We start from the raw sequence: 72,089 nt of genomic DNA, 5'->3' as shown, positions 1-72,089 counted from the left end.
TAATTTCTTGAGGATTTCATTGAAATCAAGTTTGAATTTCACCTTCTGTTTTAAAGTTCAAACTCCAAGAATTCATTGCCCTCTTTATTCCAATTGATCACTGCAAGCAAGAGGAGGAAGAATCAAGATCAAGTTGAGTTGAAGCTACTCGAAGGTGGAATTTCAGAAACTTCATCTCTTCAATTCCCTTTCTACTCTTCGCTATTCTTTGTGATTTTTGGTTGGCTGAAGTCCTATAAATGTAGGCAACAAGATTGAGTTGCTTTGAGGTCAAATCGAAGCAACTCAGTTCATGATCCTCAAAATTTAAATCTCTGTATCTTTTTATATACTTGGAATTGGAGAAAAATGAGGTCAGATACGAGTTCCTGAGCATTTTCTCTTTGAAATTGCCTCCTTGTTTTCATTTTTCATAAAGTTGAGGTTGGACCAGTCCAGTGGTGATCATCGGAGAAGATGACCGAAGCTAGGGCTCCGGTGGTGGGTTGGCAAGTCCCAAGCCATATGATTTGGTCCAAACGTTTTAATCTTGACCCTTGGTTATGATTACCACGTGTGTGGCGCTTTGACTCGGGTCTTTGGGTGATAGCGCACACGTGGCCATTAGATCTGCCACCTCAATTAATGAGGGAGATTTGATGGCCCTTGTTTTTTTTGTATTTTCTAATTTTTCATTTAATTTCTTAATTTTGTTTAATTCATAATAATTTCATTTTTAATCCAAAAAATATGGGAGTTTCACCAAAAATATTTAAATATTTTTCTCTTTCATTTTCTGAATTAAAATTATTTTTGGATTAATATTGATATTTTCATGAATTAAATGTTTGTGTGCATATTTTTAATTGTTTAAAAATACTTATGACTTTTCAAAAATCATGAATTTTTTTGTCAAAGGTCCTTTGATCTTGTTTGACCTAGGATAAATATCTTGACCATTTATTTGGTGTTTTGAAGAGTTTTTAGGTTTTGACCAAATTAAATTGAATTTTAATGTATTTTTTAAATTAATTTTTAATTGATTAATTGTGTAAAAATTATGTTGAGCCATTTTTATGGTCTTGTGATGTTTGACTATTTGTTTTGGCCTTGGTCAAGGTTGATTTGACTTTCATTGGATTAAAATCATTGGATTTAGGGGATTCATGAAATGTACATTTCATCTCACAAAATGAATGAATGATTTTAATTTGATAAAATTCCTCCCATGACCAATTTGTGTTTCTCTACCTCCCATCCCTCTTTATCTTCATCCCTATTATTGCCCATTCCTTTTATTGACCAATGAAATCTCAAATATCCTAAGGCTAATTGGTTCATCAATGACCTTGTGTCAGACGAACCAATATAATTATGGATGAGATAGGTCCATCCCTTTTGATCTTTTCTTTTTGTGTGTGGTATGTCTTAGGAGTTTGGTTTATCATACCAAATCTCTAACATGCATTAACACCTAAATCTTTATTGCCCGACCTCAGATAGTTTTGACTTCTACATAAGTCCAATTATGATTGCTTAACATAGAGCTAAATTTGACCCTAAAGGTATAGCATTCTAGTAAGTGAGATTGCATGTCTCCCATTTTCATGGTATTGTGTGGAAACTTGGCCTTTTTTCCATCCTATGGAAGATGTCTTGGTTCAAGGGTTCATGCTTATGAATAGATGGTTGAGTATTCTCCAAAGAATGACTTAATCAATTAAAAAGCGGAAACATCACTAACATTCCATTAACCTTGACTAACGTTTGACTAACTCTTATTAATATTGCTTTACTTTCAAGTCATTTACTTTATGTAATTTAATTTTTAGTCATTATTCATTCATTGCCACTTACATTTCATTAAACTTGTTTATGTTTATGCCATTTTCACTTTGCTCATTTGAGCCATATCTTGTGATTGTATATATTTGTTTGTGTATTTTGATTTTGCTTATGGTATTAGGACCTTAAAACACCTAATAAACAACAAAAACCCTAAAAATGTTTGGTGGACTGTTGAGCTTGATCTGAACTTTTGGACTTAGAACTAGGCAACATTCCTTGTGCAAAAAGGACTTGGCTGATGCCAACATTCTGAGATCAAGTTATTGTGAACTGAGCCTTCATATGATGCAAGTCTTGGGATTAATTTTAACTCATCTCCCACATTGTTTTAATGGAAAATTGTTGTTCTGATCTGGTGTCTAATTGCTTTATTCTGAGTTGATCAAAGAGCATTTCACCTGATATATGAGAAAACAAGGAAGACTGTTAGCTATAGAGTTGGATGCTTGGATATGGCTATCTTTATCTGATGCCTTGATTTTCTTGATGTCTGATATTGCTAATTGCTTGTTGATTATTGCTTGATTCAAAATCCAAAGGGAAAGTGGATTTTTTAAATGACATACTTGTCTGTTGGATTGCATCCCATTGATCAGATCTTTTCAACTCTTAACTTTTAATTTTATGCTTAGGATTAGTCTCTTCATCTTCTCCTACCTCTTAAATTTCAAATCTCTCCCCATTTTCAAAAACTTTCTTTGCTAGTAATTCCAGACTTCGACCTTATTGCAAAAGTAGAAACTTTGGCCTTATGCTAATGATTTTTTTAACTCCTTTTTCTTAAATCAAACTTGTTAATAAATCTAATCATATTGACTAAATTTTCAAAAATTCAAAAAGAACTAATAACCTCATCCAAACTTTTGGGCCTTTTGTGACTTTCTCATTAACCATTTGTTAAAAGCCACCCACACACTTTGAAATTGTTACCACGAACTATGAGGTTTTGATCCCTCATTTTTAAGTTGGTACGTAGGCACAAGTCTGAAAGTCTTATCAAACACAAAAATATAATCAATGAATTCTTTTCTCATCCCCCACACTCTATTTTTCTCAAACATCTTTTATACCAAATACATATGCACACATAAAAAAGGGCTCCCTAGGAGTCCCTAGGACACTTTGGGTGCTAACACCTTCCCTCCGTGTAACCAACCCCCTTACGTGTAATCTCTGCCATTTTATTAGTTTTAATTTGAAAGCTTCTTATCTTTGGGTTTTGTTCGTACTTTTCCCTTTTCCTATGGAAACAATAAAAGCGCGGTGGCGACTCTGGTTTTATTAACGTTAAGCTTATCCATAGCTTGATGGTCATGAATTTACCGCTACAACATGCTAGAGATGTGATATGCAAATCACTCTCCTAAAACCATGCCACACAAAAAGAAAAGAGGATGCATCAAGCATAAAGGATATAAGGATGGTTCATTACTTCAATCCATACTTCATAGTACTTAGGACAAACTTATGATCAATCCCAAGTACCTTCAATAATCCATGATCAATTTGGAGGTATATTTGAAATGATGAAAGTTCATCAAGTACCAATCCATGCATCATGAACAAGATGGACACAAACCATCCAATTGATAAAGAGGAAAAGAAAGAGATGAAAAAGAAGAGGACAAGAGACATCACACCCCAAATTGGATCAAAGTTCTGATCATCATCATCAAAATCAATCATCCATTTTTGTGGATTAGGGTTTTCACCCCATCAACACCCAAGATCCATTGAGCTTGATGAGACCTATGATCAAAACAACCATGATCCAAGGCCAATAAAAGTCAACAAAGGTCAAACAAATATAAAATGCAATAAAATGAAATAAAATGCAACAAAAATAATTTTAAAATGAATTTTGAAATAAAAATAAAGTGGAAAATTTATAAAGTCCTTCAAAACACCAAATAAATGGCCAAGAAAATTATGGAAGGTTGGAACTAAAATAAGAAGCAAATAATAAATTTTTCATAATTTAAAAATGCAAAAAAATATTTTTAAACCAATTAAAACAAAGGAGAAACAAGATATTCCATGAAAAATAGAAAATCAATAAAATAAAATGTATAAAAATAAAAATCAATTGAAGAAAAAAAAGAGAATTTTAGAAATTATTTTTGGATTTTTTGGATGTAAAATGAATTTTTTTATGAATTTAAAAAGAAAATGAAATTAAAAATAAAAATAGAAAAAGAAATAAAATCAGAAAAAACACAGAGTGTTGGATCTGGCCTCATTAATTTGCATGGTAGATCCAACAATCCTCAAGTTGGGGCACACAATGGAATTTAACAAAAATAAAACACGGGATCTAATTCAAATTGGACCAATCAAAATATTTCATTTGTCCAACGTGTTTGGCCAAACTCAGACGACCTGAAACATTCTAATCATCTTCCCCAATGATCCCTCACCAGAGCTTTATCATTTGGTAAATTCAGAACAAGATACCACCACCAATGTAATTGCCTCATCATCACGAGTTCAACCTCATGCTGCAAATTCAGTTATCTAAATTGAGCATGGGGAATTTCAGAGAAGTTTCAGAAGCAAGCAAGCCACGAAAAATAAAATTAAATGATGAACATGATCAATCACCGCCGAATAAGTTAGGAGAAAGCATCAGAGAGTGAAGGACTACATTGTGGTAACTTGTTTGAGTATAAATGATGCTCAGAACTACCTTGTCCAAATGGTGATCAAAAGTTGATAAAGCTCGATCTGGTCTGGTAACTTCAAAAGGTCTCAGAGCTTGGTAATTGTTACGAAAGCTTTAGGGGAGGCCTAAGATGCTAATGGAATCAAGAAATTGGATTGAAATGAGCTGGAATTTAAAACACGGTAGTTGATTTTTTTTGGAAAATTTCATATTGAAGTAGAGAGTTCTTAGCTCTTAAAAGCTTGGAAATGAATTCAATAGCTTCCTTTATTTATTGGGAATGTGTTTGGATCCAAATACGTGTGGAATCAAGCTTAATTCGTCCCAAACGAATTTGATCATGAAGTGAGAAAAGTGTAACTTGCAATCCATCAAAACTCATCCAAATGATGCGTTTCAGGGGTTAATTAACTTCTGGAGACTGGGTTAAACATGTTTAGGTCCAAAATACATGCTAATTTGGCTTGTAATTGAGAATTAGTGATGTTCAAATTCAAACCATGGTGATTTCTTCAGTTCCAAGTCACCATGTTCAACCCAATTGGGCATCCTACTCAGGAGGCTTTTTGATCCCATTATTTTTGCAATGTGTTGACATAAAAACAAAGATTACAATGTGCCAAGAAAGGTTGAATTTGGATTCTTGAGCACAAAGTCATGTCATGTTGAAGTTGGCACGAAAAATTGGTCATGTAACTTAGAAAATTCTAAGTCCCAAATGCCTGAAAATGACTTGTAATGTATCAATGGATTCCATGCCTTCCAAGCACAATTTGAGTTTGGTCCTTGAAGAAAACATGTAAAGGGAATCACAAATTATATTTTGCAGAAAGAATAATCCTTAAATATTGAAAATTGAAGAAGTTGTGAACCTTGAAAGTTGAGGAAAAGTCACTTGAAAATAGGTCACATTTCACTAAGTCCACAAATGACCTATAATGTCTTCAAACTTTTGAGGATCCTCCAAGAATAATTGGCTTTTGTCATGTAAGGCGATTTTGTAGACAATATTGAGAAGAGTCATATGCAAAAAGAACATTCAAAAATGTTGAGAATTGAAGAAGTTGTGATCCTTTGAACTTTGACTTCAAATGTCGACTTTTTAGTCAAACCACTTGGAACAAGCTTGTGCACTTGGACTTTTCTTGCATTTTAAGGTACACGGATGATCATATGAACTCAAACTAAGGTGTCTTTGAATGTCCCTTGATTAGATTGCTCAAAGCTTAAGGTAACTTGTTGAAGAAGGCATGGAAATAAACACATGAACCTTTGACTTTTCTTGAGAAATAAGCCACAAGACTTTGATATACTCTTGATCAAAATGAGATTGAAAGATTCTTGAAAACCTTAGAGATCATGCATTGAGAGATAGTCCCTTAAGAATCAATGGTTCAGCACACTTTGCAGGAGTAAAAACAAACCCTAGTTGAGGAAACATGCTTGATGTTCTTGATGGGAAACCTTACCTTGCACAATAAACTTAAGAGAAACAAACATACTTTTGCTATTTTTATTAGTGGTTATATAAGTAATGAACATGTAAACATAAGAGGTAAAACACCAACAATGAGGTGCTTGATGATCCCTACAAAAGATAAACCTAAAGATGAAAGGGAGAGGGACCAAGAGGTGATCTTGTTTGTAGGCAAGGATGCAAATGGTATGTGGGATCTTAGGGTTAAAAATTAGGGTATGATAGATGTCCCTATTTAAGATTCTTTAATTCAGAGATATTAAGATTGAGATCTTCGTCTCGATGAGATTGGGGAGACTTAAATACAGAAAACCCAATTTTTGTCCCTAAGATACTGTAAAAATTCTTATGATATGATATGAATTGAGACAAGGATCTCTGTGGGGGAATAACGCCACGAGAGACAAAGAACTGCTGGAGAAAAGAAGAGACTGACACTCCACATGAGAATAACAAATTCCAAAGGGGGATCTAGCTGGGGACAAACAAAATTCCACAGGGGAAACGACTCAATTCAGGAATAAATATTGTATTGGAAAGGAGCCAATCCATAGTTAGAAAAAAAATCAACCAAAGGCCCAACGGGGGTAGACTTATAAAGGCAAGACTCTGCCAGGGAAAAGATCAATCAAAGGGGATGCCCAACTCCAATAGGGGGAGAAATTACCTGGCTATCAGTCAGGCCATGGCTTAATAAGGGTAATAGGCCCGATAGGAAAAATTACCAACTACCAGCCAAGTGGTATCTTAACAAAGGTAACCAAATTGAGGGTAAGAGAAGATATTACATACTATCATCCAAGTGATAGCTTAACAAAGGTAATAAGCTCAAAAGGTAAGGGGAATATTATTTATTATCAACCGAGTGATAACTTAACTAGAGGTAATAAATCAAAGGAAAGATTACCAACTACCAGCCAAGTAAGAGGAATATTACCTACTATCAGCCGAGTGATAGCTTAACAAAGATAATAAACCAAAGGAAAGATTACCAACTACCAACCGAGTGCTAGCTTAACAAAGGTAACCAACCAAAGGTAAGAGGAAATATTACCTACTATCAGCCAAGTGATAGCTTAACAAAGGTAATAAGCTCAAGGGGAAAGATTACCAACTACCAGCCAAGTGATAGCTTAACAAAGGTAATCAGCCAAAGGTATGAGAAATATTTTCTACTACCATCTGAGTGATAGATAATAAAAGTAATAAAGCAAAGAAACCAAAGTTCAGCCAGGGAATAAATTGGAGAGAGACAGTCAAAGAAGACTCAATCCAATGAGGAAATGAACTCAATTAGGAATTAAATTCATCCAGATAATGAACTGGAAAGGAAAACTGAAACAAAATCTTCCAAGAGAAATAAACTCTATGGGGGATAGAAAGGATAAATGTTTTCTGTTTAAGGTCAACACTCTATTGAAGAGAGGACATACACACTCTGGGGGGAGAAAAACACCAGAAAGCAGGGAAGCACCTAAGAAATGCAAGATGCAAAAATAAACATCATGATGTTATGCACATGCGTATGAGCATGTGTATGAATATGCTGACAAAACAGGCACAAAGGGTTAGATCGATAACACAGTACAATCGGATACTCAACTAATCTCAACAAGATGAAGATGCTACTAGAGATATTGTTAGGGATTCAACTGAAGAAAACCCTGCAAGGAATGATCATAAGCCATCAAAGGAGCTAAATCCTGACACATGGCTTAAATCCTTCTAGAGAGAGGAAAAGATACTTCTTGGAGACCCAAAGTTAATCTTATAAAAGAATGAACACCATTTTGAGGGAGGGAAAGGTTTGTCGGGAATAAGAAACATCTGAACAAACTTCCAAGACTTCTTGGCGACCTCATTGGGGATTTTACCATTCCTGCAATCTTATTTTGGGGAAATTGATGATCTTGTATACGTTTATAAGGAAAATCCCATATCAGGAGAATATTAAGTTCCTCTCTTAAAGATCTTACCATCCTTGAGATCACGGTTGACATCCCTCTTTTATATTCACAAGTCGAAGAATTTTTTTTTTCTAAATTTCAAAACATCATTGTTTATATATCTTTTGTTTCAAAAATTATTATAAAAAATAAATGATTTTTTTTAGTCTAGAACAAGATAAGAACAACAAATAAATGGGCAAAAGACTCAAATTTTATTGATAAAATGGTAGTTCGTAAATGGTGTGACCCTACCATACCCTCATATTCACCTTATCCCATATCACCTTCTTAAACACTAATCCATGAGCATACATACCACACATGTCATCTCATATGCATCTATACTTAACAATCCATAATAATCCACAAGTTCAAGGCATGGGATTCATCTATGAAACGTCAAGATCCTATGCCCATGTTGAGGTGTTCCAAGCCACCTTAACCCTAATCTCATCCTCAATCATCCAACAAATCTTGGAGGATCACTCAAGTTATCTTAATCATTCTCAAAACCCAATTTGGATGGTGATCCCCCTTTGAAGATTCCTAAAGATTCATCTGGTTACCCATGGACCTTAACCCTAGCTCTTGACCATCCTTGGCTTGCACAAGTCATAATTCACCATGAATCTTGATCATGACATTGAGGACCCCTTAAATCCAAAGTCTTTTCATTCCATATACCTCTTAAACATCTCAATATGACCATTGCATCTCAAACCCTAATCCATTTGGCTTTGGTTCTTGACAAAACTAGTGGCTCAAGAAACCCTAATTTGGGGATCCTTCCACCACTGACCTTGCTTCCTTTTTACCATACAATCACCCTAACATTATTCCCACATCATTTTATGTCTATTACAATCAAAAACCATCATTTAAACATCCATTCAATCCATGTTACAAGTAGTTGGTTTGTTCATGATTTTTCAACTTTCGATGCTTTAATCCACCCATCAAATTAACCTAAAATCATCCCACAAAGGTCCAAATCTTATTTCCCATCATGGTATGATCATATAAACTCAAAACGTCCACCATTGTGCCTTTGAAATCAAGAAATCACAAAATCCCATTTTTAGGTCATTTTGGTTGGTCACATTTTGGCAAGAATGGCCTATGGAAAGTTCCAAAGACCTTAAATTTTTTATTTCACAAGCTTTTTAGATTACACTCTGATCCAAATGTTCTAAATAAGTTCCTCTCCGACTTTGTTTCAAGGTCCAAGCCCTAATTCATTGAGGAAGGGCTTCAATTTTGCTATTGCCCAAGGTTGTCCAACATGCCCACTATAAGACCACAATTTTTTCCCTAAGATCCCTCATGGCATCATAACATTGCATTTGCATTGCCTCAAGGATCATAAGCATCTTGGTTCCCTTTACCTTTGGGTGGGACTCCTTGTGAGTGGTTTGAGATCACCAAACATGCTTGAATTGTATCTCATTGCTTTTCTCATTTTTTGTTTACTAACCAAAAGCAGAAAAATATGTCACTAGCATCTTTTATTTGTAGCTTGAGCAATCACAAAGTCCAAAGCTTCTAGGAGATCATTGGTACAAAGACATGGTCAATAAGAGATGATAGCCAGCATGGTAATGGTCCCCAAAGCTCTCATCCATCAAATATGCCTCCCTAGCATCTCAATTCATCATTTTGATCAAATCAAGTCAAATGGTTTGAGGTCTTGTTCTTCAAGGAAACCCTAATCCATCTGTGCACCACAATGCCTTGCTCATGAAGCAACCTCAGTCCATGGTCAAATACAATCAAGGGAAGTTCTTTAACTCTTCATTTCATGCATATTTGAACTTATTTAAGTGTCCTCAATCATCAATTCATCAAGGTATGAGTCATGGATTTGAGAAGTTGATCAGCCAGTTCATCTAACTATTTTGAAATACACTGAGACCTAATGTTTTATGTGTTGGTCAAATGGAGATGGTTCCAAAATAAACAATGTTCTTAAGGACAATATGAACAACTTTCATGTTCATCAAAAGTTTATTTGAAGCTTGGAAAACCATCTTCCATTCCAATACATTATAGGTCATTTTGACTAAAACCCTAATTTTAGGTCAACTTCCCAAGGACATAACTCATTCCTTTTTTATGATTTTGAGGTGGGATCAAATGAATTGGAAAGCTTAAGATGTCTACTTCAAATGTTATGTTGAACAAAATTTCAAAATATCAAAGGAAATACATTTTATAATGCAAGACATTATAGGTCATTTTCTGTCAAAGGCATTAAAAGTCAAAAAAGTCCAACTTCAAGTGCCCATAACTCTTTCATAAAAAATCAAAATTATGCAATATTTAAGTCCATTTTGGGTTTCCTGAAAAGATCTACAACTTTGATGTTGGAGGGTTTTCCATTTAAAGCTTTCATCATTAAAACATAAGGGCTTGAAAGTTGGCCAATTTTAGAAACCTTGCCTTGACATGTTTTGCACATCACACTTTAAACTCAAATTTCATAAATTTCCACATTCCAAATGGAGTTTTGACCAACATAACATTTGTTCCTTATACAAAGACCTTTCCAACCATTACTCATATGCCTATGCTTGGATTTTCTAAATGGTATTTTCGAAGAGGTGAAGGATTAGGTTCAATTGTGGAATTCATGTTGAAATCTTGTTGCACAAGCCAATTCAGAGCAAATTACACGTCCAAACCCTTGGCATTTGAACTCAGCTTGAATTTGGCATTGCTTTTGGGCCTTGTGCATGATCATGCAAGCCCATGCAAGTGGTATCCAAATTCATGCACACGGATCCTCTCACACTTTCCTTGCCAATTCCTCTATAAATAGAGACTTCATTCCTTCCATTTTGGACACCCAATTCAACCTGAAATGCTGCAGAATTCATTCCCCAACCATCACTAAAGAAGCAATTGCATTTTTCTCAAAAAACTTCAGATATCGACTTCAACTTCATTTGGTTGTATTCATAGATCTAATGCTTCTAGACCTTCATTATACACTTCATTAAACTTCTGTTTTGATAAAGCAAGCAAGGTTTCAAGCTCAAATCACCAGAACTCAAACTTGAACTCCAACTGGTATTTTCTTTGATTCTCCTAATCCTTAGACCTATTGGCTATGATTTTGTGTTGGCTGAAGTCCTCTCAATGGAGGCATCATGTTTGTGCTTTTAATTTTTTAAATTCATTGAGTTCATGATGAACACCAGATTTTTCAACTTCTGATTTCTCAAATCATAGAGATCTAGAAGGAAAATGGATGGTATAGAGATGATGTACATCATCTTAGCTTTCTATTGATGTATAGATCGCACGTTTTGGTTGCCTTTTGAATTTCTGCATTTTGGCCGGAATCTGGAAGCTCACCGGAGAAGACGGTGGCTCCGGTGGCTTCATCATGTCCAGTTTAAATCTGGACCGTTTGATCTTGTTTCCAGATTGAATCGTGTCCTTTGGATCTTATGACTTTCAATAATACTGGATGCTTCGCTGTTGACTCATGCCTTTCATGCGCGCGCATCTCACATCCGTCTGATCAGCCACGTCAATTAATGAGGCTTGATCAGACGCTTGTGGTTTTTTCCATTTTCTGAATTTCTGTTTTTATTTTCTTAAATTCCTTTTATTTCAAAAAATCATATCTTCTTCATTTTTAATCCAAAAAATATGGGACCAATTGCATTATTTCCCAAATAAATTCTAGTTTCTATTTCTGATTTTTAATATTTTTTGTGAATTTTCTCTTTTCTGGTTATTTTTAATTCATTTTAAATAGTTTTTGATATTCAAAAAATACAAAAATATTTTCCTAACCTATTTGAATGATGATGGATCTACGAAAAATATTCTCATCAATTTTTGAATTGATTTGAGATTTATTTGAGATTTTAGTTCAATTAGGTTATTTTTATTCATTTTTAATTGATTAAAAATAATTTCTGACTTTTAAAAATGCTGAAATTTTTTGTCAAACCTTGTTTGACCTTGTTGAACTTAGGATAAATCACTTGGACCTTTCAAGGTTGATTTGACGTGATTTTGAAGTTTAACGTTTCCATTTATTTTAATTCAAGTTTATTTTTAATATTAAAAAATGCCAAAATAGTTTATTCATTTCTTGACTTCCAATCTTCATCTCACTTCTGTTTTTTGATTGTTTGACCTTGACTTTCAATGTCATTGGTCAACATATGAGGATTGGTACATGAGGTTTCATTTAATGCACTTTAATTTTGCCATTTCCTTTTCTCTTATCCTTCTCCTTCTTCTTCTTCTTCTTCTTTTTCTTTTTGATCAATGAGTTGAAGGTTGATAAATTAGCATTGATTAGAGGGATTTAATCTTCCTCGATTCAAATCTAATTGATCTTGATCAATTGATCAAGTGAATGGCTTTGCATTAAGGATAGGTTGTCTTTTAAATCATGCAAAAGGCTTAAACCAATACAAGATCAATTCTCTTCTCCTTTTTGGCATGGCAAGTTGTTGGGACTTGGTTCACTAATCAAGACTCCTAACTTGTGTTTGTTGCCCACATTATTATTGACCGGCCTCAGATAGTTGTGACTTCTACATAAGTCCAATTACGATTGCTTAACATAGCGCTAAATTTGCCTTATGGCACACTAACTACTAACACTAACTATTGACAATTAACATTTACTTCATGCAATTTACTTCATGCAATTTACTTTAATGCAATTTACTATTCTTGCACATATTATTCATTTGTTTTTCATTTTGCTCACTTGAGCACATGTTTATGTTAATGCCATTTGCCTTTTGCTCACTTGAGCACATAATTGTGTATATATATTATTGTGCTTGTGTTTTTGTTTTGATTGTTGTGGACCAAATGCAAAGAAATGGACTTAGTTTCTAGGACCTTCCCAATGCAAAAAATGGAGAATTGGACTTAATTTCTAGGACTTTCCTTATGCAAAATTGGAGTAAGAGGATCTTAATGGTGAAGATGGATTAGAAGAACCAAATCTCTAAACTCACTCTTGTCCATTCTTGTTTTACTTTATGGAACTTTTGATGTGTGTGCTTTTGTGCTAGGAGTTCCCATTTGAGCTTAATTGGAGGACCATTGCCATGTTCATCTAAGTGGAAGATACAAGATACATTGAGGATCTCTTGTGAGACTTGATTGGTTGCTTATACTTAGTGGTTGCTTATTCCAAAGGATGGGAGCTACTTGGATCATCAATATGATCTCAAGAGAGGAACTCCTTGTGTGGTTCATTTCTTTTCCTTTACCCTCTTGTTTTGCTTAGGACTTTAGCCCTTCTTCTTCTTCTCTCCACTCTAACCCAAGCCAAAACTTTTTGTTCAAACATTTAACTATTTCCAACATTAGAAGCCTAAGCCTTATGCTTTTGATTTTCAAACTTTCTTTTCATAATACTTATTTTGAATTGAACTTTTAAGTCAACTTTGACCATTTTTGTATATACTTCTAATTGGTAAATATAACCCATTCAAATGTCTTTTGTGGTTCCAATGTCCACTTTCTTAATCAAAATCTTTCAAAACCTTTAGCTATTAGGTTTGAGTTATCCTTATGGTAGATGTAATACTCACCTATATCCTTAGTGATGGACAATGAGTCTTCCATGCTTATTATAGGGTTAACCCCTCACTAGGATGTTGAAGTTATCCTCACATGGTGGATTTGTGGTTTGGTTGAGTTTTCTCCCTTTGATAACAAAAGACCTTAAGGCTTTTGGACCAATCAATTCACCAACTCATTTTTGAAATTTTTACCCCGAACTACGAGGTTTTGATCCTAATCTTTTTATAAGATGGTACGTAGGCAATGGGTTTATCCATCCAAACACAAAATGTAAATAAATTGTACATTCTCTTCTCATCTCTTCAATCATGTTTGCACAAATAAATTTTCACAAAACAACAACCTTTACAACAAGTATGAAAAGGGCTCCCTAGGAGTACCTAGGAAGTTTTGGGTGCCTAACACCTTCCCATTGAATAACCAACCCCCTTACCCAGATCTCTGTTTCTTTTACTAGTTTTTGTTGAAACTATTAGGTTTTTGTTCGCTTTCTAACCATTCCTTTGGATAAATAGAAGTGCGGTGGTGACTCGACTTGTATGATTTACCTTGGATTTAGTCAATATCTCTAATGATAATGAATACCCCGCTACACCCACCATGCCCTAAAACCATGTCATGACCACTACTTTAGCACATTTCCATTTCCAAACCACAAATCCTTTTGAACTAGTTCTTTTTTCATTCATTGAAGGACATGGCAAGGAACAAATGACACAAATTTGAGGGAAAATGCATGAGCCAATTTCATTTGGCCTTGGTTCAACGATGGTGATCATCCTGATGCACAAGCCAAACATGTCCTACTAAGAATTTGCAAATCCATTCTCCAAGGTTCCAAATCATCCCAATCTGATCCCTTTTGACTTATAACATGTTATGAAACATACGAAGGCCCAAATGGAAGTCAACTTTGGTGTGGAGAGGTCACAAATCATGAACCCCGATGCCATGTGATTTTTGAAAAATTTCCCAAAATGGCCAAAGTACAAATGCATAGCAGGCCATTACATTGCCTTTGTTTTTTCCTAATTGATTCTAAGAACCAAAACCAAGTGGTTGGTGAAGGAAACTAGCACAGAATGTACCATTCCATGTCTCCTCAAAGTTGGTTTCGAGCATGCTTCAAGTCACATGTGCTTTATGATCAAACCACCTATTTTATCCCTCCAAACCACTCCATCACCTTTCCTATAAATAGGGGAAGGTGTTCCACTTTAGAACCAAGCATTCCAAGCCAAAGAAACTCTGCTGCATACCCGAGCCAAAGCAACCAAAAAAGAGTTTGCATTTTCAAATTTCAAAGTGTTTTAACCCCAAACAACCATCCAAAAACCTTCACCAACATCCATTCAAACTTTACAAAGCCCTAACTAATCTTCCTCAGGCCTCATTTGAGTTAAGTTATGTCACCGGGGCACCATCCTGGGATCGATTCCGATCAGGTAGTTCCACTCACCCCCATCACTCAAATGAGTTACCATTCAACTCGAAATTCCTCTCCGATCATTAACCCCATACTTTGAGCTTTGATTAACCCTTATCCTTCATTTAATTTTTAAATTAGATTAACTTGTTCATCTGATATTTTTGAAAATACTCCACACTCAGAGCCAATCAATGGCTCCTGAGTGTGGAGGTTGGTTCGAATATGTGTTTGCAAGTTATTTCCCTAATTAAATCCAATGAAAAACTTGTATTTGGAGGTTTTTATTTTGAGTTGATTCAAGGAAGAAGATGAAGTTGTGCCTGCGTTTTGAATTTGAATTTTAGTGTTGTCATGTTCTGATTGGTTCATTAGCGCGTATTTTCAGTTTTAATTATTGTTTTATTATTTATTCGTTTGAGCGTGTTTGGTTAATACCACTGAGCGCTTGGCTTAGTGGGAGAGGGAGTTTATCCCCCATGACCCCAAGGTCAGGGGTTCAACCCCCAGCGTGTGCATCCCATTTGTTTATTTTTTACTTCTTTTGCTTTTAGTTATTTATTTATCTTTTTATTTCCATTTCTGTTTATTTTTTATACCACTTATTTTATTTATTCTGAAAAAATGTCCAACATAAACCCCCATTATTTTTGTCTCTAGAATTTATTGGTGCCTTGTGTTAAGTCATTTAAATATTTTTTGAGGGACTTGTGGATTCTTGAATTAGGGCTAATTAAATCTACCTATTGTCATGATATTGGTTGGTTTAGGGTTGATTAAACCTTCCATACTTCAAACCTACTAATGTATGATCAAGTGTTCATCCATGGTACTTTGAAGCATGGATAGATTCCCCCTATTTCAACTAACTTGGGTCATTTTACTTGTACATGAGGCCTACTTGTACATATGCTAGCTTGTGATTTCATCTGATACATTGTTATTTCTCTTGATTTATACTAACCCACTAACATCTTATACTTACTTGTTTATATCATATACTAACTCTTATTACCTTGTTAATTATTATATTTTTATCTTATAACTTGCTAACTTAGCAACCTAATCAATCATTAAGCTTTCGACCTTGAGTTTTGTATAGTCTTTCTTTTGTCAATCTATTGATAGATGGACATGGAGTTTAATAACTTTCATTGTTACGAATCTATGGTAAGTTGATTGATTGATCATCTCCCATACTTTGCATCAGTGATAACTTATCCATTGACGTGTCATATTTTGAATCTATTGACCTAAGGAAAGATAATCCCCAAGTGTTGGTCCAGTGTTCATAATCCTAACTTAACTAAACTTTATTGCCACTTTATCAATAAGTAATCATTATTATTATCATTGTATAAACTCATCATGCATACTTTATCATTTGTCTTTACTTTATTGTCATTATTACATTTAAAAACAACAAAAATATAATAAAATTATAAGATAAAAAACAATCCATGTCACTTAATCCACTTAGATTTAGAGGATCTCATGCTAGGACCTTTTCTTGGAGGCCTTTTCCATTACCTTTGTGAATTTTGGGTTTCATCTATACTTACATTCCGGTTGTAAGAATGACATCATGGCACCACCCTAGGGGTACATGTTTGTAAGACCATTACCCTTTATTTAGCTTAGGCCACTTTTTGCACACACAAGGCTTTCTCTTGGGCTACCATACAATGAGACCCTTTATTTTCTTGTCGATTACTTTGCATTATTATTGCATTTTCTTAATTCAAACCCTTGATTCAATATCAAGTGGCATTTTCTTAATCAAATCTAAAACACTTAATAACTACGATTAGTATTGTGCGTCGCGAGCCTTAATTGGTGGAGAGTGAGAATGGAGCATTCCTACCCTCACCCTGATTATTCTGGATGCAAGACACTTGACTTGTTGTCTAGAATATTCACCTCCGCCCCTAGACTTTAGTGCAATCTAATCATAAACATTATTTTCATAAACCCTTGTTCAAGATAAAACCAACACAACCCATCAAACCCAATTGGTGTTCCTTAGGGCACCCATCCCGAAAACCCTTTTCTCAAAGGTAAATCAATCAAACACACAAACATTTTCTAATCCAAACTACAGAGCTCCGATTCCTCATCCCCGATGAGTTATACATAGGCACAAGGGCCACAATCCTTGGAGAGCACCATAATAAAAAAAACCAAAATCCCTCTCTTTCACACATTTCTTTTGAAAATAAAATAATAATGAGATAAATACCCGCATACGTAAACAACCTGAATGGTTCCCATGGAGTATCATGGACGTGAGAAGTGTTAATACCTTCCCTTCGTGTACCCAAGTCTCGGTTGCGAGACCGATTCCTTATCCTTTTTTAGCATTTCACGTACGTGTCTCTTTTTCGAGGGTTTTATCAACTATTTCCCCTTGCCTCTCCAATAGAGGCACATAAATAAAATTCGGTGGCTACTCTTCTGATTTTTCCATCCCCTTGGCATTTCTTTAGTCCCGGTTTCATTGTTACATTTAACCCCGGTAGCGACAACTGGCGACTATGTAGGGGAAATGCAGTTTCCCTAAGCAAGTCTAGCCTAGTTTGGGTTGTTCTCTTTTTGCGTATATGGAGATTCACCCGTTATTTTTTTATGTATATATTTATTTTATTGCTAACTTATATATATTTTATTTGTTTGTCTATTGGTCTGTAGCCATGGCTTCAAGGCGAAGAAAGTTTGGAGGCAATAATGATTGCAACGAAAACCTTGTGTGAAAGACTCTCCACCCGAATCTGAGAGCTTGCTTGAGATATGAGAGGTTGAGTAGTGTTGGTCTTCGAGGTGCCTTCCTCGTAAGAATCGTACGAGAACCTCACTTATTGGTAGACTCTCTTAAAGGGATTGATGACCGTCGTGCTTTCGGCGTAAGCATCCTTTCCTTTATTAGAGTTTGTGACCCTAAGACCCCCTTTTAGAACATTTAACCATGGCCATCCTAGACCGGTGGTCGCGTAGTATAGACCCCCGAGGTTCCTTCCTCGTTTGACTCGATACGAAGATCTCACTTAGAGTAGATGACCTTGATGGAGCAGTCGTCTGGAAAGTAAATTGACATAAGCAGCTGACAATCAAGGAAGTCCATGACTCTAGGGGTAGTGTCTTACACCCAATTTCTCAAAAGCCCTAGATCATGAAAAGCAAGATCCTTGGTTTACAAAGTATTCATTATTAAACCTCACATTTTGTCACGATGGTCCAAGATTTTGAACCCATGCCAAAGTTCCGTAGAAATTAATGAGAACCAATCATTCATACATACATACATTCATTCATCATCAAACTAATAAGAAAATCTCTTAAGATTTTCGTTTGTTCAAATGCAGAATTACAAGACCTTTTATCGATACAATCATGGATTCCTCATTAAGGAAAAGCACTTCTACCTTCAGATTCAAGAGTTCTGACATCAACTCATTGAAGGTCCTCTACTCAAAAGTAACAGCCCTCAAGGACAACAATTTCAGAGCCAATTTTGATAACATCATAGATCTTCTAACGGAGAAAGTTGACTATGGTGCTATCACTATAATGACCTAATACTACGACATCCCTCTGAAATGCTTTACCTTCCCCGATTTCCAAATCTCTCCAACCTTGGAAGACCTTGAGAGACTTCTCAACCGATCAATAAAGGAATACAACCCCTTTCAGAAATTGGAAGAAGGTTTCTGCTTGACCGAACTCTCAATCGTCTTAGGTATCAACGCCAACAAACTAGTGGCCAATTAGGGCACTAAAGGTTTTGTCAAGGGTTTAACTCAAAAGTTCCTCGAAGCCCATGCTTATGAGATGTTAAAGGAAGAAAGACCTGATTTCTATAGTGCAGCCTTAGAACTTCTAATTCATGGAATTGTTCTATTCCCAAATGTTGACAAGCACGTGGAGCACTTGTCGGTTTAAGTCTTTCTGACGAAGAACCCAGTGTCGTTTCTACTTGCCGACTTCTATCATACCTTCCATACAAGGCATGAGAATAAAGGAGGTACCTTCCTCTGTTGTTCTCCCCTTTTGCACCTATGGATGAGGCTCGCATGCCTTAATGTGGACCTTTTGCTCAAAGCAATCTAACATGGCCTTAAAACTTTGCGTCCCTCTCTGCCAGTTCAACTCTATGGTACAAGAGATAATGGGATACAAAATATGTCATTGCAAGGTGTGGACGGTTCCCAAATGTACATTTAATAGGAACGCAAGGTTGTATCAACTACAACCCGACTTTACTCAAGAGACAATTGGGGTACGCCATGTTGAGTCCTCCCTATGAGGGATACTTCATTCCTTTTATTGTCAATACCGTAGATCTGCTCAATTTATATGTAAAGAGAGTGTGAAAAGCTTGGAAAAATATAGTCTGGATTGACCAAGAATGGGGTAAGAAGAATATCCTAGCTAGGGAACCCTACTTTGTGTCGGTAAAAGAAAGGGCTAGGATTGTAAATATGCCTTTCCTGTTTGACCCTTCTTCATTCTCGTTGATGCCCGAGCCCGAGCCTATCCTACAAGAGGACATTGACAAGCTTACCAACCAAATCAAAGAGCTTGAGTTGGAAAACACTCATTTACGAGCCCAACTCAATCGTGCCAAGGAACGTAACCACGTCTTGGAAGACAAGGGTAAGCAAGTCAGTGAGAGGTACGCATATAGCAAGAAGAGGCTCCGAGAATTCGAAGGCCAAAGAGTTTGGGCTGGTGGAGATCTAAAAGGAACTAGTTTTGAGCTAGACTTTCGCAACGACAAGTTGGATCAAGAGTACTGAGTCATTAGGGACCTTGAAAAGACTGTTGAGAGGTCTAATGCTATGAAAAAAGAAGCAATGGAGGATTACGAAGCCCAAATCCCGGAGCTTAGGACCATTCTAAAGGAGTGTAAGGACCTCTTGTCTAGGGAGCAACTAGAGAGGGAGAGAATTCACCAAAGCTTCTTACGCGAGCAGTTCAACCTTGGACGAGCTTGCGAGCAAATAATTTTTTTGGATATGGGGGATCTATGATCATGCATACATAGAGTTGCAAAGCCAACATATATATTGGGAGGAGAAATGCCATGGAGCCAAAGCTTCTATTGCTCAAAGGGATGAAATAATCCATAATCCTCAAACATTTCAAACGGCTGGAGGGAAAAATACACCAACATGGCGGTGCTAACAAATTACGCTCTCCAAGAATTTCTCAACAAGTTGAAGGAAGTTGATTTAATCATGTGCCTAGATAATACACCTGATGAGGTCTACCACTTCCTCAAATTCTAAAAGAAGATGATGGCCGAACTAATCACCGTTGTACCCCAAAATTAGTACTCCCATTTTCATCTTTTCATTCAACCCTTAACTTGAGAATCACTTACATACCCTCATGCTGCATTCATATGCGTCAATCATTTATTCATATCTAGATGCTAATCATTATGGATTCAAAGTTCTTGGCTTACAAAGCTAAGGTTTTTGGCAGGGATGCAAAACCCTAGTGGCTTGACCTCTTTGGAGCTTGAATTTAACAAGGTTCCACTATGGTATTCTTCAAGGGATTCAAACCCTAATTATGGGCTCATGGTTTGAGATGTTGCTTATGGAGCTTTGAGCTTGGTTTGAAACCCTAATAAGGAATAGTTGGTATTCAAGTGCCTTGGTTTGTTGACCTTTTGATCTGGGATTAATTAAAACCTTAATTCTTAATATGGGGGGATCATGGATCATGTTGCTTGCATTAAGGTTGAAACCCTAACTCTTGATCATTGGTGTGAAACCCTAGTTCGTGGAAGGGGATTGATTGGTCATTTTTGATTTGCATCACACCATTTCCATTAGAATCATCATCAAGTTCTTCTATTGATCATGATTTTTCACATTCATTTGAATGATGCCTCATTTGGTTCATAGCATTGTTATTCAAGTTTTTATGTTTCACCCGTGGTTCATTCATTTCAAGATCACATTGCATGCATAGTTCATAATTCATTCAAAATCATGGTTTCAAATATTTTTTACTTGATTTCTGAAGGAAAAGCATGCAGGTGAATTAGGATTTGTTTCATTAAATCATAAGAATTTTTTTTCATGCAAGAAGCTTTCATTTCATACAATAGCACATTACAATGTTTATACAATACGCATATAAAACTACAAGAAAATTGGTTTCTGACCTACAATTGACTTTGGTCAACTGATGACTTTTTCGTCAACCAATTGACCAAAGTTAACTGACTAGTTTTGACTATTTTAAGCCTATCATCTTATATCCATTCATTTCCATGTCACTTTTGGCTAATTGTCACTCACAATTGCGTAGAACGTGTTATCATCATGATCTTCAAGAGACTTTTTCATTGTAATGACCAAAGGTACTTGGGATTCATTGTAAGGCATGGAAGCTTTCACATTAAGTCATGTTATGTTGCATCCATAAGGCATTTACATATACATTTGAAGTGAAAGAATAACATGAATATGCATTAGTCATAAAGCACTTGCATCACATTGAGTCATGTTATGTTCCATTCATATGGCATTTACATATGCATTTGAAGTGAAAGAAAAACATGGATTTGCATTAGTCATAAAGAATTTGCATCACATTAATTCATGGATCCACATGAGCTTTGGCATAGCATAAAACATGAATACAAGCATGCGGCTCTAATCCTATTACACAATTACAAATTGAAAAGAAGAAGAGGATGTGAAACTATTGACTCGTCTTGGATTTGCCTTTGCAATCGTCACCTCCATATAGCGCTTCCAAAGAATTCATGTTTGCTTGCAACATCATGGCGGCACAAACCAATCAATTGCGCCAATTCACCTATCAAAACCTAAAGCAAGCTAATGAGCAAAACTGAACTGACCAATTTCTAGAACTGCCAATCCCTCCCTTCCAACCTCAATGAAACTTCTCCAAAACCAACCCAAATAACCCTGCAACCAACAGATAAAAAAAAGGGCCATGTTCATAAGTATTCCAAGCCAGCTCCCTAATAGCTCTTCACCATGACATGTTTAACCTGTAGTACACAACAAGAAACTCAATCAAATACGTCTACAGAATGTCTCACAACAATTCGGAACCTACATAACATAACAGTTCACAGTATCCAAATTTCCAATCAAACTAACTTTAGTTTATAAAGTAATTTTCTGACCATAGGCTAATTGCATCCTAATTTGAAAAAAAAAAGGAAAGTGTGACTGAGCACCTCCATGCTACTGCAAAATATAACGAACTTACACTTAAGCCTCATACCAAACGCCAACTTCATGATAATTCCCTAAGTCCAATTTCCAAATTAAACGTTCATTTTCAAATAGAAATTTCATTAACAGTTCATTTCAATGTGAGTTTGAAAATAGAAAATCACACCCTATATAAGCTCCCTGCAATCTCACAATTGATCCCCTGCAAAAGTTTCAGCTCACAATTTTTCACCATCCAGATTTTCACAAAAGTTCATAGAAACAAGAATGATTCTCATCATTCTCACGATTCTTCAAGAACAGTTACTCTCAAATCAACATTTCACAGAGCTTGCAAGCTTCTATTTTCACGATTCACTCATGATTCTCTCCCTCGCATTCACACACCAATCATAACATAGAAGAATTAATAAGAAAAAGAAGGAGGAATCTAAATAGAGGAAGAGTCTGATACCTGTTGATCGCGACTTTATGAGTCTATTGGGGTATTAACTGCAAGTGCACAGTCTAATCGCGTAGTTTTAAAAGATATCGATCCCACAGGGACTTAATGAATCGATATACCGTTTTTCTAGGGTTACTTCGTAAAGCTAAGGCGGATGATACTTTGATGATTAGGGGGAAAAGTAGAACTAAAATTGGATCTAGATTAAATATCAAATAACGCGGATATCGGTATGTAGTTCGTTGTAATTAGGGAATCAAATCTTCGTTGGTTTCTTAGTTTTAAAATAAGTCTTCTCAGTAGACACTATTGATTAAAAGTCTTTTCTCAAACTCTCGCTCTGTTGAATCAGACTATGATTTTATCTTAACGTACGCTCTCAATATTTAGTTAAAACTAAAATCACTTTTTGAAAACAATAGAATCAATAGAAACTCTTTTTATTAAAATACTAACCGTTTAAACACCCTCGTCTCAAACTCTCGCTCTGTTGACTTAGATTATATGATTAAACTTAAATGCTTAACTCTCATCCTCACATTTAACCTTTAAAAATACTTTTTGAAAATGATTAGAATTTAATTAACTCTAAAAATTGCTTTCGCCCTGATTTAAAGTTAATGTCCAATTTACACTGTCCAGTTAAAAGCTCAAACTGTCGTTCTATTGATTTCAACTTCTTTATGTCTTTTACTCTCGTACAAAAACTTTAGTATTAACTCTGTAAATTGAGACCATAAAAAGAGTGACTATATTTTTAAATAAATTTAAACCGACTCAGTTTTGATTCCTTTATTCCGCTTACTTTACATACCGATATCTAAATTAATTAGCCGGACATGCTAAACAGGCCTAAAGAATTATTATGCTTAAATACAGCCATATCAGACAAACAATATAGATAAACAGCAGCACCAAGCATATATAAGTTAAAACAATAAATTAATGAACCTGTAAAATTAATAGAAATCTTGGTTGTTCCCTAGCTTCGATGCTTGAACACTCCACCACAAACTGGTTGGATTTATTCTTCACAATTCTTGAGCAGACAGGAAAATAAAAACAAAGAATTAAAATACTATGATCTAACGTAAGGTTAGATCCAGTAAAAGTTACACAATAGTTTCCGGTGTAGAAACTATTGTGAGAAAATTAATTGAATGCCTAAAAAATTAAGCTAACAAAGAAAAAGGAAGTGAAAATGCTAAGAGAATAAACTGCTGAAGAAAATATGGAATGCTAGGAAAAAATATAATGCTGTAAAAATAATGCACGGCGTGGAAATCTGGAAAAGAGAGAGGAGAGCTTCAATTGGATCCCTTGAGGTGTATTTATATGCCTCCATAAAGTAACCGCTTTTTCCAAAGTCTCTTCAGTAGGTTTTTCAAAGCGTCAACGAGTCCAACGGAGAAATAGGTGAGAAGCGCTTCTGTTACGCGCGTCAAAGGCTGAAAAATAGGAATGGGGGTGTGACGTCTGTCACACCATGTGTTACGCTCGTAACACTAAGCAAAGGGGCGTGACGCTTGTCACACCATGCGTGGCGGTCGTCACAGGCCATTTCCCTTGTAGTTGGCGTGGGTTGGGCTTTAGTGAAATGCTTTTCCTAGAGGCTCTTCTTTTTGCACCCCTTTTCTTTCCTTTTCACACATGCTTCAGTTTATGTTACCTGAAATGAATAGAAGGAAAATTCCAAGTAATATCGAATAATATAAAATAAATTGAATCAAATAATAATATAATTTAATTAAATCGAGTCAAAAAATGTGATATTATTTCATGTTATCAAACTCCCCTATTCTTAGACTTTTGCTTGTCCTCAAGCAAGATACAATGTATAAATCGATTTATAATATTAGCCAGATGAAATTTCAAAACACACATTAATTCGTACTAGGTTGCAAGTAAATCTTGTTTAGAAATAACCTGAGTTTAGTCTTAACATCAGCAACTACCGTCACAACATCAGATAACCCCGCCTTATGCAAACCAGTTCGAGTCATGCTATTATAGCTAGCCTAGTTCTTTTACTCTTATTTCACCCGTTTTCATTCAAGCGAAATCACATTAAGCCCTTTATCGTTTCGCGCACATAGTGGAGTAACCGGTTAGTGATTTTGATCCCCTTTTAGCTAGAAGCTCTGGTACATAAGTTGGATAACTTCGTTATTTAGTCCATTGCAAATTGCGGGGGATCGGACCGTAGTCCGCCCTACCAAGTTCAGCACCAGATACCTGCTGAACCAACTCATAATGGATCTTTCATATTATGCTTTTGTAGGGTCCGCAACCTTTGGATTAAATGATCTGGTAAGGATCACCTAACTTAATTAGTGCATTTCCTGATTTTTTTTTATGTTGTTTTGGGAATCGCTCACTTATATTCATCGGCTCTCCACGTAGTTTGCTATTAAGATGGTGCCGACTTCTCGTATAAACTACTCGGGGTTACTATAAGACTAAAAGTGCAAGGAATTGGTATAATAGGTACTTATCCTGATCTAACATGTTGAGGTTTTTAGAGCGTTGAGGTGGTAATAATTTTGTCTTGATTTCACTCAAGTTTTATAAAATGAGCAACCTTTATACTTATCGAGTGTGTTAAGTGTTAAATTTTTGTTATGGCTCAAGAAAATTGAGGGGAATAGATAATACAAAATTTTCACACTAGGGACTTGACTTAAAATAAATTATTATTATTAATATTTTTTTTATATATATATGGAAGGGAAATAACATACTTGAAAGGGAAATAAATATAACTGAAACAAAGTTTTCCCTCCTACACTTAAATGGAACATTGTCCCCAATGTTTAAAAAAACAAAAGAAAAGGAAAAGAAAATGGAACCCAAACTCAATTCTGCCTTCCGCCTCTTGTTCTCGGACCCGATGATCGTTGACGTACGCCTAAGTCATCAAACCTGTGGAGTAAGTCAGTGAACCGATGGTCGGTTATTGCATTCCTCTCTTGTTGTTGTTGTTGCATCTGGCGCATCAGTTGCATTACTTCTAGATTTTGCGCCTGCATGGCATCAAGCCGTTGGGCCTGATGTTCAATAGCATCCATGATATCATCATTTGTTGCGGGCCTTCTTCTTCGACGACGTCGGGAGGATGGACCAGTTAAATCATCGGAAGGATTTTGTGGGACCGAATGTTGTTCAGGACCTTGATCGTCATGCGCCATTTCCTCAAACTCGTCTGGGGGCGGGTTTGCTTGTGTAAGCTCGGTAGGTTCGGGAGCATTCAGATCATAGATGAATCGGAGAGGGTTAGTGACATCTGTAAGGGCAATGTTGGGCATAACAACGCTTGGGACTGCTTGGTTATTCACCATAAGATAATAATTTCCGCCTACCCTATTTTTGATTAAGCGGCTGGAGCGACAATAGCTTATATCCATAAATAGGGGTGGCAGAGATTGCAAATTTTAAAGTCGGTCCCCTAGATTTAAGCCGAGTACGATGGTGGTTATTAATCCTCCAATCACAAAAGGTTGGCGGCCTCTAGCACAAAGGGTACGAATATGGTGAAGTAAGAAAGAAGCGCCGTTTACCTTTGTATCCATGGAAAAGACGCAGTGGAGGAAGAATAATTCCTTCGTGTTGACTTTGCTGTTGTTGGGTCTACCAAAAATGGTGTTTTGCAGAATACGGATAAAATATCGGATAGTGGGGTTGTGTATGTGTGAAGCAAGTAGTACATCCCAATTAGTGGTTTCCACACCGGATATTTTTGCATAAAGGTCGAATGCGTTTATGTGCCACTGTTAGTTTGGAGGGATTCTTGGGTGGACTTGGTCTCCTTCAGGGAACTGTAGCATGGTACTCAACTGAGTTTGAGTGAGTGCGTACTCGGTGTTGAACATACGGAACTTGGCGACACCGGTTAGGTACTCGTCTTCACCGGTTGGAGTGGTGTATGAATAAGAACTTAAAAATTCTAAGGTGAGTGATGGGTATGTAGGGTGATTTTGTGTGCAAAGAAAGGTTAAATTAGAAATCCGAAGCATCCATTGCACACCTTGAAGTAATCCTAATTCTTGTAAGCAATTTAAATCAGGATACCTGGTAGATACGACACCTCGTTGTTGGAACCGATCGAACTGCTCCCGTTGATAATTATCATCTTCAGACCGGAAGATAATATTTCCGAATTGTTGGTTCTCCGCAATATTGATAGGTAGGTTGAAAGAAGGAAAGGGGATGAAAATGTATTTGTATAGAATGGTTTATTGGGATGATGTGGTGTAGGAAGAAAGGTATTGTAGGTATTTATAGGAAAAGTTTTGGAATTGGGAAGAGGAGTGGGTGAGAGAAAAATAAATATGGATGAATGTGAGTGGAATGGAGTAAAGAGGTGGGTTAATGGGGAAAATAAAAAGGTGGGGGGGGTGTTAACGGTCGTGTCCCCAACGGTCAGCAACGTTCACAAGGAAACACGTTGTCACGCTCGTGACAGAATGTGTTACGGGCGTCATGGGTTACGTGGCGACCGTGATGGCTTGTGTGACGCTCGTCACACAGGTGCTTGCAACGGTCACTGGCGCTCGTGACTGCTTACGTGGGTGGCTTCATAAACTGTTATTATTATTATTATTATTATTTTATTTTTAGTTTATGTTTATTTTATTTGCTATTGTAATATTTCTGAATTGCCATGCATGCTATTCTACTACACACCATATTGTATATATATTTTTCTCTAATAGGCAGTGTAAGTAGTAGCATAGTATATATCATCATTGGAAATTTTAGATAATGCATAAATCAAAATAACATTTAATTTAACCAATAATGCCAATAGCTTCATAAAAATAAACATAATGTAATATATGAAAATAAAATAAAACATGCGGAAAATAAATCCTAAGATTAAAAATGATGTCAAACAAAACTATAAATCCTAAGACTAAAATTAGCTAACTCCAATTCTTCTAGCCACTTGTAGGATCTTTCGTTGGAGGGGAAAAGGAATTGACACGGCGGTTTAACTCGAGAAAATGATTTGTCATAGTACTCATGTATTGCAGAATTTCATGTCCCATCATATTTAACTCTTCTCTCATGGCAGCCTATTCTGACATCAAAGCTTGAATAACGGTATTATAATCAGTTCCGGGCATATGATGTCTAAGATCAGATATTGCTGATTCTGCAGACGGGATAGGATGAGGTGGAGAGGCAGCATCATGGTAACCAGTTGGTGTCTGCGGATCAGACTCAGCATAAGGAATCTGGTTGCCAAGAATCTCATAATCTTGGATGGTTTCAACAGATCTGACAGGATTAGGTATTCCATCCAGGTTGTAAGGCCAATTATTTTGGTCATAGACACTAGTCATCGGACTAGGCATTGTGAATAGGTAAACAGCTTGGTTATTAATTACTAATTCAAACTCTTCAGGTCCCAGATTTCTGATAAACAAAGTGTTAAAAAGGAAAAGTATGTTCATAGACTCAATGCCACAAAAAGGGTTCAAAGCAAGCATGGGTCGGCGCAATCCAATAGCATTAGCAATCATAGTTATCAATCCTCCTATTTGAATCGGCGCACGGTCATCTTGAATAAGGAGGTCAAAACTCGCCAGCATATAAGTGGCACCATTCACTGGACGGTTCTGGGAAGCACAGAATATTATGAAGAGTTCATCACGTGATACTGTGGTAATGTTTGATCTCTTTCCAAAAGGAGTGTGTGTTAGGATCTTGTGGAAATACCGAAAAGTCGGGTTATGTATGTTTCCAGAGAGAAACTCATGTTCCTCAGGGTCGTCATTTCCCGTCAAACTTCCCCAAAAATGCTCAAGCTCTCTATATTCAAAAAGGTCTTCTTGGCTCGTGGTGAATGTATCAAAAGAAGTGGGGAACCCTAAAAGGTTAGTAAACTCTTGAATGTTAAACTGATACTCCATATTGAACATCCTGAATTGAATGAAACCTCACTTTATTCCTTTGCCATGGTTTGGTAAATAGATCAGGGAGCTAAGGAACTCTAGAGTTAGCCTTCGGTAAGTAACAAATTGTCTGCGAATAGGAGTGGTTTCCCACCCTATTTGATTCAGCAGATGCAGGACACTATCTCTTAGCCCAAGTACGATCATTGCATCTTCATCAGCATAGAAGGTTGGGTGCATCTCTCTCTCAGAAAGTTCTTCAAATTTTTGTCTCTGAGCTCTCCCTCGGAATTTGATACCCATGCGGTCAATATGTGCCATCAGGTTAGAGTTAACTAAAGAAAAGAAAAACAAGAGTTTTAGTCAGGATTTGGCCAAATGCCGAAAGAAGAAAAGAAGAAAAATTTAATTAAAATAAAGAATACGAAGAATGAAAACTAAATAAAATCAAAAAAAGAATAATCAAAGAAGAAATAAAAATTAAAATTTTGTGGGTTGTCTCCCACGAAGCGCTTTGTTTAATGTTGCAAGCTCGACATAAAACTATTAAATGTTAATCTATAAATTCTGAAGACATTACGTCTAAGTGCAGGACTTGTGAGTCTTCATTGTTCTCAGCATAATGATAATGTTTTAGACGCTACCCGTTTACGATAAATGGTTCAATAGATTTTCCTTTAATTTCTACAGCTCCACTGGGAAAGACATTGGTGATTTGGAAAGGGCCTGACCATCTAGATCGTAGCTTTCCTGGGAATAACTTAAGTCTAGAGTTAAACAATAGGACTATATCGCCTTGTTTGAAAGTTTTTCTTGATATACGTTTATCATGCCATTTTTTCGTTCTTTCCTTGTAGATTCTGGCATTTTCGTAGGCGTCTTGTCTAAGTTCCTCTAATTCGTTTATATCAAGAATTCGCTTTTCACTGGCGGCCTTATAGTTTAAATTTAAATTTTTAATAGCCCAATAGGCCTTATGTTCTAATTCTACCGGGAGGTGGCAAGATTTACCATAAATAAGCTTAAATGGGGTTGTTCCTATGGGAGTTTTGTAAGCGGTTCGATAAGCCCATAAAGCTTCAGGTAATTTTGATGACCAGTCTTTTCTTGATGTAGCGACTGTTTTTTCCAATATCTGTTTAATTTCTCTATTAGACACTTCCACTTGTCCACTAGTTTGAGGGTGGTAAGGTGTTGCTACTCGATGTTTTACACCATACTTAAACAATAATTTTTCGAGTATCCTAGATATGAAATGCGATCCACCGTCACTAACGAATATTCTTGGGACACCAAATCTTGGAAAGATTATATTTTTAAAGAGTCTAATTACTACTCGTGTGTCGTTTGTTGGAGAAGTTATAGCTTCAATCCATTTTGATACGTAGTCAACTGCTACGAGTATGTACTTGTTACCAAAAGAAGGTGGGAAAGGTCCCATGAAATCTATTCCCCACTAATCGAAAATTTCTACTTCCAAAATGCCTTTTTGTGGCATTTCATCACGTCTAGATATGTTTCCTGTGCGTTGACACCTATTGCATTTCTTGACAGCGGTATGTACATCCTTCCATATGCTTGGCCAATAAAGACCGGCTTGTAGGATCTTTGAGCATGTTTTGGATGTACTTGCATGTCCACCATAAGGAGCGGAATGACAATGTTGGATTATACTTTCTACCTCTTCTTCAGGTATACAGCGACGGAAAATACCATCGGGTCCTCTTTTGAAAAGTAAAGGGTCGTCCCAATAATAATGTTTTATGTCATGGAAGAATCGTTTCTTTTGTTGGTATGAAAAATCAAGTGGAACCACTCTGGCAGCTAAATAATTGACGAAATCAACGTACCATGGTGTAACGCATATAGCCAAGGTCGTCTCTACCTGTTCATCAGCTCTATTTTCTTCCAAATTAGCTATAAGTTTATCGTACGAGAAATCATCATTGAAAGAGGTTCTTTCCGGTTCCAGGTTTTCAAGTCTAGAGAGGTGATTTGCTACTACGTTTTCAGTTCCTTTTTTATCTTTGATTTCCAAATCAAATTCTTTTAGCAACAAAATCCACCTTAGGAGTCTAGGTTTAGCGTCCTTTTTTGTTAAGAGGTACTTAATGGCAGCGTGATCAGTGTAAACTATTATTTTAGCTCCGACCAAGTAGGAACGAAATTTATCTAGTGCAAATACTACTGCTAAAAGTTCTTTCTCGGTCATGGTGTAATTCATTTGCGCTTCATCTAGAGTTCTACTCGCATAATATACGACGTGAAGTTTTTTATCCTTTCGTTGTCCTAAAACAGCGCCTACGGCGTAGTCACTTGCGTCACACATTATTTCGAATGGTTCATTCCAATCTGGGGTCTGCATTATGGGTGCGGAGATCAATGCTTGTTTAAGTGTTTGAAATGCTTCTAAGCATTTATTGTCGAAGATGAATTCAGCATCTTTCATTAATAGTCCGGTTAAAGGTTTAGTTATTTTAGAGAAATCTTTAATGAATCGTCGGTAAAAACCGGCTTGTCCTAAGAAGCTTCGTATTTCTCTCACAGTTTTCGGAGGTTGAAGGTTTTCGATTACTTCTATTTTGGCTTTGTCTACTTCAATTCCTCTATTTGATATGATGTGTCCTAAAACAATTCCTTCTTGTACCATAAAGTGACATTTTTCCCAATTAAGTACTAGGTTTACTTTTACACATCGTTCTAGAACTCTTTCTAGGTTTTCAAGGCATTCTTCAAAACTTTGTCTGCATACGGAAAAGTCATCCATAAAGACTTCCATGATGTTTTCGAGAAAATCGGCGAATATTGCCATCATGCACCTTTGGAAGGTTGCAGGAGCATTGCACAAGCCAAACGACATTCGTCGATAAGCGAAGGTACCAAAAGGACATGTGAACGTTGTTTTTTCTTGGTCATCAGGATGAATTCGTATTTGAAAGAAACCTGAGTAACCGTCTAGATAGCAGAAATGAGAATGCTTGGCTAATCGTTCTAACATCTGGTCTATGAATGGTAAAGGAAAATGATCTTTTCGGGTTGCTTTGTTTAGCTTTCTATAATCAATGCACATTCTCCATCCCGATTCAATTCGTTTGGTTATAGTTTCTCCTTTTTCATTTTCGATCACTGTTATACCTCCTTTCTTTGGTACTACGTGTACAGGACTAACCCATTTGCTATCGGATATAGGATATATGATACCTGCCTCTAATAACTTCGTTACTTCCTTTTTCACTACCTCACTCAAGATCGGGTTTAGTCTCCTCTGATGTTCCCTAGAAGTTTTACAGTCTTCTTCTAGCATGATGCGTGCATACAAATAGAAGGACTTATCCCTTTGAGATCAGTGATGTTGTATCCTAGTGCGGTTGGATATTTTCTTAAGATATGTAGGAGTTTTTCGGTTTCGAGTTTTCCTAGGTCTGCATTGACTATTACGGGTCGTTCAAGTTCTAAGTCTAGGAATTCATATCTCAGATTTTTGGGAAGTGTTTTCAGGTCGAGGGTTGGTTTCTTAAGGCATTGCGTAGGATCTGATGTTATTGCTAAACATTGATTCAGTCTGTCTTCTACACGATAGTCAGGCAAATCGTCATTTTCTAATTTTGTTTCTTTTATGCATTCATCGATGATATCCGTGAAGTAACATGTATCTTCTATTGCAGGTGCTTTCAAAAATTTGGAAAGAATAAACTCAATTTTCTCTTCTCCTACTTCGAAAGTGAGTCGTCCTCGTTTTACGTCTATGATAGCACCGGCGGTTGCTAAGAAGGGTCTTCCCAGTATAATGGGTGTAACCTCATCTTCTCTTATGTCCATAATTATAAAATCGGTGGGAATGTAGAATTGACCTATGCGCACGGGAACGTTTTCAAGAATTCCTACGGGATATCTAATGGAACGATCTGCTAATTGCACAGACATTTTAGTTGGTCTTAATTCTCCCATTTCAAGTCTCTCACATATGGACAAGGGCATAACACTAATACCGGCTCCTAAATCGCATAAAGCTTTGTCTATAACAAATTTTCCTATATGACAGGGTATAGAGAAACTACCAGGGTCTTTAAGTTTAGGAGGCATGTTCTGGATTATTGCGCTACACTCAGCAGTGAGTGTAACGGTTTCGCTCTCTTCAAGTTTCCTTTTATTAGATAGAATTTCTTTTAAGAACTTAGCATATGAAGGCATCTGTGTAATAGCTTCTGTAAAAGGAATGGTGACGTTTAATTGTTTCAGTAGGTCAACAAATTTTTTAAATTGGCCCGCGTCTTTGGTTTTAATTAGCCTCTGAGGATAAGGGATAGGTGGTTTGTAAGGTGGCGGAGGTACATAAGGTTCTTTGTTTTCTACGGTTTCCTTATTACACTCTTCCTTTTCCTTAGGTTTACTTTCTTCCTCAATTGACTTTTTAGAGTTTTGGTTATCAATCCTTGGGTCAGACGGTCCTTCCACCTCTGTTCCACTTCTTAATATAATTGCATGAGCGTGGCTTTTCGGATTTGGTTGGGGCTGTCCAGGAAAGGTACCAGTTGGGGCAGCAGTAGGCGCTTGTTGTTGAGCTACTTGCGAGATTTGTGTTTCCAGCATTTTGTTATGGGTAGCCAGGGCATCTACTTTACTTGCTAGTTGTTTAATTTGTTCGTTAGTGTGTACATTCTGGTTTAAGAACTCTTTATTGGTTTGCTGTTGAGAAGCTATGAAGTTCTCCATCATGATTTCCAAATTGGATTTTCTAGGAACGTTATTGTTAGGTGTAGATGGGGTCGGCTTTTGATATCCAGGAGGTATAGTTGGGGCTTGACTGGGAGCTTGTCCTAGTGCGTATAAAGCATTGTTACTCTTATATGAAAAATTAGGATGGTTCTTCCAGTTTGAGTTATAGGTATGCGAGTAAGGATTTCCTTGAACATAGTTCACCTGCTCTGCTTGGATTCCTGTTAGGAGTTGACAATCTGTAGGAGTGTGACCTTGAATTCCACAGACTTCGCAATTTTGAGTTACGGCAACCACGGTGGCTGGAGGTGATACATTTAAACTTTCAATTTTCTGGGCAAGAGCCTCCACTTTTGCATTAACATGATCAAGGCTACTTATCTCGTACATGCCAGTTTTCGCTTGAGGTTTTTCTACCATTGTTCGGTCGCTTCCCCACTGATAATGGTTTTGGGCCATGCTCTCAATAAGTTGATAAGCGTCAGCGTAAGGTTTATCCATAAGCGCACCACCTGCGGCGGCGTCTATTGTTAATCTTGTGTTGTACAAGAGACCATTATAGAAGGTGTGAATTACTAACCAGTCCTCTAAACCATGGTGTGGGCAAAGTCTCATCATGTCTTTGTATCTTTCCCATGCTTCGAAGAGAGACTCGTTATCTTTCTGCTTAAATCCATTTATCTGGGCTCTTAACATAGCTGTTTTGCTTGGAGGAAAATATCGGGCAAGAAAGACTTTCTTCAACTCATTCCATGTGGTGACTGAGTTGGAAGGAAGAGACTGAAGTCATCTTCTAGCTTTATCTCTTAACGAGAAAAGAAAGAGACGAAGTCGAATTTCCTCTGAAGTGACACCATTAGCTTTAACAGTATCAGCGTATTGAACAAATACGGATAAATGAAGGTTTGGATCCTCGGTAGGATTTCCAGAAAATTGGTTCTGTTGCACTGCCTGCAACAGTGAAGGTTTAAGTTCGAAGTTGTTTGCTTCGATTGCGGGTGGAGCAATACTCGAATGCGGCTCATCTTGCGATGGAGCAGCGTAATCTCGAAGAGCACGAGCTGGTACTGCCATCTCGGGTATCGGCGAAGGAAGAAGATTCTTGAGATCAGGAATTTCGATTGGAGGAAGATTGTTTGCAGCATGATACTCCCGAATTCGTCGTAAGACTCGAAGATATCATTCAACGTCGTTGATTCGTAAGTAATACGGTTTGCCTTGTGAGCGAGTGTGTGGCATACAAATCAACGAAAGACAAAAGGAAAAATAAAAATTGCCTTAGTCTCTACAGCGTAACAGAAGAGTTACGATATCGACTAAATAAAAGTCCCCGGCAACGACGCCAAAAACTTGATCGTGACTTTATGAGTCTATTGGGGTATTAACTGCAAGTGCACAGTCTAATCGCGTAGTTTTAAAAGATATCGATCCCACAGGGACTTAATGAATCGATATACCGTTTTTCTAGGGTTACTTCGTAAAGCTAAGGCGGATGATACTTTGATGATTAGGGGGAAAAGTAGAACTAAAATTGGATCTAGATTAAATATCAAATAATGCGGATATCGGTATGTAGTTCGTTGTAATTAGGGAATCAAATCTTCGTTGGTTTCTTAGTTTTAAAATAAGTCTTCTCAGTAGACACTATTGATTAAAAGTCTTTTCTCAAACTCTCGCTCTGTTGAATCAGACTATGATTTTACCTTAACGTACGCTCTCACTATTTAGTTAAAACTAAAATTACTTTTTGAAAACAATAGAATCTATAGAAACTCTTTTTATTAAAATACTAACCGTTTAAACACTCTCGTCTCAAACTCTCGCTCTGTTGACTTAGATTATATGATTAAACTTAAATGCTTAACTCTCGTCCTCACATTTAACCTTTAAAAATACTTTTTGAAAATGATTAGAATTTAATTAACTCTAAAAATTGCTTTCACCCTGATTTAATTAATATCCAATTTACACTGTCCAGTTAAAAGCTCAAACTGTCGTTCTATTGATTTCAACTTCTTTATGTCTTTTACTCTCGTACAAAAACTTTAGTATTAACTCTGTAAATTGAGACCATAAAAAGAATGACTATATTTTTAAATAAATTTAAACCGACTCAGTTTTGATTCCTTTATTCCGCTTACTTTACATACCGATATCTAAATTAATTAGCCGGACATGCTAAACAGGCCTAAATAATTATTATGCTTAAATACAGCCATATCAGACAAACAATATAGATAAACAGCAACACAAAGCATATATAAGTTAAAACAATAAATTAATGAACCTGTAAAATTAATAGAAATCTTGGTTGTTCCCTAGCTTCGATGCTTGAACACTCCACCACAAACCGGTTGGATTTGTTCTTCATAATTCTTGAGCAGACAGGAAAATAAAAACAAAGAATTAAAATACTATGATCTAACGTAAGGTTAGATCTAGTAAAAGTTACACAATAGTTTCCGGTGTAGAAACTATTGTGAGAAAATTAATTGAATGCCTAAAAAATTAAGCTAACAAAGAAAAAGAAAGTAAAAATGCTAAGGGAATAAACTGCTGAAGAAAATATGGAATGCTAGGAAAAAATATAATGCTGTAAAAATAATGCACAGCGTGGAAATCTGGAAAGGAGAGAGGAGAGCTTCAATTGGATCCCTTGAGGTGTATTTATATGCCTCCATAAAGTAACCGTTTTTTCCAAAGTCTCTTCAGTAGGTTTTTCAAAGCGTCAACGAGTCCAGCGGAGAAATAAGTGAGAAGCACTTCTGTTACGCGCGTCAAAGGCTGAAAAATAGGAGTGGGGGTGTGACGTCCGTCACACCATGTGTTACGCTCGTAACACTAAGCAAAGGGGCGTGACGCTCGTCACACCATGCGTGGCGGTCGTCACAGGCCATTTCCCTTGTAGTTGGCGTGGGCTGGGCTTTAGTGAAATGCTTTTCCTAGAGGCTCTTCTTTTTGCACCCCTTTTCTTTCCTTTTCACACATGCTTCAGTTTATGTTACCTGAAATGAATAGAAGGAAAATACCAAGTAATATCGAATAATATAAAATAAATCGAATCAAATAATAATATAATTTAATTAAATCGAGTCAAAAAATGTGATATTATTTCATGTTATCACCTGTTAGCATGGAACCCTGATTCAGTGAGTTTTTCTTCCCTTCAATTCTATTTCATTATTTCCAATTTCGTGCACATGAAGAGGAACAATGGATGTTGATACGATTTCAGCTATGAAAATTATCTTGGAACATTTTTCTACATCAATGTTGATTCAAAGTTGAGGAAGATGAAGACGCGAAGAACGACGGGATACGGGGAGGAACGAGATACTGAGGGCCTTTGAAATGCATCTTAAAAACTCTTTTTTAGTTTTTGAAAATTTAAAATTTAAAAACTTGTTTGAATATAATGTTTTGCAAAAGTGTTTTTAAAAACCCTTTTCGATTTTTCAGTTTTTAAAAGCAAAAAAGTGAAACAGTTTAGTTGTGTTTTGCTTCTTACTTTTTAGTTTTTAATATTATAAAACTTGAAGAAAAAACATAAAAATTTATAATTTTCATTAATAGCATTAATGTAATTTTAATAACTTTTGTATTTTAAAAATAAAATAGAAAAATGTATTTGAAAGAGTATGTTATTTCTTTTATTTATGCTCTTTTTATGTATAAGTAACCTTTCCAAATATGTTTATTTATTTTACTTAATTTTTTTTGTGTTTTTTAATTATTTTTACTATATAATCTTTTTTTCTATTAAACGTGGAATCCCAGTTTTTTTATTTGTTTTTTTTCTTATTATTATTACAAACAAGTGTTATGTGATTTGTAAAATTAAAAATTGATTTAACCCAATTATTTGTATTCGACCAAATATCAATTAATTTTCTTAAGTTTGTAATATTTTATACAATAAAATAGATTTTAAAAGTAGATGAAAAAATATGCATTTTTATTCTCTTCTTAAAATACTATTAAAAAATTAGATTATCAAACAAGTTTTTTCATTTTCATATTTTCAAAACAATTTTTAAAAATTAGTTTATCAAACAAATTTTTTATTAATTTTCTTCTTAAAAATAGTTTTTTAAAATAGATTTGAAAAATAAATTTTAAAAACTAAAATTGAAAAGTGTTTCAAACAGGCCCTGAGTCTTCCTGCTTGTTTAACATGACACGTTTTTGGAGCCCGCTTGTGAACGTTTTGGGAATGGTTGGTCCTAAGGGCCAAATGAGATATTTCCATTCATACTCCCAGTAACCTCTATCCACACCCCATTCGCGGGCCTGCATAGATTGGCCTCAGGGCCCAATCTTCTTTTTTAGGCTTTTAGTTTTTTGTTGTTAGAATTAGATTAGGATCTTGATTAGCTAATTAGGTTTATTAGAGGATTAAGATTCAATTAGATTAATTAGTTTTTTTTAAAATCTTGATTGGTTTAATTAGATATTAGTTAGGTTTTTTTTAATTAATTTAATAGAATATCAAATTTTACGATTATTAAGAATTTGATTTAGTTTAATAGAATTTTTAGAAATATTGGAATTCACTAATTTTGATTAGTTTTAGAAAATTAGAATTAATTAGGCTATTAGAATGTTAGAATATTAGATTTGTTTAGGTTTAATGGGTTTAATTAGAAATTTTCATGATTAGAAATTGATTCAATATCCATAATTTGTGAATTGACTATTTAACCCATAGGGTTTAGAATAGCCTAATTTGCATGCTCCCCAATGAATAGTTTGTGAAATACCTTACCCTTATATTAGGTTATCTAGTCATTTTCAAGATAATTCAAATCCTCGACTCAAGTGGATCAAAAGCAATTTTAATTAACTAAATCCTTTGATCTTGTATAATCTCACAGTCTATTCAAGTGATAAAAAGACCCTTGATCACTTCATAAGACTCTTTATGTAAGTTGTGGATCTCAAGGCCTCAAGTTCATACTCAATCAAGGCATCCCAATTATATCAAGCAGTAGATCATACAAGGCACATCAAAGGTGGTTCTTCAAGAGCTTGTTCATCAAGGTTAAGATTGTGTGGCATGAGATTAAGCAATATAGAAGGGATGAGAGGAGAATTCCTATCATCATTTTGAATATCTTTGGGTACGGGATGAATGACTCAGTTGCTCATCGTATTCACCTCTATTCATAGACTTTAACACAATTCAAATCATATGATTGTCAAGTCTCTCCTCATCAAGAAACATCAACGCAATGAGCAACAGTTATTCTTCTCCAACAACTTCAAAGTTATGATGACAATCATATTCCACAAGCCTTAAGTAGTAAAGAAGGGATGAGAGGGGATAATTCCTATCCTCATTCTAAGTATCTTTGAATACGGGACGAATGACCCAGTTGCTCATTGTATTCACCTAGGCTTTGAATTTATGGATGTTGCATAATTATTTGCATTCCATCCCTAACATATGAATTCATTCATTTGCATCTCATGCATGTCAACCAGAAAACTCACCTTCTTCATTCCTTTGCCAAAAAGACAACGATTCGCCGACACCGATCATTGAAGAGTCATGGAAAAGGGTAAGAGCATTGACAAAGTTGACATGGTCGTGGAGCTATTTTTTTATGGCATGACAAAGGACTTCCCAAATTAGTTTATAATTGATGAGCGACCTAAAGAAAATATGAAGAAAGATAACAAACAAAAGGTGGCTGCAGGCATTATGCCACTTCCTCCTCAAGAACAACGTTTACCACCACATCAAAGGCCTGCTCAAAGCAACCAGAAACTGAAGCACAACGAAATCATCCAGAAGAATAACGATCAGGAAAGGAGACATCCTCGCAATGATCCAATTCCTATGAGTCATGCACATCTGCTATCTGTGCTGGTTAACGCTAGGGCAATTGTGCCTAAATGGATCCAACATGTTGGATTTCCTTATCATCCCAAACATGATCCCAATGTCATATGTGGATATCATGTCGGACATATAGGGCACTCTATTAAGAATTGTGATCCTTTTAAGGCCAGAGTTCAAGAGCTCATTAATCAGAAGTTGTTGTGCTTTACACCTATGACTGCTAAGGCGCCTATTGAGAATGGGTTCGAATACAACGGTCCTCCGATTCATGTGCAAGTTCCTCCACCTTTTGTCCAACCTGCTATGCAGTATCATAGTCAAGGATATCACTCTGGAATGCCTTTGGCCTATCCTGGGGCATCATCTTCCACTAATGTTGCTCCTCAGTACGTCTATATTGGGGCACCCTATGTCCCATTTGGAGTTCATTATGGCCATACTTCTAATCAGGTAGTCAGTCCTGGCTTAGTACACTCAGCTCAGATGTTCCCACCAATGGATACTCCTTAGATTCATTCTCAGTTGCAAATACCTTTGGTACCCATGCCATGCTACTCGTTCCCACATGGTGTTACATCCCAGTATCAGCAGCCTCCTCAAGCTCAAGTTCTGCAAAGACAACAAATTGTGCCACGTAACCATCAAGGGTCGGGGCAGACCAAATGTTATGACAAGAAGCGTCCTCGATGTGATCAGATCCGTATGACATATGCTCAACTGCTACCTTACCTTGTATAGTAAGGACTCGTTGTTACAAAGGAGATTCCACCTGCCATTTTCCCTTATCATGCAAGGCATAATCCTAATGCCTCATGTGCTTACCATGCTGGGCATAAGGGGAATTCTATCAACGATTGTTGGGTTTTCAAACCCAGGGCACAAGAGCTTGTGGATCAGAAGGTTCTGACTTTCACCAAAGAAGGGCCTAGTGTGAAGATTGAGGAGGGTAAGTGCAATCATTGATGAAGAACGCTGAGAATTGAGGCTACCTCTGCAGAAGAATAATAACGTCAATCATGCCAACAATCATGTTGTCTTTCAATCTTTTCATTTGTAATATTTTATTATTTATTAATGTATTGTTCAATTGTGAACTTCTTTGTTTTTAAATAATAATCATAATGAAATAAATGTGCAAGTTTTGAATAAATCCATTCTTGTTCACTCATATTTTATTTATCAGTATAAAAAATGTTCCTCAAGCAAATTCAAAAGAGAATGATGCAAATAAAATGCGCAAGATCTCTACCCATATGCTTTTGAATAAGGCCCCACGGATGATGTAAGGCATTGTTCAAATCCCTAAACACCGGAGGTATAAGGAAGTTAATCCCAAGTCAACCCCTTTGGGTCTTGAAGTAGGAGTTTCTTTCTTTAATACATAAAACCTTCTTGTTTAACTACGGATAGGGTAGTCTTCAGTTAGTTTGAACTTGCATTCAAATTTCAGAATGAGAATATTTCATCAAGTGATCAAACATATCATATCACTCTCAAGAGGATGGAATCATAAATTCAGAATGGTTATCTCTTACCAACAAAAGGAGTGATATAGTCACGAACCTTGCAACAAATCAAACAAGCAGATGTCATAGGATTTTCTCCAATAAAAAAAAAAGAGGATGAGAAATGATAAAAAATTAAAAGAAAAAGAAATCCCTCTAAGTCAAGAGCTTGAAAACAAGATTGACTTAGGCAAATGTTAGGGCATCCCGGTGGACTGCAAATCCCAAAGGATCAGCCCAGGCAAAAATAAGGGAAAGCAAAACAAAAGAAGCAAGAGGATAAATATCAAAATCCTTAGCAAGAGCAAATCTCTGTGGTTGCAAACAAAAGAAAAAGGCGAGTGACTGTCACTCTAAACTCTCATTAGGTTCCTTAACCATCATTGGTAATATTAAAAATCCTTTTCTGAAAGACAAACGCTTGTTTCAAGATAAATTAACGTAGGACTGGAGAACATCACAGAGAACAGGTGGGTTAGAATAGGTTTTGAGCCTTATATCCTTTCTTTCTAAAATAGTGAACCAAGCTACGTTACAACCCCCAAAAGACCTAATTGAAGCATGGTTAATTCAAAAGCATATTATGGTAAGATCATGTCAAAGCTGACTTCTAAAGATTTGCTTATCAATTGTATTGATATTGATATGCCATTCTAACTAGTGGTTAATTTACTTTATGTCAAAATCTTAGTGAACAAACTTGAGTTTCAAAACTTTCATGAGCATGACATTATAATTATGATTTTCAAAATGAGCATGCTTACAGGAACTTGACATCAAGAAAGCTTACATAATCGGAAGGTTGAACATTTCCTCTGATATCCCTTAGCTCAGATCTCTTCAAGAGTCAGTCAATCTGGGGAAACCACGTCGAGATTCTAGAAATCTCTCTGAATCAGCCGGACAGGGGAAAAGTCACTTCAAGACTAATATTGGGGCCGACCATTCCAAGAGCACGAGAAGTCGGTCACTCCCAGAATGGTTAATCAAGAGGATACAGTTTCAAGACGCTGGGACGAGTCAATATGAGATCTTCAGATGATTAGACTACTCTATAACCTGTGAAGGGGGAAATTGGTGCAGATACCCAGCAGACTGGGGAAGAGGCAGGCTGCGAAGGTACAAGCTCTCTCTATGTTTCCGATCAAGTTGAGAGGAGTGACAACGACTGTTCAACTTGAAATAGGTGTCGGAGAATCATTTCTATATGAACATTATCCTAGCCCAAAATTCATACCGACCACTATATAAGCATCTGGTAACCATTGCATAAATCATCATCATGTATCCATCACATTGTTTCACTCATGCATATCATTCATATAGCATAACATGAAACCGTGCAAATGACAAAAGCCAAAAATCCAATTTTATTAACTCACTGAAAGCCCAATCTTTGCTTGGCAAATCACAAAAATCTCATTACATCCATTCTCAATGGTAATTTTTTTGGATATTTTTGTATTTAATCCTCTTCTACCTTGAATACCCAAAAAGCGATCGCAATTCGTGAATTCAGGTTTAAGATGATTAAATAGGGGCAGCTGTTGCACCCCAAAATTTATCCTCCCCTTTTCATATTTTCATTCAACCCTTAACTTGAGAATAATTTACATACCCTCATGCTCCATTCATATGTATCAATCATTTTTTCATATCTAGTGGCTGATCATTATGGATTCCAAGTTCTTGGCTTGCAAAGCTAAGGTTTTTGGCAGGGATACAAAACCCTGGTGGCTTGACCTCTTTAGAGCTTGAATTCAACAAGGTTCCACTATGGTATTCTTCAAGGGATTCAAACCCTAAATGTGGGCCCATGGTTTGAGATGTTGCCTATGGAGATTTGATCTTGGTTTGAAACCCTAATCTGGAATAACTAGTATTCAAGTGCTTTGGTTAGTTGACCTTTTGATATGGGATTAATCAAAACCCTAATTCTTGATTTGGGGGGATCATGGATCATGTGATTTGCATTAAGTTTAAAACCCTAATAATGTTTTCTCTTGATCACTTGTGTGAAACCCTATTTTGTGGAAGGGGTTTGATTGGTCATTTCTTATTTACATCATGTCATTGCCATTAGAATCATCATTAAGTTCATCTATTGATCATGAGTTCTCATATTCGTTTGAATGATGCCTCATTTGGTTCATAGCTTTGTTATTTAAATTTTTATGTTTCACTCATGGTCCATTGATTACAATATCACATTGCATTCATAGTTCATGGTATCAAAGTTTTTTTTACTTGATTTCTGAAGGAAAAGCTTACAGATGACATTAGGATTTGTTTCATTAAATCATAAGAACTTTTTTTCATGCAAGAAGCTTTCATTTCATTTCATTTCATACAATAACACATTACCATGTTTACAGAATAGGCATACAAAATTACAAGAAAATTGGTTTGTGACCTACGAATGACTTTCGTCAACTGTTGACTTTTTGGTCAACCAGTTGGCCAAAGTCAACCAACTAACTTTAACTATTTTAAGCCTATCATCTTAAATCCTTTTCATTTACATGTCACTTATGGCTAATTGTCACTCATAATTGCGTTAGAACATGTTATCATCATGATCTTCCAAAGACTTTTCCATTGTAATGACCAAAGGTACTTGGGATTCAATGTAAGGCATGTAAGCTTTCACATTAAGTCATGTTATGTTGAATTCATAAGGCATTTACATATTCATTTTAAGTGAAATAAAAACATGAATGTGTATTAGTCATAAAGCACTTGCATCACATTATTTCTTGTTATGTTGCATTCATAAGGCATTTACATATGCATTTGAAGTCAAAGAAAAACATGGATTTGCATTAGTCATAAAGCATTTGCATCAATTAAGTCATGGGTCCACATGAGCTTTGGCATAGCATAAAACATGAATACAAGCATGCGGCTCTAATCTTATTACACGATTAAAAATTGAAAAGAAGAAGAGGATCTAAAGCTATTGGCTCGTCTTGGATTTTCCTTTGCGATCGTTACCTCCACATTGCGCTTCCAAAGACTTCACGTTTGCTTGCAACATCACGGCGGCACAAGCCAATCAACTACGCCAGTTCAGCAATCAAAACCTAAAGCAAGCTAATGAGCCAAACTGAACTGACCAATTTCCATAACCTCCAACCCCTCCCTTCAAACCTCAATGAAACTTCTCCAAAACCAACCCAAATAACCCTGTAACCAACTGATAAAAAAATGGCCATGTTCATAAGTATTCCAAGAAATCTCCCTAATAGCTCTTCACCATGACATGTTCAACCCGCAGTACACAGGAAGAAACTCAATCAAACACGCCTACAAAATGTCTCACAACAATTGGGAACATGTATAACATAACAGTTCACAGTATCCAAATTTCCAATCAAACTAACCTTAATTTATAAAGTAATTTACTAACCATAGGCTAATTGCGACTTTTTTCTTACAATGCCCCAATGCTGAAATAATATTCCCACAATACCCCAGTTTGAAAAAAAAATCCCGAACTGCCCCATTTTCTTATTTGGGCTCGTCCATGCATTGGGCGAGTTGCTGAAGGGCCTTTTATATAATGGAAGGAATACATTTTATTTATAGTGACCGCCTGTTCCACATCTTGTGCCAACTTTTTTGCATTTTCCGTTGCCCAAGTCTTCTTGTCTTTGTCTTGCGGGAGACGGAGATGAGTCGGAAGACAATTCATCATGGGCGTCTTGTTGTTGATGTTGTTGTTGACTTTGATGTTGTTGTGATGTGTTTGGAGGCATATCCATATTGTCGAGACCTTTAATGCGAAAAGAAGGGATTGTAGCGGGGTATTCGTTACCTTTAGGTTTATTGAGTAAACCAAAAGTAAACATACAATTCGAGTCGCCACCGTACTTTTATTTGTCCAAAGGAAAGGCTAAAAAGCGAACAAAAGCCAAGTAAGAAGTTTTATCAAATCAAAAACTAATAAAAATATCAGAGATCTAGGTAAGGGGGTTGGTTATGAAATGGGAAGGTTTTAAGCACCCAAAATATCCTTAGTAATCTAAGGGAGCCCTTTTTGAAAATTTGTGTTGTAGGTTGGTATTTGTGAAAATATTTATGCAAACAAGATTGGAGGGATGAGAAGAGAATAGATTATATTTATAATTTTGTCGTTTGAATGGATGAACCCATTGCCTACGTACCATCACAAAGGTAGGATCAAAACCTCGTAGTTCGGGGTAGAAATCTTAAAAGGATTGGTGAATTGATTTGACCAAAAGCCTTAAGGTCTTTTTTTATCAAAGGGAGAAAACTCAACCTAAACCAACAATCCACCATGTGAGGAGGGCTTCAACATACTAGTGAGGGGTTAACCCTATAATAAGTATGGAAGACTTATAGTCCAATCACTAAGGATAAGGTGAGGTTTACATCAACCCCTATGATAACTCAAACCTATGGCTAATGTTTATGAAAAAGGTTTTAACAAAGGTGGTCATTGGAACCACAAAAACAACTTGAAGTGAGTTTTATTTACAAGTTAGAAGTATTTACAAAATGAAGTCAAAGTTGAATTAGGGTTTATTCACAATGAGTATTAATGAAAAGATTTTGAAAAAATCAAAGGCATAAGGCCTAGGTTTCTAGTTTGAAAACAATGTCAAAGTTTGCACAAAATAGTTTGGCTTGGGTTAGAGTGGAGAGAAGAAGAGAAGGCCTAGTCCTAAAGCATACAAAGATGAGAGAAGAGATAAAACCCTTGGAGTTCCTTTTCTTGAAATCATAGAGATGATTCAAGATGCTCTTTTCCTTTGGACTTAGAAAGCAACAAGCAATCAAAACAAATATACATTCAAGCTCCTAGGATCTCCATTTGGCTTGTCTCTCATAACTTGGCTATTCATGACAATGGTCCTTCTTACTATCTCAAGATGGAATCCCTATCACACAAGGGCAAACATCAAAAAGTTCACAACATAATAAGAGGAATGGACAAAGAATAAGTTTAGATTAGAAGTCCTTTGAAGTCAACTCTTAGATTTTAGCATTCTAAAGGCATGAGGCCTAGTTGCTCTTTAACAAGTTTAGCATTCTAAAGGCATGAGGTCTAGTTGCTCTTGAGCTCCTTTAAGCATAGGTAAGGTCCTAATTCTAAGTCATTTCTCCTTTTTGCATTGGGTTCACACAAACAAAGACAAAACAAACACAAAGAAACAATATATTTATATACAATAATGAGCTCAAATGAGCAAAAGGAAATTGGCATAAACATAAAATATGGGCTCAAGTGAGCAAAGTAAAAAGCAATATCAATAAATGAGCAAGAAAGTAAATTGCATTAAAGTAAATTGCAAGTAATTAAATGCTTGAATTTAAAGTTAGTAGTTAATGGTTATGTTAGTGCGTCATAAGATAATTTAGTGCTATGTTAAGCAATCGTAAGTGGACTAATGTAGTAGTCACACCTATCTGAGGCCGGTCAATAGAACTATAGGCAAATAAACACAAGTTAGAGATCATGACTAGTAAGCCAAGCTCCTATAACTTGCCATGCCAAAAGAAAAGAGGAAGGCCTTGTATGGACTTAAGGCTTTTTGCTTGACCAAGAAGCAACCTATCTTGGACACAAAGCAACTCACTTGATCTTGGATCAAGTTGAGTTTGATTTGGATCAAAGAAGGTTAAGCCTGTCATATGTCAAGACTAACCACAAATCATTAACTCATTGGCCAAAATAAAAAAAGAAAAGAGATGAAGATGAAATGAAATGGAAAGAACATTAAATTATCAAACACAATTGGTCAAAAGCGAATCAAATCATCATTAACCAATGGTAAATAGAAGAGAAATGAAGATTAGAAGTCAACAAGTCAAACATATTTTTTTGGTATTTTTGGAAGTAAAATAAATGCAAAATTAAAATGGACAAAATATGGTCAAACCTCAAATTCAATTCAAATCAACTTAAACAAGTCCAATTAAATTTTCATAGGTCTAACATGGTCAAACAAGGTTTGACAAAATTTCTCAACAATTTTTAAAACAGAAACTATTTTAAAACAATTAAAAAATAATAAAAAATGACACAAATGAATTAAAATCTCAAATAAATCTCAAATCAATTAAGAAATTGATGAGACTATTTTTCATTGGCTCGTCATGATCCATATGTGTTAAGAATTTTTTTTTGGAATTTTGAGATATCAAAAAGTATTTTAAATGAATTAAAAACTATCAAAAACAAAATAATTCACAAAAAATATTAAATGAAGTCACAAAAATAATTAAAAATCAGATTATGAGACTAGATTTTTCAAGAAAATTTTTTCCATTGGTCTCATATTTTTGTGACTTCAAATAAAATAGTTATGAATTTTTGAAAATAAAAAGGATTAATGAAATTAAAACAGAAAATGGAAACTAGCAAAAATCAACGCCCATTGGATCTGATTCATTAATTGACGTGGCACCATTAAGCAGTCCAGAAGCTTTGATGCACCATGGTCTTTAGTCAAGCGCATCACATAGTAATTAAAAGAAGTCAAACACATGCACGACCAAGATTATAACATTTGAATGGGATCCAAGGACTCAGATGCATCCACGTGGGGATGGTGGTGGAAACCACCATCTTCTCCGACCATAGAATAAACTTCGGCCACCACGCGCAGGTTTTTGAACTTTAATGAAAATGCAAAACAATGGTACCAAAATGAAGCTAGGGTGATGTACATCACCCCTGTAACCTTGGATCTTCCTCAATGTTTCTATTTAATGAGAAATATGAGCTTGAAAATCAAGGTGCACAAACTAAAATGTCTCAATTCATGAAATCAAGACCACCACTGGCCTGCCTCTTGCTCGAGGACTTCAGAAAACAGTTCAAATCAAAGCAATTCACATTGTATTTCATGATCCAGATCAAAACAGTTGAGTGATATACCTTTGAAGAGCAGCTTTGAACATCACGATTTCTTCAAGCTTTTGCTTCCAATTTGATCTTGAGATGTAATGTGGATGTAAGGCTAAGGAATTAAGACTTGAAGATCTACTAAGGATGCTGAAATTCAAGCTTGAAATTGAGAAATGAAAAACAGAAATTCCTTTGAGTGAGGTTAGGTTTTGAATCCAGCAGAGTTTCAGACCACCTTGAGGTTGAAATTTGAATGAGCAAGGCCCTCTATTTATAGCTGAGCTGAAGGCAAGGCAATGAAATGCTCGTGTGCATGAAGATTGGGTCCTCCATGCATGGGCCTGTACTGGCGCATGTGAGGCCCAAAAGTGAATGGAATTGCAAGCTGATATCATTATGAGTTGAATTGGACGTGCAATTAGCCTGGTATTAGCTTGTGCATCAAGTTACAAAGTGAATTTCATATTTGAACATAAACATTCATCTCTTCGAAAGTCCCACATGGGAAATCCAAACATGGTGGTGTGAGTAATGGTTGGAAATCTCTTGTCATAAGGAACAAAATCTATGTTGGGCAAAAATCCATTTGGAGTTTGGAAATTTATGAAAACTAACTTTGAAATTTGAGGTACAGAACATGTCTAAGTCCCCTTTGAATTTTTTTAACCAAAAGTGGTCAAGTTCAAGCCCTTTTGTTTTAGTGATGCAAACCTCAAATGGAACAACCGCCAACATCAAAGTTGTAGATATTTTCAAGATGATAAATTTAGACTTAAATTTTGCATCATTTGGACTTTTAATGAGAAAGTTATGGGCACTTGAAGTTGGACATTTTTCAAATTCAATGGTTTTGGTCCAAAGTGACCTATAATGTTTTGTATTATCACATGTGTTTCTTTTAGGATTATGAAATTTTGTCCAAAATAAAATTTGAATTATACATATTAAGCTTTCCAATTCAATTGGTATCACCTCAAAATCATAAAAAATAAGGAAGTTAGGTCTTCGGGAAGTTGACCCAAAGTTAGGGTTTCAGTCAAAATGACCTATAGTGTTTTGAAATTAATGATGACCTTCCAAGTTTCAAATGGATTTTTGATGCACATGAAAGTTGTTAATATGGTTCTTAATAACATTTTTTCTCTTGGGGTCATCTTCATTTGACAAACACATCAAAATTTTTGTCTCAGTGATCCTCAGTTTAGTTAGATGACTTCACTAGTCAACTTCTCAAGGCCAAACTTCAAATCTTGATGAATTAATGATTGAGGATAATCACATAGGCTCATATATGCATAAAATAATGAATGAAAGAACTTCCCTTGATTGAATTTGATCATAGGTTGAGGTTGCTTCATGAGCAAGGCACAATCAATGCACAATTGAATTAGGGTTTCCTTGGGAAACAATCCTCAAGCCCTTTGGGTTATCTTGATAAAATTGGAAAATTGAGATACTTGGGAGAAATATATGATGATTAGGAGCTTTTTGAACCATTTTCATGCTTGTTTTCATCTTCATCTAGCCACTTCATTCAGCATAGGAGTCTCCTAGGAGCAGGGGATCTCATGATTACTTGAGCTTCAAAACAAAAAGAGATAGTGACACATTTGTGTGCTTTTGGTTAGTTAAACAAATAAGAAAAGCAATAATATACAATACAAGCATGCTTGGTGGTCTCAAACCAACTCACACAAGTCCTAACCCTAGGGTTAAGGAGCCACGCATGCTATGATCCTTGAGGCAAATGCATTGAGCAATGATTTGATGCCATGAGGGATCTTAGGGTCAAAATTAAGGTCTTACAGGGATATTCATTAGATGATCATCAGTGAGGTCGTATTTGGGTAGTGAATGTGGGAGTTGTGTGTAGGTGATGGGTTGGGTGTGTTGGATAGGAGGATAATAGACATCATCAGGATTGTATGTAGGAGTGGGATGTGCGAATATGGTGTTAGATGTTTGGGGTTGAGAATGAGGGTTTGAGTATTCAAAGTTGGGTTGAGGAATTGGAGTGTATTTTATGGGTGGGCGTAGGTTGGTTTGTTGTTGATATTGTTGGTTGTAATAGTAGTTTGTTTGAGGGAATGGAGTGTGGGGATTATGGTGTTGGGTTGAGGTGGAATAAATTGTTGTATGGTCTGGGTGTGTTGGTAAGTTTGTTGAGCTAAGGATGATGGTTGGTTATGTTGTTGTGGGGGTGATGTTGTTTGTTGGGTTGAAGAAGCTATACGTTGACGGGGATCATTCAAAAACTGTGTTGGAGCAACGTGCATAAAAGGAATTGATAAAAACCAATTCATGTATTCTCTACCCAGCTTAGACTCACCAATTACCGAGTTTCCTTGTAACATCAAATGCCTTCTTCTTTTCCATTCTTTTAGCTTTTCTTTGTTTAAATCTTGCCAATGTGTGTCCCAAGCTTGGACCATAATCATGTTATGGTGTTTACTTAGACATCTTAGCTGAGACGGTATTTGTTGTTCAAATCCAAATTGGAGTTTGACTCGATCCGTCTGATGCATCTCAACGGTAAAGAAACATACCATATATGTTGTTGCACTCCAAACTCGGTTGTCATTATAATCAGGCACTGAATATTGTATGTACGGCCTCCAAATAAACTGTTAAAAGAAATATAACTATTATAATGTATCAAATAAATTTAAATAAGTTGAATATTATAATTAATCATTCTTACATCGTTTTCTTCCACGTGTTCTATTGCAACACGGTACCCTCGTAGATGATGACGAGGATTATTCTTCTAGGGTTATGGCTCGTCCAATGAATGGGCGAGCTAGTAAAGGCTAGAGTTCACGCTTTCTCTCTCTTCCAATTGAATGACTAGCTGCATGTGATTTGTATAGGGTTTGGTTTACTATAAATTGCATTAACATCTTCATTCATTCTCACCAAACCAAATCTACTACATTTATATCTTTACTTATTTTCATCAAACAAAATATTCTACATTCATATCTCCTAAATCAAATCAAATATTCCACATCCATGGCTCAAATAAATTTAATTGTGTCTATCCATTCCGAAGGGTCCCTTTTCACAGATCCAAATGAGGGATTCTCATTTTGCAATATGAATTTGCATATCTTCAAAGTCCACATCAACTCCGACTCCCATCATTTAAAAGACCGTATTGAAAAAAAGTTACAAAGTTATGTTGAAGACATCATTTATCGCAATCCATTATTTAATGGAGATGATAATACCGTCTTTTACATAATGACACCCATTGAGACCGACGAAGATGTCAAGTCGATGTTTCAATGTCATATAACATTATCTCAATTACCCACCATTGAGATATATCTTCGTCTAGTCGAAAATCTTGAGGAACAACCGAGTCACAATGAAAATGTTGAAGAACAATCGACTCACAACGAAAATCTCTGTTATCCAATGCAATTTGTACAGTCACACGACTATGGAATGAGTCAAGCCATTTACGAAGAACCGACTCAAAATAATGAACCTTTCATACCAAATTAAGAGGTAGGCGAGAATATTGAGGATGATCTTGAGGAGGTTCGATTTGAAGATCTATTTGGTGTTAGCGATGACGATGGCAATGAAGACATATTCGACACACCGACCGTTGCACTAAGAGCGCAACCAATTAGTTTGTACAACCCGCCTGTGCACATGCAAAACATAAGTTTGGATGATGCTGAACCAATCTCCGCTTTTTGAAGTTTCATACCAACTCACAATGCTGACGAAATATAGGAGGGCATCGAGTATGAAAATAAGGAAGAGTGTGTTCTGGCATTGCAACAATGGCATATAAAACGCAGTCTAGATTTTTCAGTGGTTAAATCTGACAATGTACGTTTTGTCATCAAATGTAGAAATTCAGCATGCAATTTCAAATGCAGGGTCTCTTTGCGTAAGGGCAACTCAAGGTGGAGAGTTGGTAAGTCTAGTGGGCCTCATACGTGCACAACGACTTCCATGTCACAAGACCATACAAAACTCAGTTCAGAAATGATTAGTAAGAGCATAATGGAGCTTGTAAATCGGGACGCTTCTCTTAAGGTGAAGGTTATCATCGCTCATGTTGTTGAGAAATACAAGTATATCATATCCTACAAAAACGCATTGATTGCAAAGTGTAAGGCAATTGAGTCGCTGTATGGAAATTGGGAGACATCTTACAACGATCTGCCGCAGTGGATACTGGTAATGAAAACATATCTACCAGGTACCATTATAGAATTACAATCCTTACCTGTGATTTCAAATGATGGTTCATACTAGGGTGACCAAAGGATATTTCATCGTCTGTTTTGGGCATTTCGACCATGTATACGTGGTTTCGCGTATTGTAAACCTATTGTGCAGATCGATGGAACATGGTTGTATGGCAAGTACAAAGGGACTTTGTTGATGGCTGTGGCATAAGATGGGAACGGGAACATATTTCCGATAGCGTTCGCATTGGTTGAAAGTGAGACAAAGGAAGCTTGGAGTTTCTTTGTTAAGAATTTAAGAATACACGTTACCCCCCAAGCAAATCTATGCCTAATATCAGACAAGCATGAATCGATAAAGAGTGCATATAACAATCCGGAAAATGGATGGCAGTATCCTCCTCATCACACGTCTATTGCATTAGACACATCGCGAAAAACTTCATGCGCGAGATTAAAGACAAGGATCTGCACAAAATAGTTGTTAACATGGGTTATGCGTTAACAGAGGCAAAATTTAACTACAATGGGGGGGGGGGGAATCCGAAGAACAAACAACGACGCTTTATCATGGATAGACAACATCCCTCGGGAGAAGTGGGCAATGGCATTTGACGGAGGGCAACACTGGGGTCACATGACAACTAACCTAGCAGAAGCAATGAACTCGGTGCTAAAAGAAACCCCAAACCTTCCAATCACTGCATTGGTCAAATCTACGTATTATCGTTTAGGATCACTATTTGGTAGAAGATGCCATCAATGGAAAAAAATATTAGCCTCTGGGCAGGTTTTCACTGATAACTGCAACAAGGGGATGGCTGAGGAAGTCATCAAAGCTAACACGCACAACGTCATGCAGTTCGATCGCGAGAGATTTTATTTCATGGTCCAAGAGAAGATTAATCATAACGACGGTCGACCAACCGGAACATTCAGCGTTGATCTGAGGAAACAACACTATGACTGTGGGAAATTTCAGGCATTTCACTTACCTTGCTCCCATGTAATCGCAGCATGTTCGAGCATACGCCAGAACTACTCCATTCACATTCCAGACGTCTTCAAAATTCTTAACGTCTTCAAGGTCTATAAGGAGAGTTTCCTAGGACTTCCCCATGAGGAGAATTGATCACAATATGAAGGATTTACTCTTTGCCACGACGACTCTATGAGAAGGAGGAAGAAAGGGCGCCCAAATAGCACCAGGATTAGAACCGAGATGGACGACGTTGAGAAGGAAAAGAGAAGGTGTGGAATTTGCCGTGAAATAGGACACATGCGTAGGAAATGTCCTAATGTTGCAGGACTGTCCCAGCAACCATCCAGATGATTATGTTGTTATTTTAAATATCCGTCCAGATGATTATGTTTTTTTTTAATTATTAACTACTATGCACGTACTATATATAAACCATTGTGTATTTCTAATGTCTTTTGGGAACAAACAATTATGAAATACATTTGATAATCAAAGGCTTCTGGTTACAAAGTACGACCACATTAACTAAATAACAACAACAACAACCAACACAAGTGGTAATTAAAAAACTAATCAACAACAACAACCAACACAAGTGGACCTTCAACTCCTCTATTAACTTCACCACTATGTGCCGAAAATATACACTGAACATCTTCATCATTTTCTATACGATCCAGGTAATACATGTACGTAACATCGAGGCTTACATCAGTCAATGTTATGTATGGACAATGATACTTTACTTTCCTCACCTTCATACGACGCCCGCCCAACTGTCGGAAGCGAGTGTGGATGGCTGAAATCAGTGTTATGAAATTCCATTGCGGATCAAGGCAAACATTAATTTTTTCACCTTGTCCATAAAATACAAAACCCCAAACAGACATTCTTACCAAAAGAAAGGATTTTGTGATCTAAGTTACATTTCTACAAGTTCTGCTATTTATAGAAAATTAATACTTGAATACTCGGTCAATCATTGACCGAGACAGTACAAACACAAAGCAATTGCTCGGTCATTGAAATTTTGAAGGGAAACATATCATTCCCAAAAAATTATTGAAATTTTAGAGGGAAACATATCATTTTTATTATTAATATATATATTAAAAAAATTACTTTATTATTAATATTATAAAAAAAAATCATTTTTATTATTAATATTTTAATAAAACAATATTAGAAAGTTATTATTTGTATTTTATAAAAATATTATTATTATTTTTAAAAAAATCAATTATCTTAATTAAATATAAAATTAATTAGAAAACTATTCAATAATAATTTTAATAAAGTTATTTAATTATATAATAATTTTTAAAATATTAAAAAAATAAAACAAAACTCCCTTCATTAGCTGGGCCAATGAATGACCGAGCCTATCCAGCGAAAAAAGGCCTTCAACAACTTGTCCAATGAATGGACGAGCCAAAAAAAAAAAATAGGACTTCGAGAATTTTTTTTTGAAACGGGATATTATGGGAATATTATTTCAGGGCATTCAGGGAAAAAAAAGTCGCTAATTGCTTCCTAATTTGATATAAAAAAGGAGACTGTGACTGAGCACCTCCCTACTACTGCAGAATATAACAGACTTACACTTAAGCCTCATACCAAACGTCAGCTTCATGATGATTCCCTAAGTCCAATTTCGAAATTAAACGTTCATGTTCAAATGGAAATTTCATTAACAGTTCATTTCAATCTGAGTTTGGATTTCTATTTTACAAAAATTTGGATTTCTAACTAATTTGCATTTCTAACCAACTACTGCATTTCAATTGAATTTCATGTGAGTTTAAAAATAGAAAATCACACCCTATATAAGCTCCCTGCAATCTCATAATTGATCCCCCTGCAAAAGTTTCAGCTCACAATTTTTCACTCTCCAGAAATTTACAAAAGTTCCTAAAAACAGTTACGATACTCATCATTCTTACAATTCTTCAAGAACAGTTTCTCTCAAATCAACATTTCACAGAGCTTTCAAGCTCCGATTCGTACGATTCACTCACGACTCTTTCCCTCGCATTCACACACCAATCATAATGTAGAACAATTAAGAAGAAGAAGGAGGAGGAGGAATCGAAATAAAGGAAGAGTCTGATACTTGTTCGGGTCGAACCTAGATTATGTGGGTTTTTCTTCCCTTTAATTCGATTTCATTATTTCCAATTCCGTGCACATGAAGAGGAAGGATGGATGTTGATACGATTTCAGAGGTGAAATGATCTTGGAACGTTTTTCTGCACCGATGTTGATTCGAACTTGAGGAAGATGAAGACGCGAAGAACGGCGGGATACGAGGAGGAACGCGATGCTGAGCCTTCTGACTTGTTTAACATGACGCATTTTTGGAGTCCTCTTATGAATGTTTTGGGACTGGTTGGGCCTAAGGCCGAAATGAGATATTTCAATCCATACTCCTAACAACCGCAATCCACACCCCCTCCTCAGGGCTGCATAGATTGGCCTTAGGGCCCAATCTTATTCTTTTGGGATGTTAGTTTTTTACTGTTATAATTAGATTAGGATCTTGATTAGATAATTAGGTTTATTATATGATTAAGATTCAATTAGATTAATTAGGTTTTTTTAATCTTGATTGGTTTAATTAGATATTAGTTAGGTTTTTTTTATTTAGTCTAATAGAATATTAGATTTTATGAACATTAAAAATTTGATTTAGTTTAATAGAATTTTTAGAAATATTGGAATTCTTTAATGTTGATTAGTTTTAGAAAATTATAATTAATTAGGTTGTTAGAATGTTAAAATATTAGATTTGTTTAGGTTTAATGTATTTAATTATAAATTTTCATGATTAGAAATTGATTCAATATCCATAATTTGTGAATCAACTGTTTTACCCCTAGGTTTTAGAATAGCCTAACTTGGATACTCCCCTAGGAATAGTTTGTGAAATAATTTACCCTTAGATTAAGTTAACTAGTCATTTTCAAGCTAATTCAAATCCTCGATTCAAGTTGATCAAAAGCAATTTTGATTAACTTAATCATTTAATCTTGTATAATCTCACAGTCTATTCAAGTGATAAAAAGACCATTGATCAGTTGATAAAACTCTTTCTGTAAGCTGTGGATATCAAGACCTCAAGTTCATACTCAATCAAGGCATCCCAATTATATAGAGTAGTAGATCATACAAGGCACATCAAAGGTGGTTCTTCAAAAGCTTGTTAATTAAGGTTAAGATTGTGTGGCATGAGCCTTAAGCAATAAAGAAGGGATGAGAGTGGAGAATTCCTATCCTCATTTTGAATATCTTTGGGTACGGGACAGATGACCCAATTTCTCTTCGTACTCACCTCTATTCATAGACTTTAGCACAATTCAAATCATATGATTGTCAAGTCTCTCCCGAGAAAGCAACATCAATGCAAGGAGCAACAAAGATTCTTCTCCAACAACTTGAAGTTATAATGAGAATCACATGCCATGAGCCTTAAGTAGTAAAGAAGGGATGAGAGTGGAAAATTCCTATCCTCATTCTGAATATCTTTGGGTATGGGACGAATGACTCAATTGCTCATCGTATTCACCTTTGCTCATAGACTTTAGTGTGGTTCTTATCAAACAACTGTCAAGCACTCTTCATACTCCATTATCAGTCAATCACTTCTTTTGCCTCAATCATCTTATTGTCATCCTTAATAGGATGAACTACGAAAGCTATGATTTTCTCATTGCACGATAAGAATACCTAGGCAGGTGAACCCAAATTCTCCATGAGCTACCTTATTTATTATTACCTTATTCATTGATCATATCCTAGTCATTAATTCATCAATCAATACCATCTTTTTGAGATCAAATACGTTTTTCCTTGGATTCCATAATCAATGCCTTCCTTTGAACCTAGACATGTTTTCCTTGATTCCAAACACTTAATTCTCTTTCTTTTTGGTCTTGACAAGAGTGGGTGTGCCTAGTTTCCTCCACATCTTAGTCTGTACTTCTTTTACTCTTCGGTTTCAAGTTACTTTCCTTCATGGAGCCAAGGTACCATTTCTTCTTTGATCTCAAATTGTTTGTTCCCTAGCAAGTGATATATTTTTCCTTGTATCCAAACAACACTTTCTTCTAGGTCCCATACCCGTCCTTTTAGGACATTTATCCATCCTGTGAACCAAGAGATGTTTGCCTTGATGCCAAACACCTAATTCATTCTTTTTGGTACGATAATACAGTGGGTAGAAGTAGGTCCCTCCACATCTTAGTCTGTACCTTTTTACTCTTGGGTTCAAAGCGAGTTTGCCATTATGGGTTCCCATGTTACCATTCTGTTGGTACAAGTTATACTATTCATTACTATAATCAAATCCTCGAAGTTGCTTGTCTTGTTAGTCCTAGTTGCTTAAGAAAACACCTCCTTATCTTTCCTTTATTTTCGTGGTTCCACGAACTACGAATGTTATGACTTTCTCATTGCACTGTAAGAATACGTAGGCATGAGGATGCGAATCCATGGCGAGCATAATCCTAATTATTCCTCATGCCTTAGGGAACTTTAATTCATATACATGGACCATTAATCACTACATACATTCATTATCTACTTTCATTCACTTCATGTGATATAATCTATCTTTGAGCCAAATACACTATCTCTTTGAGCTCCATATTGTGTCATGTGAACCAAGAGATGTTTGCCTTGATGCCAAACACCTAATTCATTCTTTTCAGTATGACAATACAGTGGGTATACGTAGGTCCCTCCACGTCTTAGTTTATACCAGTTTTACTGTTGGGTTCAATTTTTTTCCCTTGTTGGAGTTCAAATCATACAATCCTTTGGTTTAGACCATACCTTTATCACAATTCTTTTCACCTCCCACCATTGGTTCTATGAACTACGAAGCTCTGAATTCCTTATTTCACTATTATAATACGTAGGCATGAGGGCCCTAATCCTCACCGAGCACTTTATCTATTTCTTTCCTTTTCGCTTATTCTTTTGCGAGTAACCTTTAGATATAACACCCATTTGAGAAAGAACAATAAAAAACGCTCCCATGGAGTACCATGGATGTAAGGGGTGCTAATACCTTTCCCTTGTATAACCGACTTCCTTACCCAATTATCTCTTTTCCCCGAGTTTTATTGATGTTTTCCCTTTCCTTCGGGAATAAATAAAGTTCGATGGCGACTCTATTTTATGTTCGAGCGTGCGATGCGTTCATGTATATTTCCACTAGCTTCAATCACTGACATTAAGGCTCTCCGCAAGTCTCAAGGGGTCACTTTTAGGGTCGACATCTAGTTAGCTTATTTGTCTCGATCACTTGTACTTTGCAATTTCCATGTATGTGTAATTTATATGATTTCCCTTCAAAGTATGAGTGAAGCTTTTGTGATTCATTTTGTGAGTTTTCCTTTATTCTTGATTGTAAATGTGAATTGTCGAGTATTTCTTGGAATAAAATAACATGAATAACTAAAGAGCTTTCCATTTAAAAAAATATTCGTGCATCATTTTTGAATCTTTCAAAGACATAAAAACAAAAACTCATTCGTTCACCCTTTTTTCCAATCAGAATGGCACTTCAAAGCTGACTTTCTGGTACAATACGCGAAGACACCAATAAGTCGTCATGGAATAACTCCAACAAAACTAGGCAGCGCTCCAAGAGGAAGTATGATAAGTGAGGTCCCAGATATGGCAACTGATGGAGATGATTTAGGCGGTCTCTAGGGGCCAAGAGATCATGGAAAGTATGCAAGAAGACATGAATCATCATGCTAATGCTCCTAATCCTCCTATTCCTCAGGTAGTGGAGACTCTGATTCCTACTCCCCAAGTTGACCCTCTGGTCCATATAGGTGCACTTGGCGGTGTCCCCACTGTTAATCTCAATCCCCTTATTGTCGAGGTGGATGACCAACATGATGCTTTCTTCAGCCCTAGGGCTTCCTCCCTATATGAAGTTTTTGGTCCCATGACCAATGAAGTAGAGAATAAAGTAAGGGCCATTGAGGAAATGCTAAAACCAATGGAGAGTATTGATGCATTAGGCCTTGATGCAGCTGAAATGCAGCTGAAATATGATGAAAATATGAAAAAAACATGAGCCACTTGATCTCCCTCATTAGCGCGCGATCCATGATGGGACCTAGTTAGCGCGCCACACGCGTGGTAATCAAAACCAACGCCTCAGATTAAAACAAAATGCAAGATCATGTGGCTAGGAGACGTGCCAACGCACGGTCGGAGTTGTAGCTCCGGTCTTCTTCTCCGATGGACCTCACCGGACTGGTCCACCCTCAACTATCACTAAAATAAAAAAGGAGGACATGATCTGAAAGAAAAAATGGCGTAGAGCATGAAGCTGACCTCAATTTCAACTAACTCCAAATATATAAAAAGATACGAGGAGTTGAATTTTGAGGTGTGTCAACTGAGTTGCTTCGATTTAACCTCTAAGCAACTCAATCTTCTTGCCTACATTGGTAGGACTTCAGACAACCAAAGATCAAAGAGAATTGAGTATAATTGAGTGAGAATCGAAGAGATGAAATTTTCTGAAAATTACCTTCATTGCTATGCAGTTCTTGATGTTGCTTGCTCCAAACACGATCTGATCACACTTGAGAAGCTAGCAGGAAGTGATTTGAGTGGTTGCAAGGCTTTGGATCCTGGAGTTTTTGTATCTCCAATAGTTGAGATTTAAACTCAAATTTCAAATTGAAATTTCTCACGTTTTCCTTTAGAATGAGAGGGTTTCAATGGGGGGCAAAGCTGGCGCGCAAGGTGTGATTCAAATGAGCACAGAGGTCATGTATTTATAGCATGAATGAATGATATTTGCACACTTCAAAAATCTGTCCAAAGTTAGCAATGTTGATAGCACGAGTGAATGGGCATGTACAAGCCCATGACGCAATGCAAAAAGGTCCAAAATGATTCCAATTGAGGTCTGAATGGAAGCTTGATTGGCAAGGCAAAGTAAACTGAAGTTTTGAAGTTTGATTCTTTCCAATTATGCAGCCCTGTTAAAGCCATGCGCAGACCTAGCAAACCTCATCCAAAATGCATGAACTTAGGTTCTTTGGAAAGCTTGGATCAAGGGGAACAAGTTTGATGTTAAACACTTTTTCATTTGGAGCTTGGAACAATGAGAAGTTTGAGGTGGAAGTTTGGAAATTTCAACATGTTGAAATTTTTTCTAAGTGTCAAGCCATATATCTCAATATTCCACCTTGCTTAACTTTTTATGTGAGGTTCAAATGAGAAAAGTATCTTCATCAACGTTGTAGCTATTTCAAATTCCTTCAAAATGGTCACCAGTTTCATGTCATTTGTATTTGGAATGATATAGTTATGCATTTTTGAACTTTGGAAAAATCACTTGTTCAATGGTTTAGGTAAAAAAATGACCTATAATGTAACCTCATATCACATGCTAATAAAAGTTGAATTAGCTCTCACTCCAAACATAAAAATTGAAGTAGACATCTTGAATTTTATTGTGAAACTTGGAAATATTTCATATCATAAAAATTGAGCAAGTTATGGCATTGGGAAGTTGACTTTCAAATTAGGGTTTAGACAAAATGACCTATAATGTTTCAACATAGAAAATGATTTTCCAAGAAAAATTAGCTCTAGGTCTCAACATGAAAGTTGTTTGGAATGTCATTTAGAGTAACCTTTATCTTGGAATAATTTTCATATGGTGAAAATTGTAGGAGATAGGGTCTAGGGAGACCCAATTTTGATCAGATGAATTCATCTGGCCAACCACCATCAACCAACTTGCTAACCTTCAATTCTATTGACTTTATTGGCTCATGGTAGATCATATATGCATAAGATGATGAATTTTGAAGTGTCCCTTGAGAAATTTGATCAATTGGTAAGATAACTTGTTGGAGAAGTTACTCAAGATACCCAGTCAAACTAGGGTTTCTAAGGCAAATCACCCTCAAACTCTTGAAGAAAATTTGATCCATATAACATGTAGGAATCAATGGAACTCATATATGATGCTCATAACCATTCTTGGATCAATTCATGGTTGTGTTCTTTGTCATGAGGGTCTCAAACCCTAGATATGAACTTGATAGATCATTGGAGATCATGCCCTACCTACAAAGGAGTTAGGAAAATGCAAAGACATATTTTTGTATTTTTAGTTAGTAAAAATGATAATATACAAGTATGATACAATCACATAGTGCTTGGTGATCTCTCCCCAAACAAACCCAATGAAAGAGGGGTAAGGAGGATGCCAAGGTATGATCCCAATGCTAATGCATATGATGAAAGTGCATGAGGGATCTTAGGGTAAAAATTGGGGTCTTACAGCTGCCCCTATTTAAGGACATTCTAACTGAGTAGGCGAAGGTTAAAATCTTCATGTCGACTCAGTAGGATGGGCTTAAATAACAACATATAGAAACAAATTTTGGTCCCTAAGAGACCTCATGATGCAAATGATATGAATGCAAACATTAATGCCCTCTGGGGAAATATTGCCACAAAGGAAAAGAAATTAGAGAGACCGAAAATCCGCAGGAGTATAATGTATTCCATAAGGAAAACTCACTGGGGAGACAGAGACTCTGGGGGGAAAAGGAGTTATGCGTAGGCCAGGCTACGACCTAAAACTGGTGGGGGGACTAGAGGAATTCCATACAAACATGGAAAAGACTCAGTCGGGGAACAACAACATCTGCAGGGGATACAAGTAAGTCAGGATAAAACTGAAATACTTGAATCATGCAGGGAAAGCAATTTCACTAAGGAAAAACACACTCAACTTAACTAGGGAAGATATAAACTTCAACACAGGAGGAGCAGGAATCTATTATCTACTACTTGCTTCTGGGTGAGGAGATAATAAAGATATGACAGAGAGAACATCCGTCATCGATTAGGATGAGCATATCAAGGATGAATCGCTGGGAAAACCCAGGAGGGAGTATTCATTACCGATTACAGGGTAAGAATAACCTTGCTGGGGGAAACTGTAGAAAACAGGATTTACAATTACCAGTTACTGGGCAGAAGACCAAAGGTGAGAATATCCGTCATCGGTTAGGATGAACATATCAAGGATAAACTCAACATGGAAGAAAATCCGTCATCGGTTAAGATGGACATATCAAGGATAGACTTGCCTGGGATTGTCAAGGAGGATATCCATCATCGGTTAACATGAACATATCAAGGATAAACCAATTGAGCAAAAAGCAGGAATTACATCTATGGAATGCTGGATAGAAGACCATCAAAGAGAAAATCCATCACTGGTTAAGATGAACATATCAAGGATAGACTCTGAGAGGGGAGAAAATAGGAATTACATCTATCAGTTACTGGATAGAATACCAACGAAGAGAAAATCCGTCACCGGTTAGGATGAACATATCAAGGATTAACTCTGCAGGAAAAAGTAGGGTTTACAACTACCGGTTACTGGGTAGAATACCACAAAGAGGAGGAAACCCGTCATCGGTTAGGATAAACATATCAAGGATTAACTCTCTGGGGAACACAATAGGGATTACAACTACCTTTTTACTGGGTAGAACACCAAAGGTGAGAATATCCGTCATCGGTTAGGATGAACATATCAAGGATAAACTCAGGCAGGGGAGAGAAAGATATCTGTCACCGGTTAAGGTGAACATATCAAGGATATACTTCCTGGAGAATTAGAAACAAATGAAACCACTGGGAATTCCACTGCTGGGAAAACATGGGTACTTTTGTCGGGTATTGGGCAAGAAATAACAAACTGCAAACTAAGAAGAATATTACCAGTTAATGGGTAATAAGCTCTTTGGAGACTCAAAGCATCTATCTAGGTAGGAGCTAGAAAGAAATAGTCAATCAAGACTCAACCCAATGAGGATATAACTCAAGGGGAGTGATTCCATCCAGATAAGCAACTGGGGAGGAAACGGAAGTAATAATCATCCACGAGGAACAACTCAGTGGGGAAGAGGAGAAAGGTTTTAAAGTCTTTCTGCCTAAAGGGCTGACACTCTACAATTGAGGGAGGACAGACACCGAACTCGTATGGGGATAAAGTACTGCCATACAAAGAATGAGAATCTCAAATCGACAAATCAAACAAATATAATGGTGCCAATATGCTATCATGAAATTATATGAATGTATATGTATATATATGTATATATGATGATTATGCTGACAAAACGATCACGAAGGATACAAAGGTGTCACAAAGAATTTGAATCATCAGTACAATCCTTGGTCAATCCACAAAAAGAGGGAGACAACTGCTGGAGAATAGAGAAATCAATAAACCAAAGGCTCAAATCTAGCCGAGGGAGGAGATCTGCTGAGGAGAGGCGAAGTTATCGAGTCTGCAGGGAATTTCAGGTCAACGCCATATTAAATGGGAGACAACCATACAGGAGATAAACACAAAATAGTTGCTCAGAAACCAGGAGGAAACTCTGACTGGGAGCGAGTCGGGTAGTGACTGGTGGGGACACCAACGTGATCTACCGGGAAAAAATCTTACTCTGCTAAAGATCAACCCTGCTAAAGAAACGCGAACTCCGTTGGAGAATACAGAAACACTATCGGGGAAATAACACGTCGCAAGGTACTGAATCAACCAACTTAGCTAGGAAAAGAAATGGAACTTTGCTAGGGTACAAGCACTTCGCATGGGAACCAGATCAACACACACAACTAGGGATACCCGAAGGGTTAATTGCTTGGGGAACCTCTGATGCTTAGCACTTAAGGACTTGCTGCTCTTTGAAGTGCTGTTGATACTTCCTTTTAATTGCTTTAAAAAATTCTTGCTTTTATATGTTTTAAGAAAAAGATTTTGATTAAAAACAAAATTTTAAATTTCCAAAATGATCATAATAAAATTTAAACTATTGGCTGAAATAAATAAGAGTAGAAACAATTGGACAAAAGTTCAACTTTATTTAATGGGATAGTAGTCTATAAATGACAAGACTCCATAGATTTTTACAAAGTTGAAAATGGTAATTTACATGGAAAAGGGTTACATTGAATACAAATGATCCTTAATCCTTCTACCAACTCTTGATATCCACTGTGCTCTTGACCGCTACTGGGATGATGAATCAACGTCACCCTTGTGCTCAACAAAGTCTTTCCCAAAATTGGACGATCAGCAGACTGCAGTTACTTGCCATAATCCCTAATTTTTGCATAAGTTTCCCCAAGGTGGGGTACTCAACTTATCGGAAATTCTTTCTGTGTTTATGTCTCTAATTTTTGCCTGGATTGCCCTTTCGGGTTTTCAATCCACCGAGACGCTCTTTTTTTCCTAAGTCGCCCTTTCGGGTTTTCAACTTAGCGAGCTGTTCTTTTCTTTTTTTAGGAGAAGTATTTCTTGACTGCATCTGCGTTCGCAGGACGAGTGAACTCTTCACCATCCATAGTTGTAAGAATCAAAGCACCGCCTGAAAAGGCTCTCTTAATAACATATGGGCCTTCATAATTAGGAGTCCATTTTCCCCTAGAATCTGGTTTGAAAGATAAAATCTTCTTGAGCACAAGGTCACCTTCTCTGAATACACGAGGTCTGACCTTCTTATCAAAAGCTTTCTTTATTCTCTGCTGATATAACTGACCATGACACATGGCAGTCAATCGTTTTTCTTTAATTAAATTCAGCTGGTCAAACCTGGTCTGACAACATTCAGCCTTATTCAACTTGGCTTCCATGAGCACTCGCAATGAAGGAATCTCAACCTCTACAGGGAGCACTGCTTCCATGCTATATACAAGAGAAAAAGGGGTTGCCCCTATTGAAGTTCGGACGGATGTACGATACCCATGCAAAGAAAACGGGAGCATCTCATGCCAATCCTTATACGTGACAATCATCTTCTGAATAATTTTCTTAATGTTCTTGTTCGCAACTTCAATGGACCCATTCATCTTGGGTCTGTAGGGAGAATAATTATGATGTGCAATCTTGAAGTCTTCCCAGAGAGCTTCCCCCATATTGTTATTCAAGTTCGATCCATTATCAGTGATGATCTTGCTTGGCACACCATAACCGCATATGCTCTGATTCTTGACAAATCTCACAACAACTTGCTTGGTTACATTCGCATACGATGCCACTTCAACCCATTTTGTGAAGTAGTTAATTGCCACCAAAATGAAACGATGTCCATTCGAAGCTTTGGGCTCAATCATCCCAATCATATCAACTCCCCACATGGAGAAAGGCCTTGGGGAAGAAATGACATTCAAAAGTGTCGGAGGAACATGAATCTTATCAGCATATATTTGACACTCGTGGCACTTCTTCACAAACTTGCAACAATTAGATTCCATTGTCAGCCAATAGTAACCTGCTCGCAACATCTTTGCCATTGCATGTCCATTGGAATGAGTACCAAAGGAACCTTCATGCACTTCAGTCATCAACAAGTCTGCTTCGTGTCTATCCACGCATTTGAGGAAAACCATGTCGAAGTTTCTCTTGTACAATATATCACCATTCAAGTAGAAATTGTCGGCTAATCTTCTCAAAGTCTTCTTATCTTTCAATGATGCCTCAGACGGGTAAATCTGACTTTGGAGGAAACATTTGATGTCGTAATACCGTGGCTTCTCGTCTTTGATCTCTTCAATAACAAACACATGAGTTGGCCTATCAAGACGTATCACAGACAGGTTGGGAACTTCATTCCAATACTTCACTACAATCATTGACGCCAATGTTGCAAGAGCATCTGCCATCCGGTTCTCGTCTCGAGGGATATGATGAAACTCAACCTTTGTAAAGAAAGTTGAAATCCTCCTCGCATAATCTCTATATGGTGTTAAACCGGGTTGATTCGTCTCCCATTCACCTTGATCTGATTCACAACCAAAGTTGAATCTCCAAAGACATCTAGATACTTGACTCTGAGATTCATGGCCTCTTCAAGCCCCATAATGCAAGCTTCATATTCTGCCATGTTGTTTGTACACTTGAAAGTCAATCTAGCTGTAAATGGTAGATGCGTGCCTTGAGGAGTAATAATCACTGCTCCAATGCCATTTCCATATTGATTAACAACTCCATCAAATACCATGCCCCAACGGGAACCAGGTTCTGGCCCTTCTTCAAGCAATGGTTCATCGCAATCTTTCATTTTCAAGTACAAAATCTCTTCATAAGGAAAATCATACTGCACTGACTGGTAATCTTCAATTGGTTGGTGAGCCAAATGATCAGCCAAGATACTACCTTTGATCGCTTTCTGAGATCGGTATTCGATATCATACTCTAATAACAACATCTGCCAATGGGCAATTCTCCCAGTTAAAGCAAGCTTCTCAAATATATACTTGATTGGATCCATTTTGGATATCCAAGTGGTGTGATTTAACATATACTGACGCAAACACTTAGTATCCCAAGCCAATGTGCAATAAGTTTTCTCAAGCATAAAATACCGAGTCTTACAGTCGGTGAACTTCTTATTGAGGTAGTAAATTTCAGATTCTTTCTTTCCAGTCTCATCTTACTGGCCTAGAACACAACCCATACTATCTTCGAGCACAATCAAATACACGATCAATGGTCTCCCTTCAACAGGCGGAGACAAAATCAGAGGTTCAAGCAAATATTCCTTGATACTATCAAAAGCTTTCTGGCAGTCTTCGGTCCAATCACAAGACTGATCTTTCCGAAGAAGCTTGAATGTAGGTGCACATGTGGAAGTCATGTGAGAAATGAATCTGGAAATATAATTCAAATGACCGAAAAAACCTCTGACTTGCTTCTTAGTTTTGGGCGCAGGCATCTCTTGTATTGCTTTGACCTTGGCAGGATCAATTTCAATACCCTTCTCGCTGACAATAAAGCCCAACATCTTACCAGAACGAACACCAAAAGTACACTTATGGGATTCAAGCAGAGTTTATACTTCCTCAAACGATGGAATAGCTTCAACAAATGTTCAACATGTTCCTCTTCATTAATTGATTTAGCAATCATGTCATCGACATATACTTCAATCTCTTTATGCACCATATCACGAAAAAGAGTAGTCATTACTCTTTGGTAAGTTTCACCTGCATTCTTTAGACCGAAAGGCATCACTCTATAACAGAATGTTTCCCAAGGTGTAATGAATGTGGTCTTCTCCATATCTTTGGGTGCCATCTTGATCTGATTATATCCGGAAAATCCACCCATAAACGAAAAGACTTTGAATTTAGCAGTATTGTCTACCAACATATCAATGTGTGGCAGAGAGAAATCATCTTTCGGACTGGCTTTATTCAAATCTCGATAATCAAGACACATGCAGACTTTTCCATCTTTCTTTGGCACATGCACAATATTGGCCATCCATTGCGGATACTCAGCAGTCACAAGGAAACCGGCATCAATCTATTTCTGCACTTCCTCTTTGATCTTCACAGTCGTATCAGGATGCGTTCTTCTCAACTTCTATTTGACTGGAGGGCATTCTGGCTTCAACTGCAATCTATGCTCCACAATCTCAGAATCCAAACCAGGCATGTCTTGATAGGACCAAGCAAACACTTCTGAATAATCTCGGAGAAGATCAATCAACCCCTTCTTAACATCTAGACATAGTCGAGACCCAATCTTGACTTCCTTCACATTATCCTCGGAACCCAAGTTGACTAGCTCAATCTTCTCTTCGAACGACTGAATGGTCTTTTTGTCTTGCTCAAGAAGACGAGACAGTTCATCACTCACTTCCTCATCACTTTCCTCCTTGGCTTCAAACACAGGGAATTCAAAATTTGGAGAAGGAGAAGGATCATTGTATTCAATGGGGTTAGGAACCAACCTGCATAATGATTTGATATTTTGATTTTAGAGAAGTGAATTTGTGACCAAATATTATGCAGATGGAAAATTAAATTGTTTATTTATGTTTTTTGTGATTACCATTTTCAGAATAAAGCAAGACATCATAGATGTGGATGAATAGAATTAATTTTATTAATGATCAATTTGAAAATGCCCAACAACGTTCACTTCTCCCTTAGGCATAGGAGAAGGATTTTGAAAACATATAAAAGCAATTACTTAGATCAATGAAAAATAATGGAACATCAACAACAGTCCAATTGTTGCAAGCCTTTCCATGCGTCACAAAATTGGCGCAATCTTCCTCTTTGTTATCTTCTAGCACAATAGCTAAGTGTTGTTCATTGCCATGAATGAACCCTCCGCTACGGAAGCTAAGTTGCATATCTTTAGTCCTTGCAGTTGATGAACCTTTCTGGAACCCCAAACCGGTTCTGCCTTTGTTGTTGAAGATCTCTACCTTGCGCCCCCACTGATTAACATTGCCTTCTTTCATAATATTCTTGGCATCTTTCAACGAGGACATAGGTGCCCAAACTCTCTTTTCAACAGCAATAGATAAGGCTTGGAACGGAGTTCCAACCTCATCCTCAGCCTCAACGTAAGAGAAATATGACAGGTGGCTAACCAACAACGCCTTCTCCCCACCAACGATCACAAGCTTCCCATTCTTGACAAATTTGAGCTTCTAGTGTAAAGTTGAAGTAACAGCTCCGACCTCATGGATCCATGGCCTTCCAAACAAGCAACTGCAGGCCGGGTGGATATCCATTACTTGAAAAGTAATTTGAAAATCACTCGTACCTATCTGAACTGGAAGGTCCACTTCACCAATAACCGTTTAGCGCGAACCGTCAAAAGCTTTGACGATTACTCCACTATACCTCATAGGCGCTCCTTGATATGACAAATTGACAGAGTTAACTTCGGCAACACATTCAGCGATGACCCGGTGTCAACAAGCACATTTGACAAAGCATCTTCTTTGCAATTCATAGAAATGTGCAAAGCCATATTATGATTTCTACCCTCTTCAGGGAGTTCTTCATCACAGAAGCTAAGATTGTTGCAAGAAGTGATGTTAGCCACGATATGATTGAATTGATCCACTGTAACATCATGTTCTACAAATGCTTGTTCAAGAACTCTTTGCAGTGCTTCTCCGTGTGCTTCAGAATTCATGAGCAGAGACAACACTGAGATTTTTGAGGGGGATTGGAGCAGCTACTCCACCATATTGAACTCATTTCTCTTGATTAACCGGAGTACCTCATCATCATCGTTAACTTTCAAATCGCTCGATTCACCAGACTTACCTTTTGAAACACCAACTGGATCTGCAACAGGCACTTCCACCTTCTTACTCACAACTGATTCTTCCTTATCCTTTGGGAACACCGGCCCAAACATTCGACCACTGCGGGTCACCTTGGTAACATCAGCAATCCTCACCATAGAGTTGGTCGTAGGTAACGGGACCTCTTGACCACCTTCTATCATTGTAGCATTATACTGATACGGCATATCTTTATCAGATGAGTATGGGACTGGGCCTGCTAACCGTATAACCAACGACGATACTGATATGTGTCGCATCCGCGAAAAACAACCGGCGGGCTAAACAAAACAAACAGAGCCGCCACCGTGCGTTATTTATCCCAAAGAGGGAAAGGAAACGCTCGAAGTAAACCTGGAAAAGACATGGTCTCGCGACCAAAGAGAGATGGGATCGGGAGTCGGTTATGCGAAGGGAAGGTATTAGCACCCCTACGCATCCGCCGTACTCGACGGGATCCACGCTCAAAAGATAGGATAAGGTTGCTAAAACTGCTCACAAACATCACACACACGCACTAGAAACAACACAGGTGGGAAAAGAGAGGAAAGGGCTCGCTAGGATATCGCATCCTATGCCTACGTATCTCATCTGGAATGAGAATCAGAGCTACCGTAGTTCGGCTCACGCACGCCGAAACAAAACACACGCACACAGGCAAACATAGAAACCGAATGCCAATCGCTGGACTTACATCAGACTCCGAACCAAACAAACCCACGCGGGAAACCAAAGGCCAATTGTTGGACTTACATCGGACTCCAAGCCCATAACAATAGGATACGGAATGCCAATCGCTGGGCTTACATCCATCTCCTACACACACAAGAAGGAATAACCAACAAAACAAGTTACTAAGGAGTCAGGCACTCGAGCCTAGCAACTGTCAAGCAAACACACACAAAAAGATAAAAAGGATCCCCGGAGAGATCTCGTACGACCTCCTGCCTACGTACCTCATCTGGTATGAGGATCAGGGCAACGTAGTTCCCCTTAACAGGGGAGAAACTTTCTCCTATCCAGAGACTGGGAAATGACAAACTAAAAGGGAGACTGACTCGAGCCTAATAGTTATCATGTAATCCACAATGGTCCTAGGTTGAGTTTTCTATCTAACTTGCACAGGCAGCAAGCTAATCCTAAACAGGCAAAGCAAAGCATGCAAGCATAATCAAAATAAAGCAAACATACACATAATTAGCACACACTATATACAAACAAAGTGGGCTCACACAAGGGTTAGGCTGCAAAAGCAAGCCAACTGTATCAGGTGATGTTAGCTCTTAACCCTAACATTGAGAGTTAGGGTGAAGCAGATGAAATAGGAAGTGAGGGGTGTGCCTCACAGCTCTTATCCCTGGCCAGGGAGAGCTTCAGACAAAGGAAAGTGTGGGTTCAGAAAGTGGGAACCCTTCTACACTTATGACTGACTCAACAAGGATCTTGGGTTAATATCCACAATGCATCAACACCCGTTGTGTGAGCAAAGGGATGACTCAACTGAATAGCAGGAGATGGATTGCAGATCTCTTTTATCTTCCAATTGCCTTATCAAAGGTCTTTTCCTGCTTGGCACAAAGATAAACAATCACAAGCATTGCCTCTTAAGGAGGGCTTCAGACAGGTGCCTGACCAAATAACAGGCCAGGTCTTCAAGACTACATGAAGTCAGTGGGTTATACCTCAATTGGTTAAGCAACCAAGCAACAGCAAAAGCAAGTTCAAAAGAACTATAGCAACTAATGTACCTGAAAAAAATCTAACTCAGTCAGTATTCAACTCAAACAGTCAAACAGACAAACTAATGGTCAACAGTTAACTGTACACAAGCAAACAGACAAGCAAGCTATGCATCAAGGCAAAGCTCAAGCTCAACTCAAATGACTTAGAAGCCACCTACAAAACAAACTCAAGATTAATTCAACATTGACCAATTAGTCAACTCAAGCAAGTGAATCAATTCCCTCAATGCCATATGCTTCTTAACCTGCAAACCAAGCTCAAACATGAGAAGCAAACCCCTAGGACAAGGCCTAGGGTCAAAGAGGGAGAAATAATTTAAAGCAGAACATGAAAATTGGCACAAATCAAGTTCAATCAAATTAGAACAATGTCCAAGTGGTCTCACATTAATATCATACACCAATTTCATTTCACAAAACAAATAGTGCAAAACATGCAAGTTCAAAGCTCATTGAAGCAAACAGAATGAACCACTCCAAATCAACTCAAAAATAATCCAATAAATCCCAAGAAAAATCATGGCTAAACAGCATTCATCACATGATCATCATACCAATAATCAAGTCATTTGGATAAGTGGAAGCATGTCAAATAAATTCCATAAGGCAAGGCAAGGCAAAACAAACTCAATTAGGGCACAAAATCATGCATCAACTTCACACAAGCATAAAACAGAATCTACACATGACAAATGACTCAAACCAAATCCATAGCAAACTTAATGATGTCTAGAATCAATGTGCAAAATTTCAAGCTCATAGGATAAACATCCATCATTTCACAAATCTTTGAAGTTCAACACTCATCAAAAGTCCAAACATGACAAGCCAGAAAAGAAAATCTCAAACAAATTGGAAATGTATCCAAAAATTCCATAAACATTCATGAGCGAACCTAACATCCAGAAGTATCATCATGCAAAAATTCACATAAATTGGCATTCATATGGCATGGTAAATAAAATCCACAAGTCAAGCAAGCAAGGGTGTGACACAAATTGTCACACCTACATTCAACATATCATATCTCATCAACCAAGAATGGGAAAAATACAAACTCTATACCAAAATGTCCCTAAGGATGTCTATTTTAAGCATACAAAATTTCAAGAATTTTGAATAAAATCTCATCATTTCACAATCAAAATGGCAAGGCATGTCAAGAAAACACATGTACACACAACCCCTAGCCAAAATTAAAATCCAACAGTGCACAATTTCTGGAAAAATCATCAAAAAATAGTAAACATGGCAAGGAACAAAGTGAAAAAAACCTCACATTGTTTGGACAATTATTTTTGGAATTATGATTTTTTTAATGAAGAGAAAAAATTAAAATCACATGAAAGCATGGTATAAGCATAGATAATAAAAGAACTAAAAAAATGCAAAGGCTCATGAGAAAGTTCCATCACCAAGGATCGAACCGGTGCGTATTTCAAATATGGCGCTCTTAAGTGAAACGATGCGTTTCACTTAAGCTATGAGGAACGCACTCAGCCAATCGTTTCGCCATGCTGGCTCCATGCAGCCAATACATGGCTTCTAACAGAATATCACAT

The 72,089-nt window shown here is 36.8% G+C and overlaps 1 protein-coding gene and 1 non-coding gene across 2 annotated transcripts; one reads left to right on the top strand and one right to left on the bottom strand.

The window, feature by feature from the left end:
• Positions 1-32,122: 32,122 nt before the first annotated feature.
• On the bottom strand, positions 32,123-32,794 carry LOC127096726 (uncharacterized; the record flags this gene model as incomplete). The annotated part of the gene is made up of 2 exons (XM_051035280.1): positions 32,123-32,603; positions 32,649-32,794. Coding segments are annotated over 2 exons (627 nt in total), but the record flags the coding sequence as incomplete, so codon positions are not given.
• A 985-nt stretch (positions 32,795-33,779) lies between these two features.
• Positions 33,780-33,886, top strand: LOC127099889 (small nucleolar RNA R71). Its single transcript, XR_007794352.1, has one exon. It is a non-coding gene; the product is annotated as a small nucleolar RNA R71 (small nucleolar RNA).
• Positions 33,887-72,089: the final 38,203 nt, after the last annotated feature.

This window comes from Lathyrus oleraceus, chromosome 6, assembly GCF_024323335.1.
Source record: "Lathyrus oleraceus cultivar Zhongwan6 chromosome 6, CAAS_Psat_ZW6_1.0, whole genome shotgun sequence".
In the NCBI taxonomy this organism is placed as follows: domain Eukaryota; kingdom Viridiplantae; phylum Streptophyta; class Magnoliopsida; order Fabales; family Fabaceae; genus Lathyrus; species Lathyrus oleraceus.
Note: the sequence above shows the minus strand (reverse complement) of the source record. Positions and strands in the feature narration are given on the sequence as shown.